At 43.6% G+C, this 62824-nt stretch overlaps 1 protein-coding gene across 2 annotated transcripts; it reads left to right on the top strand.

The window, feature by feature from the left end:
- The first annotated feature begins 7092 nt into the window (after positions 1 to 7092).
- MTMR11 (myotubularin related protein 11) lies at positions 7093 to 50446 on the top strand. Of its 2 annotated transcripts, none has more exons than XM_063440407.1 (17): positions 7093 to 7533; positions 15115 to 15184; positions 17440 to 17558; positions 25105 to 25177; positions 25491 to 25633; positions 28733 to 28811; positions 30025 to 30166; positions 31735 to 31822; positions 31924 to 32012; positions 32312 to 32436; positions 33383 to 33455; positions 34916 to 34986; positions 35667 to 35839; positions 45385 to 45555; positions 47806 to 48045; positions 48128 to 48400; positions 49225 to 50446. In XM_063440407.1, exons 1-17 carry the CDS (start codon positions 7480 to 7482, stop codon positions 49351 to 49353), a joined length of 2112 nt encoding a protein of 703 aa, XP_063296477.1. In that variant the 5' UTR covers positions 7093 to 7479; the 3' UTR covers positions 49354 to 50446. The 2 variants fall into 2 exon arrangements, with proteins under 2 accessions (XP_063296477.1, XP_063296476.1); XM_063440406.1 differs by having other exon boundaries at positions 17440 to 17576.
- The last annotated feature ends 12378 nt before the right edge of the window (positions 50447 to 62824 follow it).

Raw genomic sequence — 62824 nt, 5'->3', positions numbered from 1 at the left:
CACGCTAATTCTTACCAATTCTTATACAAAGGTGGGGTATTTTGTTTTTAACATTTTCACGACCGGGGGTTGTGGAAATTACTATGTATCATGTCCATCTTGAAGGGGATGAAATGTAGGGAATAACATTTTCTTGCTCCTAGAATTTCCAAAAATTAAATTACAAATGACCTGGTTTAATAATTGCGTCCACTTCCTTCAGTCATGCGATTATGAGGGTGTGGTCTGTGGCATCAAATACCATTGTTCTTGGCTCATGTATGTTCGTAACGTGGAATGTGGTGCAGCTAAGAGTAAGGAGACTACCCCAATTCTCCCCCCAATAATGACAGACAACGAATATTGGATGAAACAGGCCTCAGCATTTATTAAACTTACAACTGTACGACTCATACGAACTTTATTCTTTTCCTTTAATTCAAATATAAATAAACACATAAATATATATACATACCATAATTAACATATAAATTACACGTATTGCCCTACAGCCTCCAACTTAAATAACCGTCCTTGCCAATGAACTTAACCAGGTGCCTATGCACCAAAACTTTACCCACTGGTGTCTCGCTTCCCCCCTCGTCTAAACCAAAAATTCCCATTATCTTAAATGCTCTACCACCAGCCGGCTCTTAGCTCGGTGGGCACGTCCTATTCGGTAACTTAAAAGTTTACCTTACAGAGCAGGGGAGGTTGAGACCCACCAATCTCCTGACATTCCATCTTCTCCCCAACCCTGTTGGCAAGGACACGCTTCCCGCTAGCTGTGACAGAACAAAACATAAAATTAGGGTGGGAGGGAGGGAAAGTGTTTGCTGGCCAGAATCCCAAAAGGCACTGAGGTAAGATGATCCCTGGCCCCCTACAAACACATAACCCTCCCCTAAACACATACAGCCCCTCACTAGCACCATCCCCCCCTCATACATGTGCCCTTGTCCGTTTAGCTATGCTGACTACCCAGGGCCTTGTCTGGCTCAAATATGTCCCCACATGTACTTTTAGTGGGTTTCTTTTGGCAAAATCCGGGACATTATATCGATCAGGCCCGGCCAACGCCCACCAGTTGGTTTTTGTCATATCTTCACCTTCCCAGGTGCAATGAAGACCCCTTGACACCGGGAAGACTGCAACAAAGGGATTTTACTGAATTAATTGCAATGATTATTATATTACACATGAACAGGTCACGGGTAATTTTCTGTTGGAAAATGAGTTGCTTGGCACCGTATTCATTATTTGGGTTCGGAGTCCATGATGAAAGTGTAACAGAACCACGGACATAAAATAATCTTTACATTTCAATTTCAACATTCTTAAATGAAATTTATAATGCCTGTAAACTCGGTTTCCCATAATCCTGTGCCAGACCGTCATTAATCATTGAATTTATAGCAATTTCTTTTTTTCCTAGCCAATAGGAAAACATTTAAAAATAAAATAAAATTAAGAATTAAAGGTATATATTGTTATTGTACAGGTTTCTTTTTACATCATCCCAAAGTTTAACCAGAACATATTTTAGCCCATACTGTGCTGTGAGTCCTGCTTGGAACATACTGGTCTGACTGTGATCAGTATTTTAGAATTTTAGCCTCAAAACAAGATGTTGCTGTCTGTCCTGTAGCCCCAAGGAGAAAAGCGCAGCTTAGTAGAGGGGGCCTTGACAGGGCTTGGAGGCGGGCTTATGAGGAACCTGATGGTGATTGGTGGGTAGAATTTAGGTGTTGGGCTGATGTAAATGTCGGCCATTTTAGAAATCCCCATTACTAATTTGACTTACCAGGCTGAGTTGGTGTTTGTTGCATTGATTAGGCCTGGTAATTTTTTATTTATTTATTTATTTTCAGGCTGGCTGAGCGGTCTCTGGAGGAGCTTATGGCCGGGATCCAGGAAGCAGCATGAGACAAGGGGACAGCGTGGCGGCGGGTCAAGATGGTTGCGGGGGCCGGCGTCCGGCACGGCAGCAGAGACCGCCACAATGATTGAGCCCAGGTCCCGCTGTTGCAGAGGGTGCCGGGACCGGAAAAGGTATGGCCATGTGCTTGCTGGGACCGGCACTAGAGGCGTTAAGCAGGCCCTGCCGGCCGCTACATGTGCACGGCAGCAAGGGCAGCGCTTGGGCAAAGTGGCTCCAGTGGGAGACAGTGGCAGCAGGCCTCAGTGGCTATGGGGGTGCTGCTGGGGGCGTTGCAGGCCTGCCAGGGTTTTTCCCACTTCCTGGCCTGGTGCCAGAGCGGATGGTGGAGCCCTTGGGAATGGGGGGGGGGGGGTACTGCTGGGATTTACATCAGTCCCCCTCCTTTGCTTGTTCAGGGCCCCTTGGGCCCGAGGGCAGTGTCCCCAGGGGTGTTGGTTACACAGCCAGGGCGGCACCAGATCTAGGCATGGATCTAGGCGCGGGTCGGCCTGGGAGTGGAGCAGGAGTCCCAGGGGTGCCTCGGGGACTCATAACGCCCAGTGGGACCAGGATCGGGGGAGGGACACCAGGAGAGGTTCCTGGCGCGACCAGTGATGCAGGGGTAGGGAGAGCATGGAACAGTACAACCAGCCCAGGCATTCTTCTTGTTCCAGGTCTGGCAGTGGATCACCTACTGGCATAGGGTGGATTTCCCGGTTGGTGTGAGGAGAGATGTGGTGGAGCATTCTGGTCTGGTAGGACCTCAAGGAGCAGCCCCGAGGCCGTTGCCTGCGGTGAGCTTGGTTGGTGAGTCAGACTCTACTGCATCTTCACTTGCTTTGTTATAATCCATACAACACCTAATTGAGGCATGGGGGAAGGGGGGTACACATAGGTCAGACGCGGGGCAGATTTGGGCTCTGGAGGCGGGGGACCCGCGGTGGTGGAGCTAGCACCACAGGGTGCCGCAGTGGAGGGATTGTCTTCCATGGCAGCGACGGCAGATTCGGCGAGTGAGAGGGCGGAGTTGGCGTGGTGCGTGCCGGATGTGGCGCACCAGAATGCATACGTTTCATTCGCGGACCCCCTGGTCGTGCACCTCAAACAGGACACGAAGGACAGGATCTGGAAGGGTGAGTTTGTGGAGGTTTTTTGCGCTCCTCCCTTTGGAGGATGAGAAGGATGCCAAAAAGGAGGAAAAAAAGGAGGAAGAGGAGAAACGGAAGAGGTATCGTAAGCCCTAAGTCGTTCGGGAACTGGCTGCGGGCGTTTTGTATACTGGCGAGTGTGATTGGGGATAAGTCTCCGGGCACCTGATCCTCCTTGTTCTGCCATCTGGATGGGATTTGTGGGGCCTACTGGACATATGGGGGGATGGCGTGGTGGAAGTACGACTAGCAGTTCCACCAGCGGTTGGCAGCTAATCCAGGGATGCGGTGGGATCAAATGGATCTCACTCTGTGGATGAAGCGGATGATGGCTCAGAGGGTGTCTCCCTTTCAGCATGCGGCCGGTGTGGGGGGTTAGGCCCCCGCGTCGGCCTCTCATAGAAAGGGGTTTTGCTGGCTCTTTAACGAGGAGCAGTGCAAGTGGGGCGCTACCTGAAAGTACAAGCATGAATGTTCCGGATGTAGTGGCTCCCACGGCCTGCACCAATGTTTAAAAAAAAGGGAGGAGCAGTGCTGCAGGCGGAGCCTCTGCACCCGGGACGGCACCTGTTGCTTCGGGGTCTAACGCCGGTGAAAGTAGATGCAATGCTGCTGTGGCTAAGCCTCTATGGTAATTTGAGCGATGCGGAATTGTTTTGTTATACCTTTTCGGGACAGGGAGTTTACTTCAACCATTCGTAACTTAGTCGGGGGGGGGGGGGGGGGGAGATTTCTGGGGGTGTTTCAGGAAAAGCTTTTCAAGGAGGTTCAGTTGGGTCGGATGGCAGGGCCATTTGTGGCCCCCCCCCCTGCTGCCCGGCCTGCGCTTGTCTCCATTAGGAGTGGTTCCTAAGAAGGAAGTGGGGAAGTACCGTCTCATCCATCATCTTTCGCACCCAAAAGGGGCTTCTGTGAATGATGACATTGCCAGGGAAATGTGCTCGGTCTCGTATGCATCATTCAACCAAGCAGTCGAGTTGGTTAAGAAGTCCGGACGGGGGACGCTGGTGGCCAAGGTGGACATCGAGGCGGCATTCTGGCTGTTACCCGTGCACCCAGAGTGCCATCACCTGCTGGGGTGTTTCTTCGAGGGCCAGTTCTTCGTGGATCTTTGCCTCCCGATGGGCTGTTCCATCTCTTGCTTGTATTTCGAGAAGATCAGCACCTTCCTGGAATGGGTGGTTCGGAAAGAATCGGGGTATTCATCAGTGGTGCACTACTTGGATATCTCTGCGTCAGGCAAGGCTGAAGGCCCGCTGGAGTGTCTGTTTCCTAGGGCTGGAAATCGATTCACTGTGGGGGGAATGTCGTTTTCCCCAGGAAAAACTCCTGGGACTGGTGGGAGTCTGTCGGTCTCGGAAAGTCACTGTGGCGAAACCGACCTCGCCACGTGTCCTTGGAAGGGGCTGCTTGCCCGCCTCTTGCCTTTAGACTATGGCCCCTGCTCTTTTTCCCTGCAGAAAGGCTGGTTTGTGCCTTTCTGCGGACTGTTAAAGCCATGCTACCCCAGATAGCTATGCCATGGAGCCCAGCCGTATACAGAAAGACTGTATGAAAGACTTTGGCTCCATGGCGATTGAACTGTATGTATGTGATCTGAGCGCCATCCGGTAATAATGTGCGCTCAGATCTAAGCTATCTGGGGATAGGTAGAATGTCTGTATTTTATGTAATAAATGTAACCTTGTGTATTTTATTGTATTTTACTGTCTTTTTACTGCCATGTGCTTAATGGAGTTTTGCCTCTGTCCTTGGAGATAATTGGATTACTTCTCAATTATCTCCAGGATAGAAGACTCCGTGGAACTGGTTTTGGGCAGAAAAGCCATGCTTCATGTGGTCACAAAGGACTTTGATCTATCCTTTGAACCAATGGACCAATTTGGATGATTTTTACATATGTTTGTATTTGGAGTATGCTGATTTGGAAAATGTATGTTTTATGTGAATGTGATGCATACTTTCAAAGTTATAAATATTGTGTAAAAACTGTATTCCTCTGCCTGTGATAATGAGATTACACAGAGGGGAGGATTTTGTGTGGGAGTGTCTGTGTGTATTGTACGGATTGATTGGTTGTTCTGTAAAACCCTGTGGGCTGTACTATGTTTGTGGATTGGGAATAAAAGAGACTGTATGTGCCAGTACAGCCAGTTCCTGCTTAACCCTCAAAGTGAAGTGTCGTCTCATTATTGGGGGAGGATTTATTGTATGCTGTTCCAGTTTGACTGCTAGGAGTGTAAACCTATTCGCATGTTTTTTCCTATTCGGCTGTATACAGCATTCATATGCTTGAGAGAATTTATATGTTTCTCCGGTTCGGTGATTGTGGTGTCTGCCAGAGTGCTTGGAGTCCTCAGGAAACGCAAGGAGCATCCTTCAACGGAGGTACCCAGTCGGGGTGCCAGGCGATCCGTTACAGTCACAGTGAAGCAACTGCAGTCGCAGATAGAGAAACTTAACTTTGTGTCGGGTGATCCCGATGGGGCAGATTTTCAGTCGCAGTCTTTCACGAGCGACAGCGGGGATGCGGTCTCCGCATCATTTTGTTCGGATCTCCAAGCCCACGACCTTTGGCTTAACGGCTGCTAGTTAAGAGAATGAAGCAGGATGTAAATAGAATTAGTGAAATAAAATAAAGGGCGTCCAAGCACTCAAGCTTGACAAAGACCTCAAGGTCGAAACGTTGCTATGGTTCCAATAAAGTGCATGTATTGAACCAAGGAGTGCCTGGAACTCCTTTATTTAATTTCATTGATCCTGGGAATCTGGTGTTTGGTTCCGGTCACAGAAAGCACCCTCGCTCTGACTGATGGGAGTGAGTGCAGTTCCATACTTTTTTCAAAGTAAATAGAATTAGGACCTGTGTCCCTGGGGTTCAGTTGGTGCGGTCAGAGAGAGTTCCGCGGCTCCATTGGCGGCATGCAGGGGATTTGGCAGCTGTGGTTGATGGCTAGTTTTATACGGAAGCTTGGCGGGTGGTAGTCAGGCACAGAGAACTGGAGGACATGCTGTCTGGCTATTTCAGACAGGATGGGGTGCATCTCTCAGATGTGGGGTGCGATTTGTTTAATTTGGGGCTGCAGGAAGGGCTGGCCAAGGCTTTGTTTCTTCGGGGTGGCAGAGCTCAGATGGCTTAAGAGTTCAAGGTCTAAGCTTGTGGCCGGCTGGTATAAGAAAGGTTAAAGGGCCTCCTTAGGGAAGATAAGAGTAGTTGGTTACCTGTTGGTAAGATGTTGGGTTTGGAGCTTGTTGGTAGCCCAGTACCCGGGTGGTGTAGGGGTATCAAGGTATACCCCTGCCAGTATCGTGTGGAAAATGTTGGATCTTGTTTGTTATATTTACGTGTTATACCATGTTATATTATATATTATGGGTCATTGCCTTGTGATTTGATATGTGGGGAAGTGATAATGTTGGATGGCTGAGGATTTGGGGGTGGGCAATGACTTTAAAACGTTATTCATATGTTGTTATTATTATGATAATAATAAAATTAAAGCTGTGGACATGTTGACCCATACCTGTGTTTTATTAGGGGTGGGTTGGTATAGGTAGCAGACAGCTCCTCCTGCCCATATGGAGACAATGCACCTGTCATGTAGTGTTTGAATGGATATCTAGGTAAAGGCTGGGCTTATTCAGACAGTAATGTGTGATAATTACTCTCCCCCTGGACTGAGACAGTTAATCTCACCCCAAGCTGGGTGTCAGACTGTCTCTTTAAGGCTGAGAGCAGCATGTGTTACTGTATGTCTCTCCCCAGGCTGGGTGGCAGGCTGTCTCTTTAAGGCTGAGAGCGGCATGTGTTAGTGTGTCTCTCCAGGCTGGGTGGCAGGCTGTCTCTTTAAGGCTGAGAGCGGCATGTGTTAGTGTGTCTCTCCAGGCTGGGTGGCAGGCTGTCTCTTTAAGGCTGAGAGCGGCATGTGTTAGTGTGTCTCTCCAGGCTGGGTGGCAGGCTGTCTCTTTAAAGCTGAGAGCAGCATGTGTTGCTGTCTCTCTCTCTCTCCAAGCTGGATGTCAGACTGTCTCTCCAGGCTGGGTGGCAGACTGTCTCTTTAAGGCTGAGAGCAGCATGTGTTAGTGTGTCTCTCACTATGGCAATGACACAGTGTAGCAGGAGGCTGAGAGCTCAGAACTCCCCCACACTCTAGGGGAGGAGGAGGGGTGACTGGCCAGCAGCAAAGGGGGATCACAGCATTCTCAGTGCCCCAGCCCCCCTCCAGGATAAAGGACCCCCCTCCTGGATAAAGGACCCCTGGAAGATCTGCTGGTGTCCCCCCCCCCTCCACTGCACCATTTCAGGAACAAAGTCCTCTTTATTCTCAGCCATGGAAGAGGCTCCCAGGACCTGACTCTCTCTCTCTGTTTACCTTATTTTCTGTTTTGGTTTCTTATTTTTCCTGATTTGGGGACATTTATTCTTTAAAAATGATCCCAAGACCCACCACATCCTTTACTCTGAAACAGGACCCCACAACCACGGTAAGAGGGTCTGCCTGGTGTGCTGGGGGGCTGGATTTAAAGGGGAGCATGATGTCACCGACATGGGATGGAGCCCCTTTCTATAGCCCCAATGTCTGGGCTCTATGATCTCAAGGCAGGCTGGGCATCATGGGAATTGTAGTTGACAAGGATACTCTCCCTGTCCTAGAGTGTTAATACAACATATAGCTAGTTAACCCATTGCCTGCCTCTGTCCAGTGTCATGGAGAATGTTTACTTCTGTTAGAGTTTGGGAAGTCCAGGTCTGGCTGAGGTTTGTGGGGGTTGCAGTCCAGCATTAGAGCCCTGATCTGTGATCAAGGTTGGGGAAAGCATGTTGTTCTGGCAGGATACCAAGCTAGTGACATACAATGTGATACTGTCATTATACTGTGACAATAATGGGACTTGTATTAACCCTCCAACACAATGTATCCAATTGTGAGAATGGGAAACACCTACCCCAGGGTATAAACATTCCTCAAGGAATTGACACCCAGGGGGAGGAGGGGAGGGGGTGATTACATATATATTTGGAAGTTTGTTTTTGTAGTGACGTGTTTACCAATTTTTAACAAGTGATATAAACAATAATTAAACAAATGTCCAAAATAACATATTTTAACTAAAATAAAGCCGCTCTATAGTTTGAAGGATAACCAGCTGTGACTGAGAGGTGTCATGTCCTGGGGCTGGAGAATCCTTGATCTACAACAAATCAATACAATAATTCCCAGATTGGGGCTCATTTACTAAACCAGTAATTGTACGTTTTATGCCAAAGGTAGTGAAGCCGCCAAAATTCTCCAATAACCGTATTTCCAGCCTGGCTGTGTTTGGCTTAAAATGTGCAGTTCCCTTGTGAGTTCTCGATTTAGTAAACATCCCCCAAACTTCGTATAGGTAACAAACCAGACCTGCTGTCTGTGTATTTTATATCTTCATACTGTCCCAGCTCGCCATATTTTCACTTTAATTGCAGTTGAGCTTGCCAGGTTTTGCGTCACCGCAGCTGTGTTCGTACTTTGGCTCAATAATACAAAATGGCTTTCCATGGGAGATCCTCCGAGAAGGATGACGTCACTGGGAATGGTCCTGCGCATGCACTCTGTATCTACATAAAATGGCATTGTGCATTGCATGATGTTATGGCTGTGATGTCAGACATCAATTACTGCTGACTGGCGTAAGTGGGAAGGGTTACACGGCCCCTGATCCTTTCGCCGGCTTACAAACTAAATCCCAGTAGTAGAAATAATGCATAAATCCCAGTAATAAAATGGACGTTTCTCTGAATCCCGCAGATGACAGATCTGCATTAAACCCCTTAAGGACACAACTTCTGGAATAACATGGAATCATGGCGGAATATTAAGGGGATAATACATTGGGACAGCCCTGACTAATCTGGGATGGACAGGCGTCTTGTCAGATGTAAAATGATGGGTGATTGCTGTAATCCTGGCTGCAGTCCCTCTCCTCATTAACAAATGCTTTGCTGTAAAGGGAATCCCCCCAGGCCATCGTCCAACCCTATCCATGCCGTCTGGAATGGTTAATGGAGGCTGGACATGCTCGCTTGTGGTTTGAACGATAAAAAGAAGATGCGAATAAAGACTTTCATTTCCTCAATCTGCAACAATAACAGAAAAATGGAAAGCCTAGAGCCTAGAAAGCGTTTTTCTGTGTATAGTACCAGGCGAGGCTGTCCAAGTTCTGTATACAGAGTCGGAGTAATCACTAGGAACATTACACTGGTTTCCATGGCGACTGCTGTGTTTTTAAAACCTTGCCCCAGAACTGTATTTTATTTAGCGTGCCCTGCATATCGGGGTGAAGTACAGAGGAATATAGAGTTCAGTACGGCCCGGAATGGCTCCTGTGATAGAAGTAGATTATTATTATTATTATTATTATTATTATTTATAAAGTTCCAACATATTCCGCAGCGCTGTACAAGTGGAATTCAGCAAGACATGTTTGATTTCCAAGAACAAGAGGTGTGGAGGTCCCCGCTCAAAGAGCTTACAATCTAAATATAACCCCTGTGCCGTTTGTTATGGAATAGACAGTTGGCATGGGCTTATTTTATTGTGTCTGTCATAACAAAATGGTGCGTCTGTCACTGGTACTGGTTTGCTTGGATAGTCCGGTTATTGGATTGTATCTGTCATAACAAAATGGTGTGTCTGTCACTGGTCCCGGTTTGGTTGGATAGTCCGGTTGTTTGATTTCTATCACATCGCAGGTCTGTCTCCTAAAAGCTACAGTGAAGGTGCCTTATGGCCTGGCCTGTTTGGCTGCATACCAGTGCTGTCTGTACGCCTGCTGCAGTTTGCACTGGGATGACAGTCTGCTTTAATGTATGAACGCATTGCGTCACTGACACACCCACATGGGGACTCCCCATTGTCCCAGCATCGCCCTCCGAATGGCAGCTGTGCGCTATGGCTAACTGATGGCATTTATAGTTCATAGCTGTAGAGACTGAAGCGTATTGAAATGACTAGTGTTGCATTGCCTTGGACGGGGGGGGGCACCAGGTGTCTGAGAGCATCAGCTGACACTCTTAGCTAAGCAGTAGTTCTCTATTTATCAAATGACTTGAGAAACGCACAGAAACATTTATTGTCATCATTCTGACAAAGTTGTTATGGTGCCTGCAGTGTTCCCTTAAGTGTCAGCTGACTGTGCAGTAACTCTGCAGCATGTTTTTACACCCATAGGAGGACGTTCCCGAATTACAGGAGGTCACTCACAGATAATTATTGGATTTCCATTGTCTGCACACGCAGACTATAAACACCCAGAGTAGGATTATTTTAATTTACATCTAAACCCAGCAAACTGTCTGCCACGAGACAAGATATCACTTGTTTAGACAGTAAAAATGGTGGCGTCAGCCTTAATTCTGACGTCTGCAAAGTGTGTTTTGTATCGCGTGTTTGTTGTGTGAATATATTATTTCTAAAATGGAGGGCAATGTTATATGAAATAAATTGTAGTAGAAAGTTCCTTTATCATTGATTCACTGTTGTTAAGAAATCCGACCCATGTGGCTGCGTAGACTGTGCCGTGAGATCCTGCCGGCGAACATTTAAGCCACTGTTCAGTTTCAGGGCACGTTTGCCATGAAACGGGCCTTATTTACGCAACATGACGTCTCTATGGAGTTACCAGTCCTAATGTTTAATGCAGGAAGGCTCAACGTCACTTCTTGTCACAATGTTTGGAGTAGATAAATTCCTCGATGTGACCGTGGACGTGAAGACCAGACATAGCAGGTAAGTCGTTCTAGGGATTTATCTCTATATGAGTACAGAGATCGGTTTGATGTATAAGAAAGGTTCATAGTGAACTGAAATCTCTCTATGGACTAACCCAGAGCGGGATCAACCATAAAGTGACCCTAAGTGGCCCAGGGGTTAGTCAGGAGACCTGAAACCATGAGATTGGAGCCTTTTACCGTCCCTATATGAAGAGTGAAGGAGGCCCTAACCATTAACCTGCCTTGGGCCCCGTGGCATCGCTATCCTTCTCTGGATTTGCCCGTTCCACCTGATCATCGGTACCATGGTCATGAGGTTGATGCCAAGGATTCCCTGTATCCTGAAATCCGTGAGTAAACTATTTAAGATGAATGTGATCTGACCATTACACTCAGCTGAGTAGATGTGTTGGTCACTGACTCATTTTCCTGATTAGCCTCCTGTATCTGTAGGGGTTCTACATGAAGGCCTAGGACTGATTTGAGGTCCATGCTGAGTTTAAAGACATTGTACTGTCAAACCCATTGTTTTCAACCAAGTAGACTATCTAGCTTTGAAATGCTTTGAAATGGCCAGTCTAAGCACCATAACAACTACATTGTAAAGGCGATGGTGCACAGAGCAACCTGTACCGGCTGTCTGTCAGTCACTGAGAACTACAACAACTTGTAAAAATCACACAGCTGTAACCCAGCCCCTGAGAGCAGTCAATCAAGTTACCGTCTCTGCTTCCAGGAATAATGATATGCGACTCGATTGGTGTACATAGCAAATACCAGAGAGTGAACCATGCTGTGTGTAAATTTAAGGAGGTGACATTACAGCTAACATACATTTATTGTGCACTTCCACTCATCCTGTGTTATCTTTGGGGACCATAAACCTCAACTGCTGAATGACAGTGCTCCATAATTAACTTCTCTCCCTGGTTTTAGTTTCAGAGTTTGTTTTCATCCTAAATAATGTTGTTTTATTATGTCTGTGTGGAAGTGGGTGTAATGCATGTTGTAGTGGTTTTGGTCCATTCACAGACCGTTAATGGGATGCGTTATGACTAGCTGTGTACGTGTTTCCATGGAGCAGAATGAAATGCTCCTGATTGCAGATCCCATCATGGCGTCCTGTGTGTATGGTGTTCCCCTGCTCTGAGTGATGCCGGAATCTGTCATTGAGATCAGGAAGATAACGCTGCAGGTAGATGGAATCTGACATTCTTGAACGTGGGATTACCTATTGCCACGACAGGGGTAGTAAGCTCTGGAAAAACTTCAGTGAGATATTAAACCCAGCATTTTCTCAAGTGCCTTAAAACCCGGGAATCAGGCGTGTCCCATACAATGGACACAGCCCAACCTGCTTCCAGGATCATACAGACCGAGCACGCACCGTTCCGTTATACATAATATCATCGTGGATTGACACTTGTCTATCGTCCGAGCGTGTGTGTGTTTTAATAACATTTTTAGATAAAATACCCAGAAGAGACTTAAGAAAAAGGCAGAAACCTAAAGAAAAGAAAAACCAAACATAAGCGGCGCAATCCTCGTTCTCCACAGCGCCATTTTCCTTCCGCAATATGTGGCAGTCTCACGTGCCAGGAGGTAAATATTCTCAACCTGGTCACTACGGAATGTCCAATGAGATGTCGGACAGTATGTACCAACATGTCTCTTTACTTTGGATTGTGCGTTGCACGAGACGATGCCACCAACAACATCCTTTAATGAGTGACAAGATGGACGTGGCCTTCGGAAAGAGAGATAAGGATCACATACAGTACATTACTGCAAAAAGACCCAAAAACCACAGACAGACAACAAAATGACCTTTGATAAAGTATTTTATTGGAAACAATGAAACTCTACGTGGCTGCTTTTAACCTGATTTAACTCTGTGCAGTAGTGGTAGGCAGTGTGTTATTTGCCTGTGAGCACTGAATGCGTTAACGCTGAAGATCAGACACAGGGGCGAGTTACAGTCTGTATTAAATGTCATCGTTTGAGCTTTAGTTACCACGAAAACCGACACTGACAGTATACACAAACTGAGGTTTCACATCACACAAGGGAAGGTCCGATTCAGGAACAGAAAAACACTTCTGTGTCAATAATGAAAAGGTTTTAGTGACTCATCCCTCGTACTTTTGGAAGGAATTTGTATACAAGCTCTGTTCGGCCTTTCTTCGTAAAACCAGGCAAACATTTCTTTTCATTCGCCTTAACTGCGAACCATTGAGGGGCGTTTGACAAAATGTCTTTCAGTGTAAGTCCTACCTTTTGGTGATGTAAAAGGGACAACACGATTTCTTGTCATTTCCTTTTTTTTTTTTTTTTTACACGTTTCATATGCAAGTTATAATTAATTATTAAACTGGTAGTTATTTTAAATTCACTGCTCTGGCACATTCCTTTCCACGTAAAGCTGCTGAGTAAATCCAACCAGAGTATAGAGGCCAAAGATTCTTCCTGGTATTTGGGGCAAATCAAACATTAACTCTGGGCCATAATTACTGAAGGCCACGATATCAGTTTACACTTTAATGGCACTCGATTTGATGCCCTCAGATAACAGAATGAATTAAAGGAAAATCTCCCTTCCCTTATTTTATTAAAGAACCACTATGGTGCCAGGAAAACAAACTAGTTTTCCTGACACCATAGGGTCATTAGGTCCTCCCCACCCTCAGGGCCCCCCTCCCGCTGAGCTGGAGGGGTTAAAACTTCTTCAGCCACTTACCTTTATTCAGCGCCGGGCTCCCTCTCCCTCTCTGAAACTGCTATGTTTACAGCTGCAGGGTTAAAACCTGGGGGACCTGGCGCCCAGAACACTTAATTGAGCTGAAGTGGTCTGGGTGCCTATAGTGGTCCTTTAAGGAAATCGATGGACAAAACCCAGGGCTGGGCAACAGTTAAATCTGTTAATACACAACTCTCATTAAGCTAAGTCAGCCAAAACATCACGTGGGTTTACTCACAAAAGCAGAAATGGTGCAGGGCTGGGGATGGATTCTCAGCCAAAGTAGCGGATTTGACAAATTATTCTCAAACTCTGCAGTTTTCCCAGTCTGATGTTTTTGAAGTAATATTTGCATTTCGCTTGTGAATTCTGTGCCGTTACTGAAGTGAGAATTCAAAGTGAATTCAAAATTATGATCAAAAAAGTCACGCCAGAAGATATTCTCTGTCGGCAATGCTTTCGGCGCGTTTTACGTTTAAGGCCAAAGTATTCAAACTGGCAGCATAGCTGACTTGGAGAATTTTTCCTTTTCTGCTATTTGTCCTGAGCTTCACTGAGAATTCCCAGTAATTGACATGTTGGTGAAGAGCCCTGTGTGGGTGTTTGTGATATAGCGCCTCTCTCAGGGCATTGTACAAATATCTTACTGTTTGTGATCCCACACGTATCTCTGAGTTTCCAATTAAAAATATATTTAACTATTTCTATTTTTGGAGCTCGGCCTCGCCTACGCCAGCTCCTAATTCACAAACCCAAATAAATCCAGTTGGTAAAATACATGGTGTGTCACCATCCGTTCCATTAACACGTACCTCACACACCCAGACCGTCACACAGACACTTTGTTACAGCCGGCGGCACATTCAGCAAATTCATGGTTTGTGACTTGTTTTTTAATGTTTCTATTTTAACAATGTGATAATCATACCTTGCTGTGAGTTTTTACAGTGAGCTCTGTGATCTCATACTGAATATTACTGTGTTTTATTTCTGTGGAGCTCTGTGATACCCTCATAAACACTGCACACATTACTGTGAGTTGTATTGATGTGGAGCTCTGTGATACTTAACTCATTACAGTTTTATTGCAGTGGAGCTCTGTGATACTCTCATACACACCACACATTACTGTGAGTTGTATTGATGTGGAGCTATGTGATACATGTGTATATATCATTTTTTGTGAATTCTGCTTAAACCCATGGCTGTGCCGTGTATGGTAATATCTCTGGGTTCTGTAAAGGGGGGCGGCCGACGGGTATGTCATCGGCCATGACATTTAACATTCTCCCTTCCCTTTGATGAGAAACATGACGTGATGTCTGGATATGCTTGGTGGGAGTTGTGAGCCGTGTACACACACACACACACACAGTACATGACCTTGTTATGATATACTTTCCTTTTGCCGCTGGTCTCTGAAGCCGTGAGTGATATAACTGGTAAGTTATGACTCAGCCCTCATACAATACAAGATATAAATATACCTGGAGCCAGGCACGTGAAAGGCTGTGTTTTTTGTATATAATGCGTACAATAACCTAGTAACTCAGAACTGCTATGCTTTATTCTGCAGATCAGGAGTTCAAAGTCTCCGAAGATAAACAGGCGTGCAAACCAAGGCATGACCCTAAAATGCTTCCCAGGTGAGTACGAGCAATATGGATCCTGTCTCACTCCCTTACAGGTAACCCCCCGCAGAGCTAGATAATGGGGGTTTATAGGGTTCTGCTTACAGAATGTGCAGTTACTGGATATATTTCTCTCCGATTTGATAAATCTCACTCTGCTGGTGGTCTGATTAGCATGTCATTTTATTGCCATTTACTGTAACTGTCAGGGAGTTACATTCGGTTCTGGTGAAGGTCCCAATAGATGTCAGAAACAAGGTTTGCAAACCCACAAATCAATACCTTCTGTCATTATCACCGTGATCGGCCAGGGTTTGTTTTTACCAGCATGATGATAAATAGTCTTTATTCCACATTTCTTCTTGCCCTTATCAGCTCTTACTAACGGGGAAATATCACACACACACCTCTACCCCTCTACACACACACACACACACACACACACACACACACACACACACTCTATCCCTCTACATACATACACACACACACACACACACACCTCTATCCCTCTACATACATACACACACACACACACACACACCTCTATCCCTCTACATACATACACACACACACACACACACCTCTATCCCTCTACATACATACACACACACACACACACACCTCTATCCCTCTACATACATACACACACACACACCTCTATCCCTCTACATACATACACACACACACACCTCTATCCCTCTACATACATACACACACACACACACACCTCTATCCCTCTACATACATACACACACACACACACACACCTCTATCCCTCTACATACATACACACACACACACACCTCTATCCCTCTACATACACACACACACACACACACACACACCTCTATCCCTCTACATACATACACACACACACACACACACCTCTATCCCTCTACATACATACACACACACACACACACACCTCTATCCCTCTACATACATACACACACACACACACACACCTCTATCCCTCTACATACATACACACACACCTCTATCCCTCTACATACATACACACACACACACACACCTCTATCCCTCTACATACACACACACACTCCCCCCCCCCCCCTCTCAATGTCACAGGTTGCTATTGTTCCAGTTCAGTTTTTCTAACTCTGTATTGGTCATTCTGTGTGTAATAAATGTGTTTTTATAACTCTGACCTATGCATGCTCTATGTATGTAATAGGAACACGTGTACACACATGGCTGCTGTAATGGATGATTTCATTAATAAAGAGACGGGAGATATTGCAACATTTCTGTTGGGTTTGTTTTTTTCCCCAAATCAAGTTTCTTTTATTCTTTCAATATTCAACGTGCCAGTCCAGCGACGCCACCCTCTGACTTCACCCACGTAAAGTAACGCAGTGCCCAAAGTCTGGCCAAACGATACCCTATTGCCTGCTCTCAGACAGAAGTGCTTGTTTTGTCCCAAGTTTTGGACGTTAAGAAAGTGGCCAATAAATCTTAAAAGGGACATTGGCGGCACCATAACTGCTTCATCTTGTTGCAGTGGTTATAGTGTCTGGAGTCCTCTGGCTCTATCCTTCTATTCAGTCTTAAACTATTTTTTATGTTTTAATGCTAAAAGACTCTCTGTGCTGCTTGAACTAATAATTAGCCTGAGCAGTAATGGGCAGCTGTTATTGGCTGGCAGTGTCAGGTGACTGCTTTCATCTTATCACAGCACACATTGCTGGTATGCATCGGTATGGCTAGAAGCAAGTGTGTAATGGCTGCTTTTGCCACGCCTCCAGTGAGGTAATTCAGAAACCCTCATTAAGTGTTAAATTGCTCAAAAATGGTTTCACGCTGGACGGTGCCAGGGGACTCCAGGCACTATAACCAGATTAAATGGTTTAACACTGAATGGAGGACTCCAGGCACCATAACCACTTTAATTAGATTAAATGGTTTAAACTGAATGGAGGACTCCAGGCACCATAACTACTTTAATTAGATTACATTGTTTAAAATGAATGGAGGACTCCAGGCACCATAACCACTTCAATGAGATGGAATGTTGATCGTGCCTGCAGTGTCCCTTTAAGTCTCTATGGATTGCGCACTGTCAGCAGTTTCACACAGGGATGTATACTTTGATAGCAATGCTGACTTGGCTTCCTGGGTGTTTCCAATCCATTTCTAAGGATGCTCGGCTAGCCTAGTACAGAAATATATATTCAAGATTTTATGTTTTCGTTATTAAACCTTTATGTATTAATGATTTTATTTTTTTTGCCATTTTTGTTCTTCAGGTGAAAACATATACGAGGAAGCGATAAAAGTGAAAAAGCAGATCCATTTCCAAGATGGCCACACAGACATATCTGGCACGCTGTATTGTACGAGCCACAGGATTGCCTTCCGCCCCGAGGTCCGCCTCTCCGTCCAAGTGAGACTACTTTATTTTTTAGATTAGAATTCTGCCTAAATTCTAACATTTATTCACATCTGCACCTGTTATTATGTGGCGCCATCGAATGGGGGACACGTGCGCAGAGACATTGCTGTGTGAATCAAGATGGTGGGACTCTCGTTCCAATTTGGAGTATCTTCCCAGTGCAGTGATTTGAACACACATCAGTCGCTTGATTTGCGCTGTGAGCGGTTTAAATACAATTAGAGCTTTAACTGGTAAATACAGGGTGTGCCAAAATTCATAGTCGGGTTTGAGAAGTCAATAACTGTTTTTTATTATTGAACCAATTTCTGATATTACATCCAATGAATGCTTAACGTATGGAGGTTTGTTTCACTAGGTGTGGGGGCTCTTTTAAATGAGCTCCGTTTGCCACTCTAGTTCTCCTCGAGCTGCTGAAGTGTACGCGGCTTGTTCACGTACGCCGATCCTTCGGGTTTTCCTACACAAAGAAATCGGGAGCTGAAAGGTCGGCGAACGTGGCGGACAATTAATCTGGCAATTTCTTGAAATTATCCACTCGAACAATTGTCTCTGTTTTAAAACAAAAATTCCACTAATTTTACTTGTTATTCCTTCATGAAATTACCCGTGATAAAGTCTCAAGACTCTGCTATAATGTGTGCCAGCAACAACATTATTTAATCATTTACAAGTTATCTATCTGTCAAATGCTACTTTGAATTTTGGACCACCCTGTATATAGTGTATGTACCCTGTATATAGTGTATGTACCCTGTATATAGTGTATGTACCCTGTATATAGTGTATGTACCCTATGTATAGTGTATGTACCCTGTGTATAGTGTGTGTACCCTGTGTATAGTGTATGTACCCTGTGTATAGTGTATGTACCCTGTGTATAGTGTATGTACCCTGTGTATAGTGTGTGTACCCTGTGTATAGTGTATGTACCCTGTGTATAGTGTGTGTACCCTATGTATAGTGTATGTACCCTGTGTATAGTGTATGTACCCTATGTATAGTGTGTGTACCCTATGTATAGTGTGTGTACCCTGTGTATAGTGTGTGTACCCTGTGTATAGTGTGTGTGTACCCTGTGTATAGTGTGTGTGTACCCTGTGTATAGTGTATGTGTACCCTGTGTATAGTGTATGTACCCTATGTATAGTGTGTGTACCCTATGTATAGTGTGTGTACCCTATGTATAGTGTGTGTACCCTATGTATAGTGTGTGTACCCTGTGTATAGTGTGTGTACCCTGTGTATAGTGTGTGTGTACCCTGTGTATAGTGTGTGTGTACCCTGTGTATAGTGTGTGTGTACCCTGTGTATAGTGTGTGTGTACCCTGTGTATAGTGTGTGTACCCTGTGTATAGTGTGTGTACCCTGTATATAGTGTGTGTACCCTGTATATAGTGTGTGTACCCTGTGTATAGTGTGTGTACCCTGTGTATAGTGTGTGTACCCTGTGTATAGTGTGTGTACCCTGTGTATAGTGTGTGTACCCTGTGTATAGTGTGTGTACCCTGTGTATAGTGTGTGTACCCTGTGTATAGTGTGTGTACCCTGTGTATAGTGCGTGTACCCTGTGTATAGTGCGTGTACCCTGTGTATAGTGCGTGTACCCTGTGTATAGTGCGTGTACCCTGTGTATAGTGTGTGTACCCTGTGTATAGTGTGTGTACCCTGTATATAGTGTGTGTAAACATAGAAACATAGAATGTGACGGCAGATAAGAACCATTCGGCCCATCTAGTCTGCCCAGTTTTCTAAATACTTTCATTAGTCCCTGGCCTTATCTTATAGTTAGGATAGCCTTATGCCTATCCCATGCATGCTTAAACTCCTTTACTGTGTTAACCTCTACCACTTCAGCTGGAAGGCTATTCCATGCACCCACTACCCTCTCAGTAAAGTAATACTTCCTGATATTATTTTTAAACCTTTGTCCCTCTAATTTAAGACTATGTCCTCTGGTTGTGGTAGTTTTTCTTCTTTTAAATATAGTCTCCTCCTTTACTGTGTTGATTCCCTTTATGTATTTAAATGTTTCTATCATATCCCCCCTGTCTCGTCTTTCCTCCAAGCTATACATGTTAAGATCCTTTAACCTTTCCTGGTAAGTTTTATCCTGCAATCCATGAACCCATAGGCGTGCGCAGCCTATTGCATTAGGGTGTGCACCCTAAAGCACAAACACACGCCGCATGTATATGTGTGTGTGTGTGTGTGTGTGTGTATATATATATATATACACACACACTGCTGTGTGTGTGTGTGTGTGTGTGTGTGTGCAAGTGCTGTTAGTGTGATGTGTGTGTGAGGGTGCTGTTAATGTGATGTGTGGGTGAGGGTGTTTGTGTGTGTGTGTGTGTGTGTGTGTGTGAGTGTCGTGTATTTGTGAGGGTGCGGTTTGTGTGTGTGTTTGTGAGGGTGCTGTTAGTGTGCTGTGTGTAAGGGTGTTGTGTGTTTGTAAAGGTGCTGTGTGTGTTTGTGAGGGTGCGGTTAGTGTACTGTGTGTGTGAGGGTGCTGTATGTGTACTGTATGTGTGAGGGTGCTGTATGTGTGTAGGTGCTGTATGTGTGTGTGTGTGCGCTGTATGTTTGGAGGGATTGTGGAGGTGGGGGCAGATTAGTAAATATCCCCCCTCCCTTCTGACCTTATGTAGGGAGGGGGGATCCTTGCTGCCATGTGCCATCCCTGGTGGTCCAGTGGAGAGTGAACTCTAGCCTGCGGGGCTAGAGTTAACTCTCGCAAGATCTGAGCGTTGCTGCGGCAACGCTCAGATATCGCGAGAGGAACCTAGCGGAGCTGCTGTCTAGAGCTCCCTGGGTCCTCTCCTGCCTCCCTCCATGCTGCTGTGGGCCGGTGAGGTAGATCTTTGATCTCCTGCCGGCCCATGGAGGCTTAGAGCAGAGCCGGCACTCAGATAGCGCCAGCTCTGTGTGAGCCGACAGGGGAGATCGGAAGGGTACAAGTGCTGTGGAATAATGTGTGGGAACTCTCCCAAGATTCCCACCCCCCCAAAAAAAATAATATACACTTTTATATATATACACACACACATATATATATATACACATACATATATACATACATGCGTACACGCACACGCACACTCACAGACACATTCACAGACGCACACTCATACATTCAGACACACATACACTGACACATACACACACATTCACAGACACACATACAGACACACAAACACACTCACATACACACACATTCACATACACACACACACACACTCACAAATTATTATTTTTTTAATAAAAGAAATGTCCACCAGCCTCCTTACCTGGAGAGCTGGTGTGGACTTGTCCCTGGGGTGCAGTGGGGAGGGTGCCTCTCTCCATATCAGCCGCGGCGAGGGAGCTGTGTGCTCTCTGCTCCCTCTCGCCGTGCGGGCTGTCTGCTGTAGCTGGGAGCCGGAATATGACGTCATATTCCGGCTCCCGGCATCTGTAGACAGCCTGCGCGGCGAGAGGGAGCAGAGAGCACACAGCTCCCTCGCCGCGGCTGATATGGAGAGAGGGGGGATGACGGGGGAACACGGGGAGGAAGGGGGCATTTGGGGCGCTGAGTGCCTGCAGGAACAGCGTTCCTGCTAAAAGAAAAGTGCAGGAACGCTGTTCCTGCAGGACTCAATCCATAGTGCGTGCCGCGGGGATTAGGGTGTGCCCAGGCACACCCGGCACACCCCGTGCGCACGCCTATGCATGAACCAGTTTAGTAGCCCTTCTTTGAACTCTCTCTAAGGTATCAATATCCTTCTGAAGATATGGTCTCCAGTACTGTGTACAGTACTCCAAGTGAGGTCTCACCAGTGTTCTGTACAATGGCATGAGCACTTCCCTCTTTCTACTGCTAATACCTCTCCCTATACAACCAAGCATTCTGCTAGCATTTCCTGCTGCTCTATTACATTGTCTGCCTACCTTTAAGTCCTCAGAAATAATCACCCCTAAATCCCTTTCCTCAGATGTTGAGGTTAGGACTCTATCAAATATTCTGTACTCTGCCCTTGGGTTTTTACGTCCAAGATGCATTATCTTGCACTTATCCACATTAAATGTCAGTTGCCACAACTCTGACCATTTTTCTAGTTTACCTAAATCATTTGCCATTTGGCTTATCCCTCCTGGAACATCAACCCTGTTACATATCTTAGTATCATCCGCAAAAAGACACACCTTACCATCAAGACCTTCTGCAATATCACTAATAAAAATATTAAAGAGAATGGGTCCAAGTACAGATCCCTGAGGTACCCCACTGGTGACAAGCCCAAGCTTCGAATATACTCCATTGACTACAACCCTCTGTTGCCTGTCACTCAGCCACTGCCTTACCCATTCAACAATATTGGAATCCAAACTCAAAGATTGCAGTTTATTGATAAGCCTTCTATGTGCAACAGTGTCAAAAGCCTTACTGAAATCTAGGTAAGCAATGTCTACTGCACCACCCTGATCTATCATTTTAGTTACCCAATCAAAAAAATCAATAAGATTAGTTTGGCATGATCTCCCTGAAGTAAACCCATGTTGTCTCTGATCTTGAAATCCATGTGTTTTTAGATGTTCAACAATCCTATCCTTTAACATGGTTTCCATCACTTTCCCCACTACTGAAGTAAGGCTTACTGGCCTATAGTTGCCCGACTCCTCCTTATTACCTTTCTTGTGAATGGGCACAACATTCGCTAACTTCCAATCTTCTGGGACTACTCCTGTTATCAATGATTTGTTAAATAAATCTGTTAATGGTTTTGCTAGTACACCACTGAGCTCTTTTAATAGCTTTGGGTGTATTCCATCAGGTCCCATTGACTTATTTGTCTTTACTTTTGACAGTTGAAATAGAACCTCTTCCTCTGTAAACTCACATGTAATAAATGACTCATTTATCCTTTTTTTTAACAGAGTTCCCTTTCCTTCATTTTCAGCTGTAAATACCGAACAAAAATATTCATTGAGGCAGTCAGCTAGACCTTTATCCTCATCTACATACCTTCCTTCTTTTGTTTTTAATCTAACTAATCCTTGTTTTACTTTTCTTTTCTGATTTATGTATCTAAAAAAAGTTTTGTCCCCCTTTTTTACTGACTGTGCTATTTTCTCTTCTGTGTGTGATTTGGAAGCTCTTATAACTTGCTTAGCCTCTTTCTGCCTAATCTTATAGGTCATTCTGTCTTCCTCACTCTGGGTTTTTTTATAATTACTAAATGCTAACTTTTTGTTTTTTACTATTTTGGCCACATCTGCGGAGTACCACAGTGGTTTCTTGAATTTTTTGCTTTTACTGACAAGCCTAATGCAATTTTCTGTTGCCTTCAGTAGTGCAGCTTTTAAATAATCCCATTTATTTTGGACTCCATTTAAGTTGCTCCAGTCTGATAATGACTCCTTTACACATATTCTAATTTTAGAAAAGTCTGTTTTTCTAAAGTCTAAAACTTTTGTTTTTGTGTGGTGTGACTCAGTCACTGTTCTTATATTAAACCACACTGACTGATGATCACTGGATCCTAAACTTTCAAAGAAAGTAATATCTGATACCAAATCTCCATTTGTTAACACTAAATCTAGTATGGCCTCTTTACGAGTTGGCTCCTCAACGACTTGTTTTAGAGACAATCCCAGTAGGGAGTTTAGAATAGGTGTGCTTCTGGCACAAGTAGCTATTTTTGTTTTCCAATTCACATCAGGAAGATTAAAGTCACCCATGGTGATAACTTCCCCCTTCATTGTCATTTTAGCTATTTCTTCAACTAGTAGATTATCTAACTCTTCAATTTGTCCTGGGGGCCTATAAATCACACCTACACGAACTACTGTGTGATTGCCAAATTCTAACGTAACCCAAATGGACTCTATGTTCGTCTCACTAACCTTTATTAGGCTAGATTTTATGCTATCCTTCACATACAGGGCCACCCCTCCCCCTTTCTTGCCTTCCCTGTCTTTTCTATATAAAGAGTACCCTGGTTTTGCTATGTCCCAGTCATTTTTTTCATTATACCATGTCTCAGCAACAGCGACTAAATCTACACTATCAGTTGCCATTATTGCCACAAGTTCATGGATCTTATTCCCTAAACTGCGAGCATTTGTAGACATGACTCTAAGCTTATCATTTTTTAACACACTTGCTACAGGCACCTTCTGTCCTTGTTTTGGGGGACAATTGGATTGATGTTTTATCACCCTTTTGCCCCCCCCATCTAGTTTAAATACATCTTAGCATAGTATCTGTGTATAGTGTGTGTACCCTGTGTATAGTGTGTGTACCCTGTGTATAGTGTGTGTACCCGGTGTATAGTGTGTGTACCCGGTGTATAGTGTGTGTACCCGGTGTATAGTGTGTGTACCCGGTGTATAGTGTGTGTACCCGGTGTATAGTGTGTGTACCCGGTGTAGTGTGTGTACCCTGTGTATAGTGTATGTACCCTGTGTATAGTGTGCGTACCCTGTGTATAGTGTGCGTACCCTGTGTATAGTGTGCGTACCCTGTGTATAGTGTGCGTACCCTGTGTATAGTGTGCGTACCCTGTGTATAGTGTGCGTACCCTGTGTATAGTGTGCGTACCCTGTGTATAGTGTGCGTACCCTGTGTATAGTGTGCGTACCCTGTGTATAGTGTGCGTACCCTGTGTATAGTGTGTGTGTGTACCCTATAGTGTGTGTGTGTGTGTGTGTGTACCCTATAGTGTGTGTGTGTGTGTACCCTATAGTGTGTGTGTGTGTGTGTACCCTGTGTATAGTGTGTGTGTGTACCCTGTGTATAGTGTGTGTGTGTACCCTGTGTATGGTGTGTGTGTGTGTGTGTACCCTGTGTAACACGACAGGCAGTTTTCTTTTTATATTATTAGGTTTGCTGTTAATGCTGGCCCAGGGGACCTTTTTTCTTTAAACAGGATATGAGTGCAAAGAGAACATTTACCAATAAAACCGCTCATTTCACTTTTGTAACTAATGACCTATTTGTTAAGTGGGAACATTGGGGCCGTGTCAGATGGCATCCCCTGGTTATAAAGAACTCATCCCATCAGACGTGGGAGGTTACTGTTTTGCACAGAAATAGAGAACGTTGGGTTGGCAGAACCCAACTAACCTTTACCCTTTTGTCACTATAACACAGGGAGTTAAGCCATTGGGTTCAATCTAAAAACAAGCCGGTTTAACATTTTTGTTATAAAAGTAGTATTAGAATAAAAAGGGTTCGTCTCCCTCGAAAAATCTGAGAGATTTCCAAACTGTGCTTTTTATTATCCCAACAAACCTGCAGATTAGAGGTAAAAACAAAGGGGGTATGCACGATGGTCCCCCTAAATGGCCTGGGAATCTTTCCTCTATAAACTGGGGAACCCGTGTGCGAAGTCTGGCGCGGGATCTGTTTTCACCTTCTCTGTTCTAATAGCGTGAAATGTAAAACAAACCATTAACGTTCGATCTAATTCCACTTTGCGTGTTCCTCATTCCTCCCCCCCCTAAAGAATTCATGAAATCTGTTGCTCCATTACAGGATCCGACCAGAGACCTGTTATTTGACAATGAAAACGACATTGCCCTGCCCTGCGTTGAAAGGATTTTGGCAGGTGAGTGCTCAAAGCTTTTTTCTTGTAAGAAGACAGAAACTAAAAGTAATGCCCGTGGGAAAGGACAGCGCATAAACAGAAAGTCATTTAAAAATAGCAAATCTAGAACACAAAATGTTTCTATGTACAATAACATGCTCGGTCACAGGGGCTACAGAACGCCCATCACCATCTGGTCCAACTACAACCACAGCCTCCCCAATCCTGTCCAGATTTATCTGCGGTGTGAGTGTTTTCTATGCATTATTAGGCTGTTGAGGTGTTTTTTGGGTCCTGTTTGCTGATGACTGACTGTCGTGGTTTTGGATTTCAGTGGCGAGTCAGACCAAAGCGAAAGTCCTGACTGCTCAGTCCAACCTGAAGTTTATCCCGGAAGAGCTTCTGATCTATTCTAAAGGGTTCCGTGTTCTGCACCTTCATTTCAGCGATAACGGCTTACAGCCTCAGGCATTCAAGGTGGGATCTCGTTATTCCTTTAATCATCCAGTAAGCTAGCCCAGAAAGCGCTGTGTTGGTAACTTCCCCTGGAATAGAATCCCTGTGTGATCTGAATACCAGAAAGAATAATGTGTAAGATGATACATAGGGGAACCTCATGTCAAACCTCACACTCCCAATGAATATTGAATCCTGTGCTGTGTGATCATTTATGTTTTTTTGTTTTTTTTTAACTGACTTGCAAAATTTAGGTACAAAAAAAATTAAATCAAATCTCCAACAATTAATTTTAACTCTGCAATTTTGACTTAGTCACATGGACATATAGGTTGAAGAGAAAAAAAACAACTTGTTTATCTGTACGTTATTAGAGAACACATGCAGAGAATTTTACATTTTCATTGTTAATACTGTAAAGAACCATTTCCTTTGCCATAGGTAAAATCTCCTTTGTTTAAGTCTGTATGGGTGATCCCTTGTCTTTTGTACAGTTCTGTGTATGATACAGTGCTGGAAAACATCATTTAAATTCTGTTGCCATCTCTGTACATCTCACCGGTTACTGTTTAGATAAAGTAAAGAGGTGGAGGCGTTTGATTTGTTAGTGTTTAACATAACCTCCCAGTAAATACAGTTTTCATGTGGGTGTTTGTAATATATTTTTAATGCTGAGTTTTTTTTTTTAATAAGGTACATTAAGATTTCCTTCCCATGTTAAAATAAAAATCTGGAGCAAAGTGATTGTATTGTTTATGTGATAATATCTGATGATATAATTAATTAAATGTAAAGTTAGACTTTTCTGTAATGGAATCAGAACTGTGTGTTAACCTTGATCTGCTGGCGATGTAAGTGGAGTCGATTAGGCTGTTGTGCTGCCAGGAGTCCCCTACTGTAAGGAGTCACAACGTTTTAGACTACAACTTCGTACTTGGCGTCTGCTGGGCGCTGCTCCCTGCCTCTACTACCGCTCAGTAAGAGAAGGAAGCGCCAGTTCCAGAGTCTCCGTTAGCTCTCCAGAGCTCTGCAGTGTGTGATCAGTTTATTGGCTGAAAGTGTCAGCTGATCTCTGTCAGCCAATGAGCTTAGCCCTGCACTGCATGAGCCGTGGTGGAGGCGGGAAGCAGCGCCTGTCGGACCATAGGTAAGGACACACCTTACAATGAGAAGGCACCAGGGCACTCCTGGCACTATAACCACTGCAGAGGGCTCCCAATTCACAAAACGGCTTGAGAAACATATGTACATTTGTGTTTGGAGACCTGCTGATTGGCACAGCGTCCGCTTTTGGGTTTAGTTGGCTTTGTCGTCTTTTTATTCTCTTAATACTAAAAATGTAGAGTTTCTCGCCTACCAAACCAGAATGGCATAAATACCTAACCTTTCAATCCTACTAATAGTTTTTATGGGTGTATACTGTTGTCCTCTTTAGGAGTATGATGCCATTGGCTTTGTATTTTACATTCACATTATAAATAATTTTATAAAACAAAAATATTATTAAAGCCCCTCTCCCCCCACCCCAGCACTCTGTAGCTTTCCTGGGGTACAAAGTGGAGGCAACTCTACGATAACTGTGGACAATCTGTGGATTCAGGGAGAATTTTATAGAATTGCTATAAATGTTGTGATATCTGTGACAGGGTCTCAGGGCACGGACCCTGTGTAATTCACACCCATAAAGGTCTATTGGGGAAAAGGGCAAGATAGTGTCACCAGCCTGGAACAGCCCAAAATCAATCCCCGAGTCTCACCCCAGTTATTTGTGCCACACCGGTCGGAGTCTGGGGCTGGTCACATACCGTGTGGAGGAGACAGTATGGAGGAGACAGTATGCCAGTTAGAGAAATGGTATCATCTCTCTAACTGGCAGATTCGTTAATATATATAACTATAAGGACACACGCAATAACCTGACCACGTATAATACTATTGTGAATAGCAGAGGGTGCAGATCAGTAAAATTAACCTCTAAATTCACCAAAGAGCACAGTTATTAAAAGATCACCAATACACACATTTTATTCATTTAAAGGGATTAAAATACACATTGTAGTTCCATCGCGGTGCCATATATTGAAACAAAATCTCTGGTTAGTGACAAGGAAGACACCGTCTGAACACGACATACTGGTTATAAGATTGGTGTGCGAATAGGTGTTTTGGGGTAACGCCTTTTTTGACCAGTTTACTAGTTGGAGATTGGTTTTGATGTATGTTGCGGTAATAAAACTGTAACCGACCAATCAGCCTTGGATTGTATTTATTATTTTGTCGTCTTGTTTATTTTAATCTCTTTAATCTATGGATTGTTTTTGTAGCAAATTAGTGATGTTTTAATGACTGGGTTCATTTGAAGGATCACTTGAAGATGAGTGTGAGTGAGCACTCTGGAGGTTGCAGTGAGAAGGGCTAGCTATGGAGAAGTCTTGCGCGACCCCATAGATAGAAACGGAATTTCTATAGTTCAATAAATGTCACAGACGATAAAACCCATCTGTCATACAAACCACATGTTAAATATATACCCTGCCGATTGAATTGTGACATCCTGTTATACGCTCACATTAACCACAAAAGCACTAAGCATATAGCTACAGCTGTATCTCAGGTAATCCTATTTAAGACCGTATAAAAAAACAAACAAACAAAATATCTATAAAATACACAACATTTTAATAAAATGGGAACTTTTGTTTCTGGTCTGTAAAGATCCCAGTGCTCCTTATTGAACCAACGAGCTGTATGAACGCTTGCTGTCCTAGTGAACGTTCTGTGTCTCCAGTGATTACAGAACAATCGACGCAGATTGACAGACCGGGTTACAATCTGGAGGGAGGTAGTGGGGATGGATAGATGTATCGATGGATTCTAGTTGCATTAGCTCTGTCTTGTTTGAAGATGATCTTGAAGTTTGAGAGTGAGTGGGAGTGTTGGACTTTCTCTGTGGCACCTGTTAGACATTTCCATATAACTTAGTGGCTAGTTCTCCATGTTGAAACCTTGATGCCTGGTGGGGTAAGGTCATCCTGTCCTCCTTCTGAGCATGATGATATTGGGCTTTAATACCTTGCCATAGCTCTAAATAACTCATGGAATTTCATCTTTCCTGTTTAGATCACACAAGCCATGATCCGGAGCCAGCAGCGGAGCGGTCTGGAGAAGCAGTTTGGGAACACCGTGTTACAGAGTTTGGGTGAGGAGCTTTGCAGATCAAATATGGAGCACGTCCTATGTGGAGATAGATTTTCTTATTGGATATGGATAATTCATACAGTCAGATAACATAAAGCCGAGCACGTCCAGTGTGGGGATGGATTTATTGTTGAATACAGATAATTCATACAGTCCGATAAAGGATCACTATACAAACCCGTTTCCTGACACTATACAATCCTAAGGGTCCCCCCACCCTCAGGGTCCCCCTCCGTTGGCACTGAAGGGGTTAAAACCCCTTCAGCCCCTTACCTTTATTCAGCGCCGGGCTCGGCGCTGGTGACCTCTCCTCCCCCGCCGACGTCAGCTCCCGAATGGAGCCGCGTGCGCATTCAAACAGTCCATAGGACAGCAGTTCTCAATGCTTTCCTATGGACGTTCTGCACGCTGGATGCGATTTTCGCATCCAGTGTCGCAGAAGCACCTCTAGCGGCTGCCCGGAAGACAGCCGCTAGAGGTTGGATTAACCCTGCAATGTGAACATAGCAGTTTCTCTGAATATAGTGTCCCTTAACATAAAGCGAGCTGTCACACGTTGTTCTTACTGCTGGCATGGCCGACATCTTGTGTTCATCGGTTTTTAAGTGGCTTCTAGGTCCATGATGTGAAATACAGGATGGCAGGGAACTCCGAGATAGATTATATTTTATGAAACCATTTTTCAAACCGATCTCACTGCAATGTAACCCAAACACTGAGCCATTTAATGTCCACGCGTTTTAACCCACTTCTTTTGAGCCATAGTGTCACACTATATAACTCTGCCAGTATTCCACTATACCGCGTGTGTTAATATTACTATCACGCTCTTCTTAATTAGTTCTGCTTTAAATATTTATTTTACTTTTTTTCTTTTTAAAGAAGTGAGTGTATCCAGTCTTGACTTTCTTTTGTTTTTAACCTAATCTAAAACATTAAATAAGGACATTTTTAGCACCAATCGTACAAGCTGCAAACGTGCCAGGGCACGGATGACAATATTGTCCAAAGAATGTTTTGCTGAGGATTATGGGTGTTTTCGTTTGTACAGCCAGAAAGGAGTTATTTTGTTTTCTGTGGTATATTGTTTTGAAAGAGTATTATGTGTTGTCTGCGTTCAGCGTTTTAGCCGCTGTCAGTGGTAATTACTGTCTAGTTAAAATGCTGGCGTGTCACCTAATGTGGTTTCCTGTGGTTTGACTGTGTGCTTGCAGATAACAGGCAGGGCCCGGCCGCAATGGACTTCCCTACGCGTTTGTTTGAAACATCAACTGACTGGGAGAATGAAATTGAGCGTCTTGGAGCGTCAGTGTGGAGAGTGAGCCCAGTCAATGAGCGGTGTGATATCTCCACCAGGTAACGAGGAGACAAGTCTCATACCACACGTACAGCGCGATAACTTCACATTTACTAATGTTTAAATAGGTTTATCTAGTATGGCACACCAGGTGTTAACCTCACAGTCAGCAGAGCGTTTTCACTGCTCAGGACTATAACCACTTCAGTCACAGAGGTCAAATCCAATATCTAATCTGGATCAAACGTTTTCTGGAATGCAGACAAAAAAAAAATTGTTTTAAATATTTTTTTAAAAATTGCTACGTTTCTTTATTATATAATTTAATTTCCTCAGTCATGACCAAACAGGTGGAATTACACCTCCAGTACCAAAAGGATTAAACTCGCTATGTGCAGCGTTTCATATCGAAGGGGTCAGTAAAGTGGTCATTGTACTTACTGTACCCTTTAACATACACAAAATTAAAATCAACAGCCCAGTCACGGCATATTCTGTGTACCTCCGAATAATAACACAAACTCAGTTAGTTGGACATTATATTTAATACACACCCGCGGATTAGTCGATTTACATTAAACCTCATCAGTTGCAGTTATTGCAGTATATAGCACCAACATACTGTGCAGCGCTGTATAGGATTACAATAGAGAAAGAAAAAACGGCCAGTAACCAACAAATAAATGTGAAGTTCAAGAAATAAACACATATTTGAGCTGTACAGTTATTTACAATAAAGCTCTAAGTTTAAAGGGACACTATAGTCCCCTAAATTACTTTAGCTTAATAAAGCAGTTTTAGTGTATAGATCATTCCCCTGCAATTTCACTGCTCAATTCACTGTCATTTAGGAGTTAAATCACTTTGTTTCTGTTTATGCAGCCCTAGCCACACCTCCCCTGGCTATGATTGACACAACATGCATGAAAACAAAATGGTTTCATATTCAATCAGACGTAAATTGAACAAATCACATATAGGAGGCTCCTGCAGGGTCAAGCAAGCTATTAACACAGCAGGAGATAAGGCATTTTAAATGAAACAGACTGTGCAATAAAGAAAGTGTAAACATTAGATGGCTCTTTACAGGAAGTGTTTAGGAAGGCTGTGTAAGTCACATGCAGGGAGGTGTGGCTAGGGCTGCATAAACAAAGTGATTTAACTTCTAAATGGCAGAGAATTGAGATTGCATGGGTATGGTCTATACACCAAAACTGCTTCATTAAGTGAAATTTGGTTGTTTTGGTGACTGGTGACCTTTTTATTAAATTCCAATAGTAAGGTACAATTGTGATATTTAAATATGGTACATAAAGAAAATGTAAAGGCATGTTCACTAAACATTGAGTTATAGGGAATTGAAAATAGGAATGCAAACACCCTGTACTGGGAAAATGGGATTTATTGACATCTGTTATGCTAATTCTAACCCAGAATCCACTGCTGTAGTTGATGTTCCCTGTTTTTATATGTCAGATCACAAGAGTTTTACTAATTTGCCAGGCAGTTAATAAGTATTTATTAATCGTCTGTAGAAGACATGAATCTTTTCTGTTAAAGTTTATTAGTGTGTGACATGAATTTGCTTGTATCTTACATTGTTGTATTTGTGATTTATTTAATTTAGTCTCTCCAAGTACATTGTGGTACCCTGCAAACTCCTGGACCACGACTTAAAGAAGACCTTTGCGCACTTTAACCAGTGGCGAATCCCGGTAAGTTTTTGGTAGACACAGTCCCTCTACCGGTTGTTCCATAAAGAATTGTAAAACACCAATAACTATCTTGTGGCTAACGGCTACTGCTGTTTTTCCAGAGATTGTCCTGGCATCACCCATCGGGCAGCGACCTCCTGCGATCGGCTGGATTCCAAACAAACACGGATCCAGACAAAGAGAATGTCAAGTAAGGATGTGCTACCAGTCCAAACCTTGATCCGAATCACATGGGATTTCTGTACATAATCATTGAACGGGATATGCCACGCACATACATGCAAACAGCGTGATTTAATCCGTCTTACCGTGATACCCAAGTCTTTTTAAATCATTATAGTGTCTGACTTAGAGAGTTATTCTTTGTTTTAATAAAGTTAACAACGATTATTCTTTTCCAGGAGAATGTGTTCCCTATGCGTGTGACACCATTATTAATCTCCCGATTCGATTCAGATTCTGATTATTTTCGTTTTGTTTGCGTTTCAGAGCTATAAAATCATTGCTTTTTGCCAACCATTCGCAATGTGTGATCGTAGACATGAATGAAGAACTTCCTACCATTTCTGATCTGCAGACATCCTACATTAAGCTGCGCGGCCTGTGTCTAAACGGTAATTTTTACTAAACTATGCATTTTTACTCCGTTCAAATGGATGATTTGACTCTGCTCATTTGGACATCTTGACTCTGCTCGTGACATCATTTTCACTGTCTTAATCTTAATTGTTTTTGGAGGGCTCCTGTGTTACCACCTCATTCAAACATCATTCTAGAACAACTAGCTTTATAATGAATACACAGATCAGCAGTCAGATGGGATCCTAAAATCCGATTAAAATTGATATATTAAAATGCAGCCGTAATAAACCGAATTATATTACACAACGGGAAAATAAATCCTTTGTGACTGTGGTCACGGAAATCTAATCTCCTACTGGATAGATAGTCAGGGTGTTTCATTGCATCATGATACTTAATTATTTTACTTATTTTTACATAAAATGGTCCCGTTTGTGTAAAGGGACACTCCAGCCTGGAATTGACCCCATCTATATATTAGTGCATCATCTGGATAGTTCATTGTCCAAAAATACACAAATAAATAAATCTATCCATAAGTCTTTGTGCCTCCTCATGGCAGTAATATAGTAATAGCCGGCCAATGGGCTGTGTCAGTGGTGTTACACACACCCATGACAGTAGTGATGACATCATAGCGCATATTAATTTCCCCCTTTAAGGGGCCCGTATACAAGAATCAGTACAGCGATATTTATGATTAGAGTTTTGCTTCTGCGTTTTTGTAGCATCTGTCTAACAGCATCAAATTTCTCTTCATGAGACTTTGTCATGACGGCAAATTGTCTGCTGAGTAAAATCTAGGGAGTTTAATATTTTGTGAGATGTGGTCCATAAAATGTAGGCCAAACTATAGTGATGGTGGGGAAAACAAATTATACCACATGGAATAAACCTGTGTCCTAATTTTCACTAAACAGCAACTCTGTCACCTTTTTTTCTAAAACATAATTGTTTTGTTTTTTTTTCTTCTTCCAGACCCCTCTACATCGGTGTCTGACGAAAAGTGGTTTTCTAATTTAGACAGCACACATTGGCTCGACCATGTGCGGTAAGCAATTATGTTCAATGTACCCGTAGCAATTAATCATTTGTAATTGCAAGGAAGCAGGTCGTTCATGCTCTTATTTTAGGCTAAAGGAAGTAAAATCTTCTAACTCGATTTTATCCTGCAGCCGGTCTGTCTCCAAGCCTTTCAAGGCCAATCACAATGTTTGTTAGCCTCCTTCTCTCATAACTCAATAATGTGTAACTTGAGTGGTGTCTTGATAGATGGTGGACTAACCTCAGCCGTCTATCGAGGTACAAAGCAGAGGCAGCAATGCCAAGGAGTAGCCCAATATGGAGTAGCTTACAGACACCATAAATAAAAATTCTGAGCGTTTCCTAAACATGTGCTCCTCTTGGTGGGACATGCTTGTCGGCCCAGTGGGGAATATTCATTTATTGGCATTGTGAGTGGTGCGAGAGAGTCTATTGGGAGGGCTTGATGGCCAGCTATCCTACTTGCTACCAATGTACGTAGGGTGTAGTTACTAAGCCGATCTTTATTGATCTCCTCGTTTCCTCTTTGTCTGTCGATCTCAAGGACTCGAGACTTTGTTTCATGCATTTACTGTTGTACAAAAAAAATTGTTCAGCAAAACCTTAAATTACAAAAAACGATTGAGAAGCCCATGATTTTAAATTGCACCATAATATCTTGAAAGCAGGACTTCTATAAGAAAAGCATATAGACCGAATATAGGACCAGTCTCTATAGATCATAGGATTTAACATGATTTAACTCAAGCTATGCTGAATACAGGGGCTGGTATTAAGGGATAGAGTCTGAGAAATCAGTCTGCCGAGCATCCTTCAAGCACTGTATGCATATAATGTCAGCCTGATCTGATTGTTAGAATGCCGGCTGCAGACTCTCGATATCGACCCGTCCCTCTGAGAGGCTTTCTAGCGATCTATCGAACTTCTATATTCCAGGAAATGAGGTGACTTCACTAATGTACATAATTAATTATCCTCTCTGAGCTTCCCACTCAATTATCGTCCTCGTATTCTGCTTTTGTACTCATTATCTATTATTAATTGTTGTTTTAAAGAGATTCTCTCCAGAGTTGGTTAATGCACTCTCTGCGGCGAGTACTAAATGAGAATACTCTGGATTAACTATTCTATCGCTGGAATAAATGGTCCGGGTTTAACGTCAAACCATCAGCTGTTCTTGGGACTGGGGGAATAGCTGGGAGTTTGTGGATTGGGTAGAATCGACAATAAACATGCTAATATTAGGCTGAAAAAGTAGCAGAATTGAGAATATCTCCAGTTCAGTTACTTCGAAATAAACATTTAAATTCCCTTCTCGTTTTTATGATCTATTTCTGCTTTATTAAATAAACCCCATGTGATTCCTCAGGAAAGCAGTTGATCAGAGGGAAAGTGGAACCTTTATAGATTGAACGTGTGTTTCCGCTGTGGATGGGGTAATGTTACGCCTTTAATGTCTCCCTGCAGGATATGCCTGAAGAAGGCCTGTGATATCTCGCTGTTGCTCTGCGATAGAAGATTATCGGTGGTCCTTCAAGGTAAAAAAACGAAATCGCTTTATTTTACGGACCCTTCAGCTTGTTGGAACAGGTTTATATAATGGTTAACGTTGCAGTGAAACAACGTGTTCTATCTAAATTTCTGCTTTTAACCATGTAACTAATCTAATACAGTAACCACGTTCATAGTGAAATTCTAATTCTGTGTTATCGAGTTATTGCATTTTATTCCTGAAACAAAGGGCAGTCCTGCTGTTTTAACCGAGTACCTTGTTGTTAATATGACCCGTTTTAGCAATGATTTCTCAGTTTAATGGGGAACTGTCGCTTGCCATGATGCTTAATATTAACTTTCCTTACCTCCTATATTTAACTAAATCCGTAAACAAAAATTAGACGTAGAAACCCACACCCTGTATTTACCAATACCCTGCTACTGGGTGCCTCCATCTTAGCCCCCTGTCAATCAATGTTATAAACTCCACCCTTTTAACCTGTCATTCATCATAGAGAGAGCAGGTGATACACTGATACACTGTTTCTGTTCTCCTCCCACAATGCAATGTGCCCTGACCGTGCCAGGATGGAACTGAATTGTGATATCGTTTACTAAATCTGTAGTATACCTTAATGAGCAGACCCTTATATATAGATAATTACTATGACCTATGGCATGTGTCCTGAAAACAGAATTTGATTTATAAACGGTTTCCCCACAGAACCCGATGATCGCGATATGAACTGCGTGATGACATCATTGGTTCAGGTGATATCGGATCCTCATGCGCGCACCTTGTCCGGCTTCCAGAGCTTGGTTCAGAAGGAGTGGGTGTCAGCGGGGCATCCGTTCATGCAACGAATAAACCTGTACAGACACGCTGATAAGGAGGACGTGAGTTTAGACGCATCGAATATTGTGTCCTCCACTTCTTGTGAAATGCAACTCCTGTGATGCTCAGCCACACTGCTTCTTTTCTCATCGGATGTTTGCTGAGATTTCTGGAATTTGTAGTTTCCCCATATCCGGAGGGCTAGACCCCGATTTAATCCAGAACTGTGCGGCTCCTTTTAATGTAAAAACATATTGTTTAACTTAAAGGGACAGTTACCCCATAACATTCCAAGACCAGCTGTTTACTGAGCTGTAAGGATTTAATTACCTAATTACTAAATTTAGGCCAGAAGAGACAATTTTTCAAAACCCGGATAATCTAGCCTTAATTTTAAATTTGATTTTGACTTCACTACAATTCAGATTTTAGTGAATAATCCCCAGATTATAAGTCAGACCTTTCTCTGAATAGCTGTTAATCAGTGAGATGGTGTAAACCTGCTATTAGAGAACATTTTCAAATATTTCTATAGTTTGCGTTTATTTGTTAAAGTGTAACAAATTTAAACCTATTTAGTTTAGAAAAACGTCGCCTGAGAGGGGATATGATAACATTATACAAATATATTCGGGGCCAATACAAACCATTGTGTGGAAATCTATTCACAAACCGGACTTTACATAGGACACGAGGCCATGCGTTTAGACTGGAAGAAAGAAGATTTCGTCTAAGGCAAAGGAAAGGTTTTTTTACTGTAAGAACAATCAGGATGTGGAATTCTCTGCCTGAAGAAGTGGTTTTATCAGAGTCCATACAGATGTTCAAACAGCTACTAGATGCATACTGCAAAAACAGAATATTCAAGGATATAATCTTTCAATGTAGGATAATAACTGCTTGATCCAGGGATAAATCTGACTGCCATTCTGGGGTCAAGAAGGAATTTTTTTCCTAGCTTGTTGCAAAATTGTGCTTCAAACTGGGTTTTTTTGCCTTCTTTTGGATCAACAGCAAGAAACATATGTGAGGAAGGCTGAACTTGATGGACGCAAGTCTCTTTTCAGCTATGTAACTATGTAACTCAGGGGTGTATCCTGGTTTTGTGCTGCCCTAGGCAGGACAAAACTCAGGCACCCCCCCTCCCCCCGCGCCACCCCCACCCAACCTTTCCCCCCGCCCGCATTCTAAATACACACACACACACACACTCACTAGCAGACACAAACTAGCAGACACACACACTCACTGACATACACACACACTCACAGGCAAACACACACTAACAGACACACACAGTCACACACTAACAGACACACACAGTCACACACTAACAGACACACACACACACTAACAGACACACACACACACTAACAGACACACACACACACTAACAGACACACACACACACTAACAGACACAGACACACACACTAACAGACACAGACACACACACACACTAACAGACACACACACACACTAACAGACACAGACACACACTAACAGACACAGACACACGCTAACAGACACAGACACAAACGCTAACAGACACACACTGACACACACACACTAACAGACACACACACACACACACAGACACACACTAACAGACACACACACTAACAGACACAGACACACACTAACAGACACAGACACACACCCACCCACATTAACACATTTTTTTAAAATGTATTTTTAACACATTTTTTTTTATTTTTTTAACACATTTTTTTTAACACTTTTTTTATTTATTTTTTAACACGTTTTTTTAAATTTATTTTTCACACATTTTTGAAATTTATTTTTCACACATTTTTGAAATTTATTTTTCACACATTTTTTTTTTAAATTTATTTTTCACACATTTTTTTAAAATTTATTTTTCACACATTTTTTTTTTATTTAACACCCCCCTCCCCCCCAGCCTCCTTACCTTTGGGAATGCTGGGGAGGGGGTGTCTCTTCCTCCCTGGTGGTCCAGTGGCTGCTGGGCGATCGGGCGGCACTGCCTGATATAGCATCACATTTCCTTTCTCTGCCTGGCGGGCGGGCGGGCAGGCGGCCGGCCGGCGAGGGAGCACTTCCCCTGAGCTGTCTGCTCAGCTCCCTCGCGCGCCTCAGAGTGAGGCTGGGAGCCGGAATATGACGTCATATTCCGGCTCCGCCTCCCAGCCTCACTCTGCGGCTGGCGAGGGAGCTGAGCAGACAGCTCAGGGGAAGTGCTCCCTCGTCGGCCGGCCGCCTGCCCGCCCGCCCGCCAGGTAGTGCCGCCCGATCACCCAGCAGCCCGCCGGCATGTCTGTTAGCCGCAAGGCTAACAAGGCATTTGCCCTGGGCATTTGGGGGCGGCTTTTTTTGCCGCCCCCTGGAAAATGCCGCCCAAGGCAAATGCCTTGTTTGCCTCGCGGCTAATACGCCCCTGATGTAACTATGTAACTATGTAACTATGTAACTCACTAGTGAGATTTTCTGCCCAAGCAGAACGCAGGCTAGAAATGATTAAGATATTATACACTGCTCAAAAAAATAAAGGGAACACTTAAACAACACAATGTAACTCCAAGTCAATCACACTTCTGTGAAATCAAACTGTCCACTTAGGAAGCAACACTGAGTGACAATCAATTTCACATGCTGTTGTGCAAATGGGATAGACAACAGGTGGGAAATTATAGGCAATTAGCAAGACACCCCCAATAAAGGAGTGGTTCTGCAGGTGGTGACCACAGACCACTTCTCAGTTCCTATGCCTCCTGACTGATGTTTTGGTCACTTTTGAATGCTGGCGGTGCTTTCACTCTAGTGGTAGCATGAGACAGAGTCTACAGCCCACACAAATGGCTCAGGTAGTGCAGCTCATCCAGGATGGCACATCAATGCGAGCTGTGGCAAGAAGGTTTGCTGTGTCTGTCAGCGTAGTGTCCAGAGCATGGAGGCGCTACCAGGAGACAGGCCAGTACATCGGGAGACGTGGAGGAGGCCGTAGGAGGGCAACAACCCAGCAGCAGGACCGCTACTCCGCCTTTGTGCAAGAAGGAACACGAGGAGCACTGCCAGAGCCCTGCAAAATTACCTCCAGCAGGCCACAAATGTGCATGTGTCTGCTCAAACGGTCAGAAACAGACTCCATGAGGGTGGTATGAGGGCCCGAAGTCCACAGGTGGGGGTTGTGCTTACAGCCCAACACCATGCAGGACGTTTGGCATTTGCCAGAGAACACCAAGATTGGCAAATTCGCCACTGGCGCCCTGTTCTCTTCACAGATGAAAGCAGGTTTACACTGAGCACATGTGACAGAGACTGGAGATGCCGTGGAGAACGTTCTGCTGCCTGCAACATCCTCCAGCATGACCGGTTTGGCAGTGGGTGAGTAATGGTGTGGAGTGGCATTTCTTTGGGGGGGCCGCACAGCCCTCCATGTGCTCGCCTTAGGTAGCCTGACTGCCATTAGGTACCGAGATGAGATCCTCAGACCCCTTGTGAGACCATATGCTCTTGCGGTTGGCCCTGGGTTCCTCCTAATGCAAGACAATGCTAGACCTCATGTGGCTGGAGTGTGTCAGCAGTTCCTGCAAGACGAAGGCATTGATGCTATGGACTGGCCTGCCCGTTCCCCAGACCTGAATCCAATTGAGCACAACTGGGACATCATGTCTCACTCCATGCTCCAATGTCACGTTGCACCACAGACTGTCCAGTAGGGATTGACCGATTATCGGTTTTACCGATATAATCGGCCGATATTTGGTATTTTCGGCAATATCGGTCAATATAGATACCGATATTGCTGATAATACCTCCTAGGACCGCCGGGCTCATCACAAGCCCGGCGGTCCAGCAGCAAGCGCTGACTTACCTTGCCAACAGCTTCTGCAGCTCCCCAGTCTAAATCTCGCGAGACCCGCGAGCCAGGAGCTGCTGGCAAGGTAAGTCAGCGCTTGCTGCCGGCCCCCCACAGTACTTAACAAGCCTGGTAAGAAGGGAGGGGGGACTAAAAAAAACACAATTTAAATATAAAAAATTAACCTAAAAAAATGCCCCCCCACCCCTATTTTACACAAATTACATCACTACACAAACACACACACTGCATTACATATATACACACAGCATTACACAAACACACACACTGCATTACATATATACACACAGCATTACACACACTACACAAACACACACACACACACACACACTGCATTCACTATACACACACTACAAAAACACACACTGCATTCACTATATATACACACTACACAAATACTCACTGCATTCACTATACACACTACACTACACACACAGCCCCCCTGTCTAAACACACTTCATCCACTACACGTGGCTTGTATATTTTGTGCATTTACCTTTAGAATTAGTTTATTTTTTCAAAATGGTAAATGTACAGAATATCGGCAAGTTATCGGCCTGAAAGTTCACAGATTATCGGTATCGGTATCGGCTCTAAAAAAATCAATATCGGTCGATCCCTACTGTCCAGGAGTTGGCAGATGCTTTAGTCCAGGTCTGGGAGGAGATCCCTCAGGAGACCATCCGCCACCTCATCAGGAGCATGCACAGGCGTTGTAGGGAGGTCATACAGGCACATGGAGGCCACACACACTACTGAGCCTCATTTTGACTTGTTTTATGGACATGATATCAAAGTTGGATCAGCCTGTAGTGTGTTTTTCCACTTAAATTTTGAGTGTGACTCCAAATCCAGACCTCCATGGGTTGAAAATTTTGATTTCCATTTTTTAATTTTTGTGTGATTTTGTTGTCAGCACATTCAACTATGTAAAGAACAAAGTATTTGAGAAGAATATTTAATTCATTCAGATCTAGGATGTGTTATGTTTGTGTTCCCTTTATTTTTTGGAGCCGTGTATATTAAAATGTCACTATTTGTTAATTTTCATGCTGGGTACGCCGGTCATTGCATGTTAATGATCCTATCCCGGTGCATGCTCTGTGTGTGACTGAGTAAGTATGAGCACGAACAAGGGATCGTAGGGCAGCAAATCTTAACCCCCCCTCCACAGCATTAATCCCCCCAGTGTCGCCTTCTCTGCAGCATTTATTGCCGTGCCGAATGAGAAACTGTCACTCAAAAAAAAGGGGCCATTCCCACTTTAAAGCAAGCTGGTGACAAACCAGCAAGGGGTTTTTACATCACAGGTGAGATATGTTTAAATACAGCATTTAACAGATTGGGGATTTTAGTCGGCTGCGCTTGTAAAATATTGTTTATGGTCACAAAAGGTTAACAAATTTAAACCTATTTAGTTTAGAAAAACGTCGCCTGAGAGGGGATATGATAACATTATACAAATATATTCGGGGCCAATACAAACCATTGTGTGGAAATCTATTCACAAAACGGACTTTACATAGGACACGAGGCCATGCGTTTAGACTGGAAGAAAGAAGATTTCGTCTAAGGCAAAGGAAAGGTTTTTTTACTGTAAGAACAATCAGGATGTGGAATTCTCTGCCTGAAGAAGTGGTTTTATCAGAGTCCATACAGATGTTCAAACAGCTACTAGATGCATACTTGCAAAGACAGAATATTCAAGGATATAATGTTTCAATGTAGGGTAATAACTGCTTGATTCAAGGATAAATCTGACTGCCATTCTGGGGTCAAGAAGGAATTTTTTGTCCTAGCTTGTTGCAAAATTGTGCTTCAAACTGGGGTTTTTTGTTTTTTTTGCCTTCTGGATCAACAGCAAAAAACAGGTGTGAGGAAGGCTGAACTTGATGGGCGCAAGTCTCTTTTCAGCTATCTAACTATGTAACTATGTAACAAATGGCCAGTTATGTTCTCCCTAATCTAATGGCTAGCTTCGGAATTTACAGGTCATATTTTTATGGAACGCCTGCTAATCTTTCCAAACTCAGAAAAACAGAACGCACAGGCCCTGCCAAGGGGTTACCGATAAATCAAAGAACAAGTAAAGAATTCAGACCTGATAGAAATGACCTAAAGACGTGATTGCCTCCTATTCTAGGCTCCCTCTAGTGGCAATATGTGGAATTGCAGTCATAAACAATTCATTAAAATCTCAATATAAAGATTGTATGGATTTTAATCCTGATCTCAGAGTGGGTTACTTGCTTTTATTCATACCTCAAACTCACCTCAGTCATTGATGTACATGAGCTAATCTTTTTGGATTTGAGAATTATATTACTTGACGATGGAACCATACAAACTGAGCTATATAGGAAATCAACTGCAACCAATAGCCTCCTACACTGGGACAGCCATCACCCTTACAGTCTGAGGGCATCTATCCCTTATAGCCAGTACCTCCGTGCTAGAAGGAACTGCTCCGAGGATGACTCCTTTTATCAAGAATGCCAACTATTAAGAACACGCTTCAAGACATTGGGCTATCCCAATAGGGTCCTGAAGAAGGCATTCCAACGCGCAAGCCAAACTGACAGACTGACCAGCCTTAGGTCAACTCGCACTAAAACCTCTGACCCTACTCCAAGATGTATTGCGACCTTTGATAGCGGATGGGCCACTATGTCCAATATATTATCCAAGAACTGGCCCATTTTACGCCATAACCCTATACTTAACAAACTACTACCAGATCATCCAGAACTGACTGCCCGAAGAGCAGTTAATTTACAGGACATGCTTGTCCATAGTCACCTGGCATCCCCTCAGGCCACTTCTAACTGGCTCACCCAAACCAAAGGGACATACAGGTGCGGACATTGCAAAGCATGCAAATACATTTTACCATCTAAACTAACTCAGTCTAACTGTTCCAAAATCACAGTTCACACCAATGCCCTTATAAACTGTAGCACCACCAATATCATCTATTTGATAACTTGTGACTGTGGGCTACAATATATTGGTAAGACCTACCAACAGTTTAGACGCAGAATCCTGCAACACATCGGCTCCATCAAAAACAACATTACCCCTACCCCTATTGCCAGACACATCCAGAATTTTCATCATGGCAACGCAGATTGCTTGAAATTTCAAGCAATCGAAAAGCTTCTTCCTCACCCGAGAAAAGGTAATTTAAATCGACTTTTATTACAAAAGGAGTCACAATGGATCTTCAAATTCAAAACACTGACCCCTAGTGGCTTGAATGAAGAATACAATTACACCCCCTTCATTCATAAATAATGTCAGTTCATTCACTGATGGCACATCTTTTTACAGGGACTACCCCTTACCATTTATAATTCTATTTGACCTTGTAGCAATTGGGCATTTCACCCCCCATTTCTCTCTAATTCCTATTACTTTTTAGTAAACCTTTATGGAACCTTCATATTTACCCTTATTTGCCATACAGGGGTCTGAAACGATATATTGTATAGAATACCCTTACAATTGACTAATTATGGCTTGAGCAACTACTTATATTCAGGAAAAAGAACAATCTTCAAGCCAGCCTGTACCATGCAGGATTATCATCCTTATGGTCAGCATTCACTATGAATCTGGACATCGCAGAAACGTATGTGCTACTCTACCCTGTACACTAAACTTAGCTACTGCCTTGCACTACTCAGCAGGCTTACTATGCTATCAATTTTACAGCACTGTACCCAAGCACGTACCATTCTGCAACTGATACGTTGCAATTAATATTTAGCCATTACTATTTTTGTATCATCACTTTGTCCAGTTTACAGCTTGGCAATTTTTTATACCCTGTTAATGTTGATTGGTCAGTAATCTATCGGACTTGCACCACATCATCATCACCATATATCTTTATTAATATATGGTCACTATCCAGGTTCCTCTAATGTATGAATTTTTCATACTAGCTGTTTGGGTTCCCACTACATCTCATCCAGCATGGTAGGAGTTAACCGGACCCAACTTTGGTTGCTCCTCCCACCGACCAATCAGGACGCAAGGCGCCCTATTTAAAATCGGACACACGAGATCTCTACTCACCCCTTGAAAAGCCGCTCACAGGCGAAACGCGCGTCGGGGCTTTCGTTTTGTGTAAACTACTTTGGACAAGCCGTAGTAAATCTATTGAGCCAGATTAATTGAGCTGTATTTTAGTAATCTTTAGAAGTCTAGAGTTACTTTTAGTAATCTCCGCAGTATATACTAGCGGGTCTTCAGACTCTGAACCATGGAAGAGAAGTTATTTAACTCATGCAAAGCATTTTGACTAGCGACTAGCTGTGTAGTCATACCGAACTAGACAAGTTCATCAAGATTCTTAGTTATCTGCTGGGGACTAGCCAGACAAAGTTTATTTAAATCTGAGTACCTGTTGCAATCCTTAGTAATCTTGACAGTATGTACCAGTGAGTCTCCAGACCCTCATTTACTGCGGAGCTCTGTTCCGTGTAGCTGCATTTGACAAGCTGCACCTATTCCACCGAGCCAGACTAATTGACATGATCTTTAGAAAGCTCTAGGAATCTGTAGTTACTTTGAGCTATCTCTGCAGTATTAACTAGTGGGGTTTTTTGACTCTAATCTATCAAAGAGAAGGCATTTAGCCCGAGCTAAGCATTTCACTAGCGGCCTCTTACAGTTAGATAATGACAGGCTGTGTATTTTGACTGAGTCAGACCAGCTGATCAGAATCTTAGTAACTTGCCGGGGTGCTAGCCGGACTATTTAACTTGAACTTCAGTAATCTGTTTAAAACCTCTATAATCTTTGCAGAGTATACCAGTGAGTCTTTAGACCCTCATTTATTGCGGACCTGCGATCTAGCAGGAGTTAGTACTATGGTATTATACTAACTGATTTCCAGAGACAGACGTCTCGTTCAGCTCTCCCTATTTGAATTTTTTTTGGGGACATCTATGCTCTTATACTACGTGTCCACATCACCAGATGTTGTTAGGCAGAGGCAGGGACCTCTAGCCAACTAAGTTACACCATTAAAAGGCAGTACAGGCCAGTCCAGAGTATTAACATGATCTGTCTGTTCTGGACAATTTATGAGGTCCAGACCTGATATTTATCAGAATATCTCACCCCCTTTCGGGACTTAGACAGTAAAACTCACCCTATTATATCTCTGGCGTTACCTGTCTGACTGTCTATTTGTATATATATTTTTCATTTTTCTGTGACCCTACTATTATCTTTGTACTGACTGTGGCACGGTATTCTGATATTCTCCAGGGAGTCTCCCTGCACGAACTACTACCAGCACTCTGTACGTCTCTCATATCAAACTCAGACACTCTGCTCAGACGACTCTGTGTCACGGATACATAGAGACCAGTTATTATTTCTCAGCATAACCATACAGTATAAGTCTGCACATGCAGTCTGAGAAATTTATTATCCCAGTAGGGACACATACGTTTATTAACGTTTTCTTTCTCTCTTTCTTTTATGTTATGTCCGTCTAGAGCTCGATATCTCTCCAGCTCTTAATATATTGAGAATTCATTAAAATCCTATCTTTTTATATTGATAATTCATTAAAAGTTACATTTTATTTAAGGTCACTGGACAGTCCAGTTCTTTGTTTTTTCATGCTTTTATTCATATTTACTGACACAACGTCCCTGTCAGTCTGTGTGTGTGTGTGATGGCGTTCCTTGTGTTACAGAGTTTATTGACAACTTGTTTCTTCTCACAGTCTCCGATGTTCCTGCTGCTCCTAGACTGTGTCTGGCAGCTCATGCACCAGTTCCCGTCCACCTTCGAATTTACCGAGTCCTACCTGATCGCTCTGCAGGACAGTATTTACAACCCATTCTGTAGCAGCTTCATGCACAACTGCCAGTGGGATCGGGTTCGAGGAAGTCAGGTAAGTGCTCGCTGTAGGTATATATATCAGAATTCTGTTCCAGCAGTTACTTAGGACATGTTGAGCAAAAAACAGGTCGCAAGAGTATTCTGAGAACGGACAGCAACTAGAATAACCTGCCCTTCGGTGGGTCCCTGCTCAGTTCTCAAACTGGTTTTAGCTCATCTTGTGCCATTACAGAGAGAACATCTCTGAAACATATCAGACTGGTCCCACCCATACGGGCAGTCCAGATCCGAAATGCCAGCAAGTTCCCTCTGCACGAGAGACACAGCAACCCCAGACGATCGTTTCAGCCTTGTTAGGCATCATCAGTGAGGCATAGCTGATATCTCTCTAGGCACCATGAGCAAGGGGTCCACGTCTTTAAACTTATGGAGAGCAAAAAACAGGTTGCAAGAGTATTCTGAGAACGGACAGCAACTAAAATACCCTGCCCTTCGGTGGGTCCCCGCTCAGAACTCAAGCTGGTTTTAGCTCATCTTGTGCCATTACAGAGATAACATATCTGAAGCATATCAGACTGGTCCCACCCATGCGGGCAGTCCAGATCCGAAATGCAAACAAGTTCCCTCTCCCGTTTTTTGCGCTCCATAAGTTTAAAGGGTAATCCAGACGTGGACCCCTTGCTCACAGTGCCTAGAGAGATATCAGCTATGCCTCACTGATGATGCCTAACAAGGCTGAAACGATCGTTTGGGGTTGCGGTGTCTCTCGTGCAGAGGGAACTTGCTGGCATTTCGGATCTGGACTGCCCGTATGGGTGGGACCAGTCTGATATGTTTCAGATATGTTCTCTCTGTAATGGCACAAGATGAGCTAAAACCAGCTTGAGATCTGAGCTGGGACCCACCGAAGGGCAGGCTATTTCTCAGTATTCTCTTGCGCCCTGTTTTTTGCTCTACTTAGGACATGTTTATTGATTTTACATATTGGGATCGCAGCTCTCATTCACCCAATATTCTCACAGTTTTCACGTTCCATCCTGTTGAATATATCTCCCTGGGTGTCCCAGAATCCCGTCCCTTCATTCTCTCTGTGCTTCCGGTTTCAATTCAAGCCCTGTGTCGCCTCAATCTAGTTCATGGGTAGTCAACCTGGTCCCTACCGCCCACTAGTGGGGGGTTTGGGATTTTAGGTGGCCGGTGGTGGGTCTGCAGAAAACACCCAGTGGCCTCGATGGCCATGAACTAAGGCCGGCAGGGGAGATCCTTTCATCTCCCCTGCCGGCCCATGGAGAACCAGCCTTTCTGTAAGCCCTCTCGGGCTGGTGAGGACATCAAAGAAACCATGGCAATGCTCCGATACAGTGCTGTGCTCGCAGGAGGACAGGAGAGTCAGCCTACAACCGGAGGAGCTGCGGGCTAATGTGAAAATGCCACCACTGGAGAACCAGGGCTTGCAGCATTATGTCCCCCCTCCGTGGTAAAAGGTAAGAAGAAGGCACTCTTTGCACCACATATCGACCACATATAAACCACTTTATTTAATCCCCATCTCATAATTTCACTTTATTTATTTTTTTACTTTATTTTGCAAAGATTTTCCAGTTTGACAGAACAGAAAGAGTAATAGGAGATGGGATGTATAAAACAGAAATCACGTAATGTAACCCCTGTAGCTGAATAAACCAGCCCCAAGAACTCATAGCGGCTTGACAGGACAAGGGATGCCAGGGTCAGTTCAGCCATGCACCCCATCACCTCAGTTCAGCCATGGAAACTTCAGATAACGTACCCTTGTCTCTTAATGTGCCATAAACCTGTTCTGGTTACTTATTGTCCCTGACAGTCCCTTTTCCCTCTCGGGTGGGTTCGCATGCATTTCTACAGGTTCCTCCTCACTGCTCGTTTTCATTTTCCAATATTTTTTTGTTTAGCCATTCTGCAGGGTTTGTTTGTTCTCCATGAATAATTAATAATATAACAGAAGACCTATTCTAAGGTTCTTTACATATAACGTCCAACTTAGGTCTCAATAAGATTCCAGTTAGCTCTTGGGCCTGTTGTTAGTTTATAAAACATAGACTTCCCTGATCCCGGCAGGAATCTCTGTAAGACCTGCTCCCACCGCAGAAGAGAAGTTATACTTCATCCTTCTCAATTTGTTTTGGTGGTGACGGGTATAATTAGGGCCACCGTAGCTGGACATTCTCTCGGAAAACCGACTTTCAGAAACTGTAAAAAGTAAATTGTTCATAGAAACCCTGTAAATTATGTTCGACTCATTCTCTCTGACCTATCATTGCAGCGACATTCGTTTAGCCAGACGTACACTCCTATTATTGGATGGCAAGATATTGTTCGGGAGAAGATATTTCTCAAGGGAGACTACAAGGCTAGAGAAGAAAGAAATCCAAGCCCTCCGACCGTGTGGGAGTGGGGTCTGTTCTACAGTCACCTTCACAGACAGCAGTTTAGGAATCCATTGTACCAAACCCAGGAACACGCTGTGCTCAACGGAAACGGCATCTTGCACAACTCCAACAAGGTGAGTGACTGGAGACTTGCCTTTGAGATGTTAGGAAAGTGTCCTCCTAACCGACACCAACAGATATTTTATATTCTTTTAGCTGGAAGCAACCAGCCCCTCCATATTCCTGCTGTCCAAGGGGTTTCTGATACCACAGTCTCCATTATTCCCTTGGAAAAGTGGTACGGTGTCCAAGAAAAACAATCGTCGTGCTCAGTCCCTGGAAAACCTTTTAGAGGATGATAGACAGCTCAAATTCAAGAGTAACATTGATGCTTTGAGTGCACCGGGAGACCTGTTACAACCCCTTTGTTTTGGGCCTTGGGTTCGTTTGTGGAAAAGGTGTTATCTACGCTGTGACATGGAAAAGCAGGTATTTTTTTTATTAACATATTCTAATATCGACAGAGAGTTGGGAGAACATTTAAAAAACAGCAGAAATTAAAGGATCACTATAGGGTCAGGAACACAAACATGTATTCCTGACCCTATAGTGTTAGAACCACCATCTAGCCCCCCTGGGCCCCTCATGCCTCCATAAATATATCAAAATCTTAATGTATTCAAGCCTGAAGCTGTAGATCTGTAGGTCTCAGAAAAACGAGCAGTGTGCTGACATCAGTAGCCTGATCCAATCACAATGCTTCCCCATAGGATTGGCTGAGACTGACAAAGAGGCAGATCAGGGGCAGAGCCAGCATGATTCAAACACAGCCCTGGCCAATCAGCATCTCCTCATAGAGATGAATTGAATCAATGAATCTCTATGAGGAAAGTTCAGTTTCTCCATGCAGAGGGAGGAGATACTGAATGTTTGGATGCATTGTAGGCAGCCATGACCCAGGAAGGATCTCTAACAGCCATCTGAGGAGTGGCCAGTGAAGTTATCACTAGGCTGTAATGTAAACACTGCATTTTCTCTGAAAAGACAGTGCTTACAACAAAAAGCCTGAAGGGAATGATTCTACTCACCAGAACAAATTCAATAAGCTGTAGTTGTTCTGGTGACCATAGTGTCCCTTTTAATCATCAGCTGTATCTAGTGGCATATATAGATAGGATGGTGGGGATAAGGCTAACAGAAGGGGTAGTGAGGAGGACGAGCTATGTAACATACACAGAACCTACAAGTACATACAACCAAAAGTCTTGTCTAGTATTTTAACTCTCTATGCTGTTGTCTTTGGTTCTGGCCAGATACACACGCCACCTCCAACTCTCGTTGACTTGGCCAAGGAGGTAAAATCTCTCCAGGAGAAACTAAGAAACCATCACATAAACTCTAAACACAACATAAATGGCGTGGCCCGCTCATCAATCCGATAACAGGCCTGGTCGAAATCATTCAGGCATCTCAAAGAGCGTATCAGTGGAATAATCCCAGTCCACTCCTCGCGACCTGGTGGAAAAACGGCAATCTCATGTGGGTCTGGAAATGTCTCTACGAATGACTGGAGAACAGTCCCGGGGGCGGTGGAATGGCCAGGAAATTAATCTCACATGAAGATAATGAAACATTGGGATCTTTGCACTTTGCTTTTCCCACTGGTTGTGTGAATTCCAATTTAGATCTGTGAGGCCGGTACAACCGTATATTTAGACTTTGGCTTGTTCACACCTGTGGGAAGACGGACAAGAATCTTTGCTGCTTACATGTGTAGTGTGAAATACTTAGTATTACTGAGCTGCTGCCATTACTCCACGACCGTATATGAACCAAACACAAGACAACTAGAGATCACGGATTTTAGGCATTTTACAATCGGAAATGTTTTTCAGGCAATTTGTAGCCACTTAATGTACACTGTTACAAAAATTACGGCCCTTTTCTCTCTCTCTCTGTCCTCCAAAGAAACATTATAAATGCCTTATGTAACAGATTTTAGGAATTTCTTTAAAATATTCCTCCAGAGACTAAATGGCATCATCGAAAAAAATAGGACTCACTGTAACCCCTAGAGTGCCAAAGTGCTTGTAGCCCTTTAATATCCCATGGGCATTTTAAGGGTTAAAGCAAAGTATAGGCATTATTTATATGATGTTATACTTATTCAAATTTGTAAATAATTAACTGTATAAATAATATTAATGAACAAAAAGTAATAATTTTATAAGAAATAGTATTAATCATAGGGTAAAAACAATGGACAGGGTACTCTCCCGCCCCCTCCCCCCAGCCTTGCCTTTTATCGTGTGTTATTTGAGTTATTAGCATAGTTTGTACTGCGTAAAGCGCAGGAGAGCCGCCATATTGCGTCAGTAATCTATAAAGGAGAAATAGATTCTCAGTAGGATTGCTCTGAATCCCTCCCATTCAGCTCTTCGCTGAATACTCCAACACATTTCTCTTTTTGGTTTTATTTTTTATTTCTTAACTTTCCCTGTTTTCAGCCAGAGGGCGCTGGTTTATGATGTCATATCTTGACACCTTCTGTCTGTATCACAGCTTGGCACAGGGGGGATGAGGAAGATATTCTGTGCCTCCAGGAGGCCAATACCCCCTGCACTCCCATGGGTTAGAGAGGAGGATGTGCAGCGTTCCGAGTGTCTGGCATTCGGGGTACATTCGATACACTCTCTCTATATTTCTGTAATTATTGTAGATGGTGCTTGCCATTGTCCACATAATGCAGCAGTCATCCGGTGGATGAGTGTCCACAGAAATTAGTGAGAGCAGGTGGTTCATCAGAGCTTTTTGAGACTGTATACATGTCACCTGAACTGTGGATATATACGACTGCTCTGGTTATCAAGAGGGCAGTCAAGAACCCTGCCATATTGGCAGTCAGTAAACCTCAGCGAAAAATTACATTCTCTTATAACCTGCATCGCTGGCCTGCTCTAATCCCTGGATCCCTCCATAGTATCTAGAGTACAGAGAGGCCCTGACTCGTAGACGCACTGACCTTACGCTCTTAAAGTTTATAGTCCATCCATCGAATGCTAAATAATAAGGTTTAGGGCAGGTATTTACTCTGAATCTATACATTGCATTATCACTATGTAGAACTATAGCCATTTCAGGTTTTAGAGAATTACATTTTGCTCTGAATTCTCAGGCTTATACCTCCCAAGTGACCCTATTTAAGAAGGACAGTCCCTATTTTGGGCCCAAATCCCTCTGTCCCTCTTTTCTGGGAGCTTTATATTGTTGTTGTGTCTGAGCTCCATAGCAATATTACTCCCAGCAATGTGTCTCCGTGTATAACAGAGCTCCACAGCAATAATACTCCCAGTAATGTGTCTGAGTGTATAACAGAGCTCCACAGCAATAATACTTCCAGTAACGTGTCTGAGTGTATAACAGAGCTCCACAGCAATAATACTCCCAGTAATGTGTCTGAGTGTATAACAGAGCTCCACAGCAATAATACTCCCAGTAATGTGTCTGAGTGTATAACAGAGCTCCACAGCAATAATACTCCCAGTAATGTGTCTTTAAACTGCAATAAATGTTTACAAACCAGTCTGTGTAAATAAGATACGTTGTTCTTCTTCTAAATTACATTTCAGTTGGATAAATTATCCATAACATACTTTACATTTCTCGTAACAGCCCTGCCCCTGGTCACACCCCTAAATCTGTTGGGAGATATGTCTATATGTGGTGAGATGGGTGTTAAAAATAGAAAGCCAAATCTCATAATTCTGTAACGGGGCGCCTCAATCTTGGCTCCCTGTCAGTCAACGTTCCCAGTAATGTGTCTGAGTGAATAACAGAGCTCCACAGCAATAATACTTCCAGTAACGTGTCTGAGTGTATAACAGAGCTCCACAGCAATAATACTCCCAGTAATGTGTCTGAGTGTATAACAGAGCTCCACAGCATTAATACTCCCAGTAATGTGTCTGAGTGTATAAGCTTAATGTAGTGGTCCTAGTGTCTATAGGCCTTTTAATGTAAACGCTGACTTTTCATAGAAAAGGCAGGGTTTACGTTACTGCCTAGTAACACCTCAAGTGGCAGTCACCCAGACGACCACTAGTCCAGTGCTCCACGCTCTCCATGGAGGCGCTAAACATTCCCCATTGATTCATTGCATCTCTATGAGGATATGCTGATTGGCACAACGCGGCGTTTTGCCACACATGCGCAATAGCCTCCCAAAAGCATTGGATTGGCTGAGATCATAGATTGATTATCTCAGCCATAGAGGGTGGGGTCAGCCGTGGCGAGACAGGTACGGTGTTGTACAAAAGGTGAGTTAAAAAAAACAACGTTTCACTTTTCAGCCGACCCAGCACCGTGTTTGTATTCCTGACACTATGCTGTTCAAAAAGTGGACAATTCAGCACCGTGAATACTTACTCATTACCTAGTGACATGTACATGGGGTAGGTATCCATAACTAGATTTTTATTTTATCTGGTCTAAGCATACACTCCAGCATTAAATACCTTGGATTCAGTCCTGATGCTCCTGTGAATTCTATGGCCGCGATTGGAAGGTAGGGAAGATCATGATAAATGGGAGGTAAGCACTTTCATTCTTTCAATGTTTTTTTTTGCCACTTTTCTATTAAACCTACAGGGTTCTATAAAAAGAGCCATTCTGGAGCAAAGTGTTAAAAGTCCAGCAATAAGTCGGAACAATGCATTGGTTTCCATGACGACTGCTTGTGCTGTGGAGAAATCAGCACTTACATTCCATTGGTATCTATGGCAATTACTTCGGCCGTAGAGTAATCTGGGGGAACATTCCACTGGTTCCTATGGTGATTGCTCCCTTTTAGAACCAAAATTACTTATTGTCTCAATCTTTTCTCTGAGAGTGTCAAAAGCCCCTTACATGGGCCTTCCCATTTCTGCCACCCATGCATCATACCCATTCTGTGCCATATGGGACCATAAAGGGGAAGCAACACTAGAAAGTTGACCTCACGCGTTTTCAAAGTATATTTCCCTTTCTAAGGATCTTACATTTCGCAAAAGCCCCAGGTATTCTGGAATATTTTAGATGGAGCTCTCTCTCTTTTTTAATCATGTCCACATCATTTTAAGGTGGTGTTTTACTGTGTGAGCAATAATTTATATACGTTGTTTGTTGTTTTCCCCTAAAACTTGTTTTCTATTTTATTTCAACATTTAAATAAAGAGGGGTGAGGGGGTTAAAGCAGATTTCGGGGAACGTTTTCTAAGTATATAAATCTGCAGAACGATTCCTTGGTTGCCACGTTGATTGTGTCACTTTTAATCCTTTCGATGATCCGGTGATCAGTTCTAAAATCCAGCCTTTGCGCCGAACATGCAAGTTATTTCCTGTTTGTTTGTTGTATAGTGTTTAATTTTTTTTTATTTTGTTAAGTGTTTCTGTAAAACAAAAAGAAATCTCTACCAATCCACGAATGCCGACTGCAGCTCCGCGAGATGACGCACACATCGGATTGATAGAGAGAAATGATTTGTATATTTTTGTAGTAATATTTTATCTTAAGCCTTATTAAAAAAAGAAAAAGATATTTATAATAAAACTTGTGCTGTTTAATGTGTGGACTGTCTTCGAATTTGTCAAAAAAGGAAACCTAAAAAAGGTGCCATTCATATTCTGAATGTAAGGAATAGATCACATACCGGTATAATTCAAGCAAAATTGGAGTCTTCTCTCAATCTTTATGTAAGAAGAATCACCCCAGTAAGTAGCTTTGATATAACAACTGCCTTCTGAAAAGGCACAGACAAGGCATTTTATGCAAATTAACTTTCCCTGTGCTCTTATTGTACAACATTCAGAAATGGACCAGAGAATTTAGCTTTGTAGGGCAAATAGACAAATTGGAAACAGTAGAGATAACTCCCTGCCCCCCCAATGAAGTGTCAGTGAATGATTGCTATATTTGCACCAGTTTGCTAGCTTGGCTCCTGACCACTAAAATCAGAGGTGTCTTTCCTGCAGTCAGTGAAGGGGACAGCATTTATTTAGGTTAGTAACTGGAATTGTCCATCTTGACTCCCTGTTAGGAATTGAGGAGTAGGTAGCACCACAGGCAGCATGGAGAGGCTGGAGTGAGCAGCTACATGCTCACTCCCATCAGCTTCAGCCCAGACGCCAAAAGGTAAGCTAACAGGTGGCTGCAATGTTTGTCAGATTGTGTGTGTATGTGTCAGTGCGTGTTGGTGCCAGTGTGTGTATGTGCCAGTGCACCTATCTGTGTGTCAAGTTGTGTATGTATCTGTGTGTCAAGGTGTGTGCATGTGTCTGTGTGTAAATAGTTGTAATCTGTTGTGTGTGTGTGTGACTAAATAATAATTATTATTATACACTGTCTGGTAATGTGGTGGAATCTCGGTAAAAATTAATTTAGTAGGCCGAGATTACCACGTGGTATGTGTACGTGCATATACTGGTGTATCGGTCGGTTGGTTGCATGTGGCAAAGATACGATCAGTAGTGTACGGAGCATGTGCAAGGATACAGGATGTAGTATTCCCCTCCTCCATTGTGCTGGGAAAGCCATGTGGTCAAACAGGAAGTTAGTTCTTGTTCGATTGATTGGGTAAGAGTATGTGTGGGTGGAGCTTATTATGGGAGGAGCTACATGCTTATATAAGGAGCCTACACTATTGTTCGGGGCTCAGATCTTGTTGTATTTTGGTGACATTAGTCCCTCTGAGTCCCGGTCGGTGAATCGAATAAAGAATCTCTTCCTTCCTGAAGAAACCTGTGTCCATCTCTCTGTGCTTGGCTTCCGTCAGTTTCTCCGGTATCATATGGTGCATTGGCCGGGAAGCTCATCGTTCAACGGTAGCTGAGAAGCAGAGGCGTGAGACGGTCTATCTTTGCCCACGCTCTCTACGGCTGCACCCCTGAACTTCTGCGTGGACCTCCCTTCGTCTCGGCGCCACTGGTCTGTTGTCCAGGAGATAATCGGCCTCTACGTAGTAAGTGCTGGGGTGTCCCCGTCGATGAGTGTGAACTCAGGTTCAGGAACGAGGAGGTAAGACGACTGCTGTTTTAGACGGTGGACCCACTAGGGGTATTGGATACCGATTGTGCGGTAGGCCCATAAGGGGTTATTTGGAATCTGCCCCCTCCAGTGGAGGGAAGGAGCGAAGGCGCACCGCTCAATTAAATGCCCTGTAGTCAGCCCGTTTAATTTTGGTTTGGAGTCAGGCTGGGTTCTGGTGTAAATAGCCCAAGCCGGACACCGGTGTCTTGTCTAGACTAGCGTTCTAGGGTGTATATTACGTCCGCTAGGTCGGAGGGACCGGGAGACTAAGCGGCGTCTGTGTAAATTCGGTCCGCTAGATCTCAACCTATCTTGGCTAAGTGGGAAGGCGTGTAAATTTGGAACCCACTAGACTTTTGATAGAGTATATAGACTAAGAGGGTTCTGTTGTAAATTCCGCCCTCTAGTTCGCTATATGTGGTGCTTGGGCAGTGTGGCTAACCAAAACGGATGTAGATAGTTTTAGGTAGTCCATCAAGGTACTGGCCAATAGATTAGTTGGGAATTGTAAATGTGTTAAAGATTGTTGTAGTAGCGTGTATATCTTGCTAGATAGCGTGAGCTCTGCCGTCTAGCGAGAGTGTGATTAGTGTGTAACTTTATTATAGCGCACGGTACCATAACCATGTATAATTACTGATACTGTAAATAAGTACTAATAATTGTCGTCTACGTTGTATGTTTAACACCATAACCATTACTAATTGAACTGTGACTTTAAATTGTACTCTAACCAATGCTAACCGTACTATAACTACTGTTTGTAAAGACGATGTTACTGGGGTGTGTTATAGACGGGTAATTCAGATATAGGGAATTATAGCGTGGGTGACTGTATAGTTTCGCTAAAAGGTACAGTGATAGTTATTTAGTGACTGGTGTAACAGCTGTGTGTGTACGGGAATTCCCTGAGTGTTTTGTTGTGTGCGTTTCGCTTAGTAACTGTACCATGTGGTGCTGTTGCCGAGGGAACGGGTGTGACCGTTGGAAGTGTGTTTGTTTAGTTTCTGTTGGAGACGACGCTTCATTGTTGGTATGGGTGCGTCAGATTCAACGGTGATGGATCCCTTAGGATGTATGCTGAAAAACTTTAAAAAGGGATACACTGTATATGATTTTGGGGTGAAGATGTCTCTGTAACGGAGCTCCGTGTACTCCGACCGAGTACCCTCCGTTGATGGATGCTCCTAGCGCTCTCAGAGGACTCCAAGCACTGCAGACGACACCACAACCACCGCAGCTTAACTGGAGCCGCGCCGTCTTCCTTCCACCCTGGAATGAACCTCCAGCATTCAGGACCGTGTGGGGAAGACCTCTCCTCCAGGAGAGCGTATCCGGAACAAGCTCTTAAAAGAGCTAAGTGATTGAAAGCTCAGGGGAATATGCAGAGCATAGCAATCCCCAGTGTGATACAGCAATTCCCTCCAATAACGAGACGAGGCTACGTTTTGAAGGGTCAAGACGAACTGAGGACTAGAACACCCAGCCTGCTTTTTATTACAAAAAGGTACATACAGGACACACCCAGGGGGAGGTTGAAATTAACCAATCACATACATGGTACCACCCCCACGTCTCCTCCCCTCAGATAAACACATAACATAATTATAGCATACAGTAAAAATACAGTTTTCACACATACACTGTAACTTTAAAACTATACATTCAATCCATTTCGAACGGGACTTAGTCTCTGGAGCTGAAAAACGAAGTGTAGGAGAAGGTAAGGGTCAGCGGTGTTCGGTAAAATGTGTAGCCGATTTCAGTTCCACAGAATCTTTAGCATACACCGCTGACCGCGTTCGACTGAACAAAGATGGCCGCCGCCACGTGCAATTAACCTGCAGTAACCTCACAGCCTGGGAGGTAAATTGCCTGCACACTTTAACTTCTGGGTGGTCCGCCTGTGTAATACTTGGTTCAGTAAGCCCTATTTACTGAACCAAGTGGGAGAGAGCCAGGGGCAAGTTATTTTACAGGTCTGGGGACATAGTCTTAAAGGGGTATTGTCCAGCAAAGTCACAATATGTCCCCAGACGGTTCTTAAAGGGCCATACACACCCAATAAAAGTTAATAAGTTTTCAGGGGCACAATCTTCCAGGGGCCATAGTCATGAGGAAGGAGGCTGGCAAATAGGCTTCTCCACAATCCAGGGAAGCAGGGCGATTTTCCATTTAAAGGGCCAGTTACAAATAGCGATTTGTAACAGTCTCCAATACGCCTGACTACTTTATGTAGTAGGGAATGGCCTACTTTGGTTGCTGCATGGCCACCACGTGTCAGTTTGGATCCTAATCTGGTACAGCGTGTACACGTGGCTGTATCAGGTAGGCCTGAACTTTACGGCCAGTTTCCATATATTGACTGTTGGAAGCAGGCCGTAAACGACTTGCCAAAATGGATCCGGGTATGCCACGAGGAACAATGTCGCCTCATGGTGGCCCGAACTCGCTTGTCCACTAAGGCCGTAATTACGCCCATTTTGGACACGCCTCCTGAGTCCGAGATCCCCATGCCGCCCCCTTACTCCTCCTCCACCGGAAGAGGAGGTGCTGTTGATAATGCTACTCCCCTTGCCCCGTTGTCCCCACCTACCCCCTCCTCTAGCTCAGAGCCCAGCCCTCTTGTTTTAAACCCTCCCCTTCCGGTACCTACCTCTGTTAATTCCACATACCCAGATTTGGCGCCATTTCTAGTTCCTGGTCAGGCTCCTCCTAGCCCGGCCCGGAACATTTTACTCACCGACCTCCCCCTCAGTAAAGCATCCCCATCCCCTTGTCTTACTACCCCTCGACCGTAACCCCTAACTGACGTTTCTAAACGAAGCCCCATACTAACCCGACAACTGACCGGTACCCTCCAACCCCGACATTATCAAATGCCTCTCCGATTGACACCTGGCCCGACACACATTAACGGTGATGGCCAGATACAACAAGCTGATCCCGTCTTTGTTTATGTTCCCTTCACTACTACTGATCTATTTAACTGGAAGACCCATAACTCCTCATACACCGAAAAGCCTCAAGCCATGACGGATTTGTTTACCTCCATAGTCCAGACACATAATCCCTCTTGGGCTGATTGCCAGCAACTGCTTATGACATTGTTTAATAATGAGGAAAGGACAAGGATAAACCAAGCGGCAATTAAAGCGCTGGAAGAAGTGGCCCGTACACAAAATCAGGCCAACCCGGCAGCATGGGCCGCAGCACATTATCCAAACACTGATCCGGAGTGGAATGTCAATGGCGCAGATATGGCCCATTTAAAAGCATACAGGGACGCTATTATTGCTGGCATGAAAGCTGGAGGGAAGAAGGCGATTAATATGTCTAAGACGGCTGAGGTATTACAGAAATGTGATGAATCGCCCAGTGTCTTTTATGACCGATTATTGGAGGCATACTGTTTGTATACCCCCTTTAATCCGGAGGCTCCTGGTGAATTCCCGAATGGTTAATTCTGCCTTTGTCAGCCAAGCCTACGGAGATATAAAGCGCAAGCTACAGAAGTTAGAGGGGTTCGTAGGGATGTCTATAACCCAAATAAAGTATATATGAATAGGGAGACAGAGATGAAGAAGGAGGAAGAGCGAAAGATGCGTAGGAAAGCAGATATGCTAGCGGTAGCTATCGCAGGCGTAGATAGAAGGGAAAAGGAAGTGTATAGTGGAACGGACAAAGGCGAGAGTAAATGGAATAGGGAACCTTTGAGTAGGAACCAATGCGCGTATTGTAGGGAAGAAGGGCATTGGAGAAGTGAGTGTCCACAGAGGGAACAATACGAGAGAGATAGACCAAGGGCAGGATATAGCAGTAACTATAGAGGGAGAGGAGGCCCTGGAGGAAATAGTGGTAATAATAGAGGTAGCGTAAGTGGGGATAGGTATTATCCAGCAGCGCAGAGACCCCGCGATAGAGAAGATAGGGACTTTGTAGGTTTGGCTGACACAGTCATGGAGGACTATTGATACCGACCGGGCTCCATCCCCCTTGGCCGAGCGGAGCCTATGGTCGATGTAGCAATAGGGGGAAAAAGGAGTGCTTTCATGATTGACACTGGTGCTGAACATTCGGTGGTGACTGACCTAGTTGCTCCTCCTTCAGGAAGAACTATCACCGTAATAGGAGCAACTGGAAGGAGTGCTGCTAAACCGGTTCTTAAAAGTCGACTCTGTACATTGGGAGGCCACGTAGTGAAACACCAGTTCCTTTATATGCCTGAATGTCCAGTCCAACTGCTAGGACATGATTTGTTGTCGAAATTACAAGCACAGATAACATTTCTACCTAACGGAACAACATCTTTAAAGTTCAATGGACCTTCAGGTATAATGACAATATCTGTACCAAAGGAAGAAGAGTGGCGACTTAATACAGCGTTGACTTGCCAAAACCCTAAGAGTGATGAATCCTTGTTCAATATACCAGGAGTGTGGGCAGAGAACAACCCACCAGGACTTGCTCGCAATATTCCACCAATTCGAATCGAACTAAAACTTGGGGTTTATCCAGTGAGCTTAAGACAATATCACATCCCACAAAAGGCCAAGAAGAATATACAGTCTTATTTGGATAAGTTCATAAGCTATAAAGGTGGCTGAAGTGACTCCGTGGATTCATCACTCCAGGGTTAAACCAGCAGCAGTAGATTCTTGGCAAGCTACACCAGATCCAGAGAATCCCTGCAAGATCCGGTTAAAGCGCACAACTCAGTCGGAGTGACGAGGAGATATTGGGATTTCAAGCGTAATTAAAGAGATCAGCAAGTAGGTGTTTTGACGACCATAATAAAGCCTGACCACTTACCCACGTGACATAGCCAGAGTGTCTTGAAGGGACCTCTGTGAAGGGAAGAGAGGACCTGAAGAACTCCATTCCTTGCAGCCCTTACATCCTGGAAGCTGAGGTGCCATCGCACGGACGAAGAATGAGGACAAAGATGTCAGGAGAGATGTGTTTTATAATGTATATATTTGTGTTTTTAATTATTCAGGAAGTTAGAGGTACCGACACACCTGGCTGTGAGGTTTGCATTAAGACTACTAAAACAGGTAACCATATTTCCCAGACCCTTATTTGGCATTCACAATATGAGTGTAAAGGATATGTATCTAGGTGTAGATACTTGGGTATAGATTATAGTGTATGCCATTTAGGAGTAGGAGAACCTAAGTGCTTCAATCCAGAGTATCAACCCCGTACAATTTGGTTGACCCTTCGGAATGGAGACTCACAGGGGACCCTAATAAATAAAACAATACTAGAAACCGTACATTCTTCGGGTGTTCTGCTATTTGATGCATGTAAGGCGATATCAAGTGGTAGAAAACCGTGGAATGTATGTGGGGATCTTAAATGGGAGAGAGCGTATGGGTCTAATGATAAGTATATTTGCCCCAGTAGTAAGAATAAGTATATAGATCCGAGATGCCCAAATAAGGATTATAATTATTGTCCATACTAGTCTTGTGTAGGGTGGGCAACTTGGGGACAGACAGTAGATGAGGATATGATTGTTACTAAGTTGCCTACCAGACCATATTGTAAGTCTATGGAATGTAACCCAGTCCATATACTTATTAATAATCCTGAACAGTTTATAGATAGGTTGGAAACTTATTTGGGTTCCAGATATATGGGACGAGTTTGGATCCTGGGACAATATTATTTATAGGGATAGAGACCGATACCGTAGCATCCCAAACTCATCAGGTTTTCCATTCTTTTTATGAAGAGATGAGTGTAGAAAATAAGATCCCCCATAATGCTAAGAACCTGTTTATTGATCTAGCTGAGAGTATTGCTGGTAGTCTTAATGTAACCAACTGCGATGTGTGTGGAGGTACTAATATGGGAGACCAATGGCCCTGGGAAGCAAAGGAGGTAATGTATTCTGGTTCTGAGACAATTGAACAGATATCTTCTCAAGCCGATTATCAAATGAGTGTTTGAGGTAAATCTGAGTGGCGATTAAAGACCTCTATTATAGGTTATGTTTGCATAGCAAGGAAAAGAATAATGTTTAACACATCTGTAGGAGAATTGACTTGTCTAGGACAAAAAGCTTATGATGAAAATACAAAGAATACAACTTGGTGGTCGGCTTCAAATGTCTCAGAACCACCTAACCTGTTTGCAAGTTATACCAATTTAAAGGACGTGTGGTTTGACCTATCTACTACATCTAGTTGGAAAGCCCCAGCAAATTTGTACTGGATCTGTGGTAAGAAAGCCTATTCGGAGTTACCACAAGACTGAGAAGGGGCATGTGTGTTGTTCAAACCATCCTTCTTCTTGTTGCCTATTGAAACAGGAGAGACTTTGGGAGTTAAGGTATATGATGTGAATCATAGGAAGAAAAGGGGACCCCTAGAGATAGGTACCTGGGAAGATAATGAATGGCCTCCCCAGCGTATTATAGATTATTATGGGCCAGCTACATGGGCAGAGGATGGTACTTTTGCATATAGAACCCCAATATATATGCTCAACCGTATTATAAGGTTACAGGCAGTGGTTGAGATAATTACTAACGAGACATCGCAAGCGCTCAATCTCCTAGCGAAACATAATACTAGGATGAGGACAGCCGTTTACCAAAATAGATTAGCTTTGGATTACCTATTGGCAGTAGAGGGAGGTGTATGTGGGAAGTTTAACCTAAGCAATTGCTGTCTTCAAATAGATGATAAACTAGCGCATGTGCGTACTCAGGTATTGTACAGGGTATAATCCAAGTAGTTGGTTTGGTAACTGGTATGAGCAGTTTGGAGGACTTAAGGCATTGGTAGGTGGAGTCATGCTAATCTTGATGCTGTGTCTTCTCCTACCATGTCTTATTCCTTTAGTAGTTAGGTCTGTGCAGAGCATTATAGAAAATATAGCAGAGAGAAAGGCTGCTGCACAGATAATGGCTATATATAGGTATGAGGTTCTAAATCAGGGAGAAATAGAACAGGAAGAGGAATGTTGAGGGATTCATGTCTTTAGGGAGTCGCAAAGTCTGGTCTGGTTCATGGCAACCTGAGGTGTATGCAAACTATGGTTAAGTGATGCATCTGGAATTGTGAAATATCAGAAGCATCATAGGGGGGAATGTGGTGGAATCTCGGTAAAAATAAATGTAGTAGGCCGAGATTACCACGTGGTATGTATACGTGCATATACTGGTGTATCGGTCGGTTGGTTGCACGTGGCAAGATACGATCAGTAGTGTACGGAGCATGTGCAAGGATACAGGATGTAGTATTCCCCTCCTCCATTGTGCTGGGCAAGCCATGTGGTCAAACAGGAAGTTAGTTCTTGTTCGATTGATTGGGTAAGAGTATGTGTGGGTGGAGCTTATTATGGGTGGAGTTACATGCCTATATAAGGAGCCTACACTATTGTTCGGGGCTCTGATCTTGTTGTATTTTGGTGACATTAGTCCCTCTGAGTCCCGGTCGGTGAATCGAATAAAGAATCTCTTCCTTCCTGAAGAAACCTGTGTCCATCTCTCTGTGCTTGGCTTCCGTCAGTTTCTCCGGTATCAGTAATGATTATTATAATTACACACTGGTAATGATATTATTATTATTATTACACACTGGTAATTATATTTATTATTATTGTTACACACTGTCTGGTAATGATATTATTATTACACACTGTCTGGTAATGATATTATTATTATTATTGTTACACACTGTCTGGTAATGATATTATTATTACACACTGTCTGGTAATGATATTATTATTATTGTTACACACTGTCTGGTAATGATATTATTATTATTGTTGCACACTGTCTGGTAATGATATTATTATTATTGTTACACACTGTCTGGTAATGATATTATTATTAC

The sequence above is a fragment of the Pelobates fuscus genome, chromosome 13, assembly GCF_036172605.1.
Source record: "Pelobates fuscus isolate aPelFus1 chromosome 13, aPelFus1.pri, whole genome shotgun sequence".
Lineage (NCBI taxonomy): Eukaryota > Metazoa > Chordata > Amphibia > Anura > Pelobatidae > Pelobates > Pelobates fuscus.
Note: the sequence above shows the minus strand (reverse complement) of the source record. Positions and strands in the feature narration are given on the sequence as shown.

Bases quoted from the DNA above. Each gene is read 5' to 3' on its own strand.
- MTMR11 (XM_063440406.1), top strand. From the start codon at position 7,480: ATGATCCCAAGACCCACCACATCCTTTACTCTGAAACAGGACCCCACA. The intron at 7,534-15,114 runs GTAAGAGGGTCT...TTTATTCTGCAG, and splicing joins AACAGGACCCCACAACCACG to ATCAGGAGTTCAAAGTCTCC. The intron at 25,178-25,490 runs GTGAGTGCTCAA...TTTGGATTTCAG, and splicing joins CGTTGAAAGGATTTTGGCAG to TGGCGAGTCAGACCAAAGCG.